Raw genomic sequence first — 72,089 nt, forward strand, 5'->3', positions numbered from 1 at the left:
GATTAGACAACCCAGCGAGGTCACTGACCGGAGGCTATCTCATCAATTCAGTTTTCAATTAACATAAGAAAAAGAGGATCATGGGGGATCAACAGGCACAGATTGGGGAAGTTTTCTATATAGAGGGAGCAAGTAGCTACCGTACAAGTAGTAAAGTGGGGCATTAACACTTCACACACAAACAGAAAAAATCAAAAGGGTTTCTCTTATGGAAGACTACAGTAAAGGTGGTATAAAAATACTTGACATACAAAGGCAATTGTTCAGCTTCCGACTGAAATGGTTAGGTAGATTTTTCAATGAGAGTAATGGAGCGTGGAAAACATTTTTTTCTTACTGGTTCAACTTATTGGGAAGCATCAAGCTACTGCTGAACTGCTCTTATAATATAACCACACTTAATGATATTCTAGTTCAAAAGAAAATTCCGTCATTTTACGTAGAAATCTTAAAGGCATGGGAAATGATTAGATACTGCACTACAGTGAAAGATGTTTGTATATCTATACATGAACCAGTTAAAGTTTCAGATCAGATTATTTGGCACAACAAACATGTGGTGTATGATAATCAGTCGCTCTTTTATAAAGGCTGGTATGACAGTGGTCTAGTATATTTAGGAGACCTTTTTACGAGAGATGGCTTTCGGTCAACAGAATATATTAGATCGCAGGTGCATTCCAAACGAAAATGCAATGCAATGTTCGACTATGCAAGACTTAAACGAGCGATACCTCCTGTATGGGTCAATAGTTTAAAAGAAGAATTTATGCATGATTATACTAGACAAGAAAATGAAAACAATGTTCCACATCTGTTGGTGGCAAATAAGGTAAAACATGTTACTGATATAAGTAGCAATCGTTTCTATAAACTCATTCCTTCAAGAACTGTATTAACTAACACATGTTGCCTTTATTGGGAAAAAAAACTTAATGTAGATATTGATTGGTCTAAGGTATTCAAGCGTAATCTTGCTCAAATTAGAGAAAGCAAATTACGAGAGTTTAATTTGAAATTACTGTATAACCTATTGCCAGTAAGAAGTAATCTTTTCAAATGGGGAATATCCAATGACGATGTATGCCCAACATGTAATATAAAAGAGGATATGAATCACGCATTTATAGAATGCAAACTAATTGAGCCCTTCATTAAACATATCAAAGAAATATTAAGAGATATATACAAAGTAAGGATACTGACGCTCAATATCCAACACCTACTCAAAATAGATTGTGAAAGTCATTGTATATTATTCTTTACAATAGCATTTTGGACCATTTATAAATTGATTGTTAAACGAAATATAACTGGGATAGACAAGAGAAAAGTTGCTTCTAAACAAAATCTCCATAGAGAAATTATAAAAAGAATGGAAAGTAAATCAAACTTAAAGATGAACAGAAAGCTTTTACCAAAAGAACTGTTGGGTGTTATTTAAGAAAGAAAGAAAAAAAAAGAAAAAAGAAAAAAAGAAAGGGAATCAAAACTATCAGTATAATTTGTATGTTAATTATGATTCAATTGCTTTGCAAAGCAAAACTTAATTTCAATTTTTTGTTATGATAATAATAATGTTTTTGCGATTATATAAATTTGATTTGTAGTATTGTATCTTTGAATGTAACCATGTATATATAATCAATAAATCCTCTGATGAGGCAAAGAAAAAAAGAAAAAAAAAACACTTCACACACAAAAAAGGGAGACGTGCGATTGAGCGCATATTTATTAAATGCAAGGATAAGGACGTTCCATGCCTCATCAATCTAAGAGAGAAGGTCGACACTTCTTAATTATTTTTATGCTTTCCTGTTGCCCATATTGGGGAAATTCGCGTTGTGCAAATATAGCATTGGTTTGGCCAAGTATAGCCTAAAACAGCTAACACTGGAGCTTACTAACAAGCATTTATTGCTTTCTTAGCTGTCAAGTAAAATAACCACCACTATCTATCTATTTAGTGAGCTATACATTATTTGATTAACGACTCCACAAACATTTTCAATTTGTACAGTAATAAGTTATAAAATACAGATTTAACTCAATTGCAACTGGAATTACCTCAAAATGTATTTCAAAATACTGTCCCTCCCTCGTGTTCCCACAATACTTTGTAGTTATGCAGCATTATATCAAGAACCTGGGTGTTGAACTGTTGATTATTTATCCGTTTAAACTATTAAGAGGTAAGTTGATTTTTCATGCAAAAAACTTCTGATGTAGGCACTGTCCCATCAATTTTGTTATTTTTGAGGTAATTGTGATCTCTGTTGACTTTCAAGCCCGCAAATCACTATGAGGTAAATGACGGACATCATCCTTTTTTATATGACATGTGTTAAAAAGTATTTGATTTCTAGAGATTTTAAAGATTACTGATTGACTGCCTAATATCTGCTGATACAAATGTTTCAGTTAACAATACTAAAAGATTTTGTAGTGAGAAAAATAATAAAAAATATTTTTGATGTTATGTTTAGTTGATAAGTATTTGTAATTAAGTGTTCCCTATAGATTAAATGCACCCGATCTAACTATAATTAGCATTGTATACATTGCTGAGTTGAGGGGTGGGTCAATATATATTATTTGGTGGTCAGCTAGGGGAGAGTATTTGAACAAATATTATTTACTGTACTAAGCGAAGTCAGAATTAAACAACTATTATGTGCAAATTTGAATTTTCGTCACCCATTTTGTTGTATTTCTGATTTTCTTTCTGCTAATAGCGCTATAGTGAGACTTTTAATTGGCCTTCCAGAGCCTCTCTTAACCTCTAGTGGGCTATATTACATATAAGCATGCTACAAAATTTACAAGTGTGAACTGCATTGTTTGAACAAACGGTAAATTACTATTGTGTTGTATGCTCAATTATTTATGTAAAACATGAAAATACAAATACAATATTCTTGCTTTCATACATTTACAAAGATAACTGAAATCGATATGCGTCAGATTATCTCTCTCTCTTTCTCCTTTTTTTTTTTTTAGGGGGGGGGGGTGTGCAGATGTGTGTGTTTGCAGTTTGCATGGTTTTGCATTATGTGTTTCATATTGCGAAAAAGAAGAAGAAGACAGAGAGAGAGAGAACAAAAATGGTTAGAAAGAGAGAGGAGGGTCGGGGACAGAGAAAGAGACAGAGAGGGAGAGAGAGAAAGAAAAGATGGCCATAGAGGAATTTAAAAAAATTAATATTATATGGAAACGAATCATTTACCAGTTACAATTTTGATGTGACAAAATGGCCAGTTGGGGAAACAAACGGGGAACTAGTTAAAATAATAATTGATTGGCCATTCTAACAAAATAACTATGTAGATCTAGAGTAATTACCAAGTATAAACTTAAGACTTTTAAATATGGAAAACAATATACAAGACAAAACTAAAATGGCAGGAAAGGAGGATATGTGCGACTTGCAATCAAATGAATTAATATATTAATCACAATAAAAACGTAATTCATATTAAATCATTATTATTATTAGGTGATTTTATTTATAAGAATTTGTAGCCCCCAAAACAATAAGACTCTTACAGTTAATTTATAAGAGCCCTTGACAACCTTAGATGTATTAATCTAACGAAGGTTTTCAGGTGCCGATGTCAATTTGTTCTGGGTCAGATTGAGTGCTTCACCACCATCACACAAATGTGAGTACGTGGGGCACTTTCTGCATCGGCGCGCCAGTTTGGTTCGATTAATTCATGAAAATGCAATTCAAAAGTTTATTTCAGAGATGTTCTAACCATCATCTTTTCAAGATTGCTCATTAAGATGTCCGGATCGTACTAAGAATGCTTAGTTTAACAGTTTTTTTCAATTCTTAACATTTAAACCCTAGCCCATGAAAATTATGTTAGAAACCCTATGGCTGAGACTAGTTTTACAAACCTTGGTCTGAGGTTTGGGAATTGCAGACCAAGGTTTATACAAACCTTCCTTTGTGGAATGGGTTTGAGGACAAACCAGGTTTGAGCTCAGACCAAGGTTTGTACAAACCTTGGTCTGATCAAACCGGGTTTGTCCTCAGACCTCCGTTGTAAATTCGGGCGAATATGAAAGCCATATGCAACCCAAACCGAATCTTCGACGAAACAAAGCCCGGAGGAATTGTTGCATGAAGGATAGGACTCGCGGATATTCACTGTGCATTATGAAGGTGTAGTACATGCATGAAAGTCTGATAATTATGAAAATTAGCCCATTTAGAGGAATATTAAATCGTCGTATGCATTCTTATTCCCCTGAAAAAACGTATCCTCTATCTATAACTTTGCAATGAAGTTTCTAATTCGGGCATAATAACCTTTTTTTTTTTAATTGTAAAGATTTGTTTTTACAATTTAAAAAAGATCTTTACAATTAAAAAAAAAAAAAGGTTATTATGCCCGAATTAATTTAATTCGGGCATAATTACCTTTTTTTTTTAAATTGTAAAGATTTTTTTTAAATTGTAAAAACAAATCTTTACAATTTAAAAAAAAAAGGTTATTAAATTGTAGAGATTTGTTTTTAAAACCATATCTTGGCTTCTTATTTAAATGAAATTCACTATTATACAAACATATAAATTACAAATTGTTTAACATGGTGTTTCAATATGTCAACCTTATACAAACATTGTATTTTTGCTTGTGCTTTTTAATCATCATATCATCATCATTTTTTTAAAAGATAGCCTCACCTCTCTTTCTAATTCTTTCTTTAATTTTCTTTCGATATGTCTCAGACATTTGTACAACCCCTACTCATATCTCTGGTATTTGAGAACTACTGAAATTGTTTTGTTATTATATGTTTTCTAAAATATAACAATATACTTTTAAAAAACGAAGAATACAAATGTGCCATCTTTACGTATTCAGATACTTTGCCCGTAGTTTCATGACCGTACTAGACCAAACAATTAGCAATTTTAATATATATAACAGAACATTGGAATTAGATCACATTATCATTGTAATTGACACGTTATCATTTAGTATGGTTGGTTGGAGCGAATACAACACAGAACAAAACAAAGAAACACACAAACATACAAACCAAAACTTGAATGCGGGGTATGCACTATTTGTTAGATAACATTAGTGTGGAATTTGTCAGCGGTGGGATATACTTTTGCCGATTTTCGTCAAAATTTTGAAAAATATGAAGTAAAGGTTTCAGAAATGTTTAGGGTCTCTGATGTGACTCGTGTCATAGTTAGCCTATTCAATATTTGCCTTTTCTCCTTCTGTTTATGGTATCGTTGTCTTTGTGCTTATAATTAATGTTTCTTTTCTTTGATTGAAACTTGTATTCTATGTGTGTTTAAAAAAAAAAAAGTATATTTGATTGGCTTGATGCATTTACTACATACCGGTTAGATTTGCCTGTTAAATGATCTTTATTAGCAATGGTTATTTGCTTTTTTTCCTTCATAAATACCTACTTTTTCTTTTGACTTAATACATGAACAAAAGAACTGACTAAACTTATAATTCATTGCTAAAGGATAGAAAAAGCGCGATGGCGCAATGGAAGAAGGGTGGTTTCGTAACCTGGGGGTCCCGGGTTCAAACCAAGTCAATACGCTCATGTCCTTTGGTAAGGCATTGGTGTCAAAGATGTATCAAAGCTTACTTGATAACGAGTAAAAATCTTCAAATGATTCGTTTATTGAAAACAAATATTGAATGTTGAATATATTGAATATTGTCTAATAGTTTAGAGATGAAAAACAAACAAACAAACAAACCAAACAATCTACATTAAGCATTGAAAATAACAATTGATAGAGCCAACCCGAAACCGGTCATTTGACTAATTCTGTTAGCTACAACACACTGGTGTACTGGTGGGGGTACCCCCCCCCCCCCCAAAAAAAAAAAAAAAAAAAAAAAAAATTAAACCATGACTTATTTTCAATTCCATACAAGTGATTTATAAATAATGGTGATATCACATGATTTTCAACAAAATGTGCGTTTCTTCATTTTTGTTGCAAACTGAGACATTCCCAAGTAGCCAGGAAGAGCATATGTTTTTTTTTTAATAGTAGCTAATGGGCCTTAGTGGCCAGTAACAGTAGTGGAAAATTCCATTTAGAAGCTACTGCGACAAGCACTGCCGGGAGATAACATGCTACCCACCACTCAGGCTGCGCATGCGCAGATAAGCGAACGAACGTTCCATACGTACGTCATGTACATTTATGCTATTCCCCTCCCTCCCCTTTAAAGTGAGAAGGCGGCCTGTTAAACTCGCCAAAGTGCCTAGTTAAGGCCCAGAAGGCGAGAAAGCGAGAAGGCGACTTGTACAATTTACCAATGCGCCTTCGTTAATTCAAGAAAGCGGAAAGACGACTTAAAACTCACGCAGGCAACTCGTCTTCTCGCCTTCTCGTCAAACAAGGTGTCATGGTGAGTTTTTAACAACTTAGTTTCTCACCTTCTTTTTTTAAACGAGCCGCCTTGGCAATTTAAACAAGCCCCCTCCACGCTGCAGATTTAAACTTCTCTTCAATAGCGCCTTCTCAGGGTAGCTCGGTTAAAGCCGGGGTAATAATAGTGCAGCGTTCAGAAAGATAACTAGTAAGCTCTTTTTAATAGTTGTTGTTGTGGTAGTGATGCTGGTGCTAGTTCTCCTTCTTCTTCTTCTTCTTCATTTTCTTCTTCTTCTACTTCTTTTCTTCTTCTTCTACTTCTTTTCTTCTTCTTCTACTTCTTTTCTTATTATTACTATTACTGTTATTGTTATCGTTATTCTTACTGATATTATTGTTATTAATATCAGTATTACCAATATTCTTATTATAGTTTTATCATTATTAGTATTAGTAATAGTAGAAGTAGTATTATAAAAATTTAGTATTAATATTTTAAGGATTGACATTATTATCATTATTATTATCGTTATTGTGCTCATTATTTGTATTACAATTATAATTTGTCGTCATCGTCTCAGTAGCATATCTACACATTTGTATTTACTATACTTTTTATTATTTATCATGCTTATATAAAGCAAAAGGGATGTTTGGGAATAATTTGTAAAAAGAAATTTGATAAGGAATCGGTGTCCACTAGCCGAGTCTTAAAAGGTCGTTTAAGAATCGTATAGCCTGTCTGAACACATTTTTGGAAAGACTACAATTCGTGAAAATGAATAATATAACAAAATGTTCAGTTTTACATTTTTATTGATATATGCAACTTATCATCAATTACATCTTTTCAATTTAATTTCCTTAGACTTATATCACATACACCTAAATCTCTTTCGGTTATGTAGGTCACTTTAACGTAAATCCCTTACACTTACAACATCACTCGGAGTTACCTTTCTTACACTTAGTTCACGTACAACTGAGTTCACTTACACTGAGTTTACTTAAACTGAGTTCACTTACACTTAGTTCAATTACAATTACACACTTACACTTACATTTCCTACACTGAGTACACTTACAAAAAAAAAAATCACTTACACTTTACACTTAGTTCACTTACACTTAGTTAAATTACAATTACACACTTACACTTACATTTCCTACACTGAGTACACTTACAAAAAAAAATCACTTACACTTAAATTGCTTACACTTAGTTCACTTACACACTGAGTTAAATTACAATTACGACACTTACACTTACATTTCCTACACTGAGTACACTTACATTTAAATCACTCACACTTAAATTGCTTACACTTGGTTCACTTACGTTTATATTTGTTATACCTGTTTCACTACCATTTAATACATCACTTAAACGTACATTCCTTACATTTCGTCCACTTACATTTACATCACTTACATGTACATTCATTTAATACACTGTGTTCACTTACATTTACAAATTACTTATATTTCTAACACTTACATATACATCACTTATACTTACATTTCCTTCACTTAGTTCACCTAGATGTACATCAATAGCATGTAAATCACTTGCATTTACAACCCTTGCACATAAATCCCCTACTAACCGCTCCAGAGGCATTTAAAATCCTAGCATAGTTTCGAGATGGGTTTGCAATTGGGTTTTATTTAGGTTTAGGGTTCTGGGTATATATTATGTTTTTGCTAGGGTTAAAGCATGGATATAACCTTGTATACGGTAATAGTTCGATGGTTTAAGTTTGGAATTCAGTTAGTGTAGTATATTAATATTGGATTAATAATTATTGTCGTCGGAAGATGTGTTGTATAGGGTAAAATTAATTCATGATGGACAATTACATTTATGTTGAGACAACAAGGCGATGGGCTTCTTTTATAACATCTTCCTCATCAGAATCTTATTTGAAGATATTTGTTTACATGACAAATGGAAAAGTTGTCCGTGCCTATGTCTCAATCCACTGACCAAATTGCCAATTTAAGAATTGCATAGATGTAATGATTCATAGTTTAAAAATTCATAACTTTCTTACTAACGGTCTGATTTATTCAAAATGTGCGCTATTCTGTGTCTCTGACTTGATACTAATAAACTTATCACAAAGGTTAGACTGCCCTGAAAGAATTCCTTTGTACTGCCTTCTCTCCTTCTTTAACTACAATTACAGTAGCATGGGCGTGGCCAACTGGGCGAGGTCACATGTTTGTGGCCTAAACTGACTATCCCACTCGGCAGGATTTGAGCCCCTCGCAAGTCTCAAGAGAGTCCAAGATGGAGCCTAAGATTTGAAGGAGGATCTCTGAGGCCTGACGCAGGACCGTCATACACTGGTTTGAGGAATGGAAGAAAATAAGATGGAGAGACAGTCAGGGGCGTCGTATTTTGAATGGGAGTGTTGGATAAATGTTGACGACAAAATATTCGACATGTAACCCGTTATTAACGAACAAGCAAAAAGCAAGGGTCATCGGACTACCAAATTTGCACACAATGCTTAAAGACCGATCCACATATTTAGTTTGACAACACAGTTTTACAAATATTTCCTTGCTTCCGCAATAGGAATCATTTTTTCTTCTATGCAGACATAAAGGAAATTGGTATTGAAAGTGAGAGGAAATTTGGATTTAATTGATATCAGTTAATGATCATTGTATACGATAGCAAAATGAACTCATAACATATCTGAAAGAAGATCACATTATTTTGAAGCAAAATCATTCGTTTGTCAATGTGCTTTTTTTTAAATTTGAGATTACTATAAGGGTTTATCAAAATATGTAATCAAACTTCAAATTATTATTATGTTCATGGAAAATCCATGTATAATCTCTCTTTTACATGATTTTTTTTCACTTACTATCTTTAAACTACTTATTACCTTTCGCTGATCCCCTTTTCCAGGAAGTGAGCGGCATAGAAGCTTCCGCATAGGCGCTCCGTCCTGACCAGTCCGCAGCTAAATGTGATGACGTAACAAGGAGAAAACACCATAAGTTCATTCTCATATTGACGAAAACATGTAAAGTAATAAATGTGCTACTGTACTGTGCGAGCAAGCCTAAATTCGATAACTGCGGAATAAATTCATGTAAAGCGCTTATAAACGTATATATATTAAGAATATCGTTTTCATTGTAAGATGTGCAATATGCTTTTCTTCCTTGTTTCTGTCTCAGGCATGTTAACCATTTGATTGAAAACCTTTATGTAAAGATCTGCAAGGAGTTGATTTATAACTCAAACTAGTGAGTACAGCGTAATTAAATGTAATTACTAATCACCAACGAAAACTATAACAAGATATGACGATTGGTTTTGGAAGAATTACAAAAAGAATTACAAGCTATCGGTGCTATCTATACACAGAGTTTGCCAAATTGGTTTCACTTGGTCACAATGTAATATATATTTTATTATCGTATGCCTCCTCAACAAAGCAGATTTTGCCATATTGTGTCCAGCTCGAACGGGCCGGGTTGGCCGAACTCTAGTCAATGGCCCGGCAATCTATCACTTTAAAGCGCCCTCTGTCGTTACTTACCAGTGTGGCGTTCGAGGAGTCGATCGCGATTCCCAGTTTGCACAGCTCACACTTCAGCTGTAAAAGAAATGAATTCGGTGGTTTAATTACCGTATAAGCTTACGTTATTGAGCAGGTTTTTGTCTTTCTAGAGGTTACGTCAAAGATTTGTTGTATCCTTGCAAAATATACGTCAATATTTCGATGAAGGCTACGATTTACATACCTTCCAAAGTGATTCATATAAACACGATCGCAAAGACTTTCGAAAAATCAATTCAAGGGCAGTCCAAAAATCCTATTAAATATCATGTTCGGAGTACATAATACGTCATTCATACAAATATCGTCTTCGGACATTTCAACAGGAGAATCGTATGCAATCGTATTCGATTCAGCTGCGATCCGATTTTATAATATTAAATAGCAACATCAGATATGGAAAGTTAAGCAAACATAATACATACATACATACATATGGATATTTATATAGCGCCTTTACAAGAACATGCTCAAGGCGCTTTACATTTTAAAATAAAAATAGAATAGTTATATACTCTCCAAGTGCATTATACTCTCAAAAATAACAATTACAAAGAAAACAAATAAATATTTGTTTTTAAATTTCTCTTAAAGTAATCTTCTTGTATTAGTTTCTGAATAATGATATCAATACTAAAAAATGTAATGTCGTGCTTCGTAAACCTTTAAGTCGGAGTAAATTTCAAATTTGCTACAAATTGTATTTAAAACTTGCATCACTGGTCTGATGTTAGTATTACTCAGAGCTGATTTGTATTTTCTTCCTACCAAAAAGATTGCAATATGCAGAAAATCCGAATTTACGAATCATTATGCAATTTCCGAATCGTGACCATTATTATTTTTGTTAACGTATTTAGCTATTCATATCAAATGCTCTTTCGAATTACTCTCAAATCGGATCGCAGTCACATGGTATGCGGTGTGCTTTAATGGACGCCAATTTTCAGGTTTTAACCTGAAATAAGACACGAGTCTTGATTTGCAAATGAACTTTCATTTTTCCTTCAAATGAGGAAATGATTTCGACAAGTGATTTGGTCTTCATTCTACACAAAATAAAGCATGCAATGAGAAATGAAGAAGAAAAAAAGGTAGTCTCTTACACTCGATGCGGCCTGCTTCATGTATGCGTCTGTTTCCTCAGGCAGGTTAGAGGAAGGATTGAGGGTTGGGTTCATGTACTCGAAAGGATTGTCCTCCTCTTCTCCATAGATACCTGTATATCAATACGCAAATTAGAAAAAAAATAATCTAAGATTTTGCGACAACATTCAAGATATATTTCAACAGGATGTAACGACAAAAAAAAAAGCATAAATGTTTAAAATGCTATCTTACACCTTTATTTTAACGCCCCTGGTTAAACATTTTGAAAAACCCCTCTGGGGGTATGATTGTTATCTTGTATTGATTGGGTTAAAAACTATTTTCAGGTAATCATTGATTAGACTAGACGTATTATTGTTTTCTCTTATAGGATTGCTGCTATAAACTTACGTGACCCCCCCCCCCCCCCTGGGACATCTCTGTAGACCGATAGGCCAACAGACCGATTTTCCACGAGACCCATGAGCTTTGAGACCGACAGCCCACGAGATTGATACTGACGGTCTAGTAAACTCGAATTGAAATCTCCCACCCCTGGACACCCCTCCCCTTTTCGCGGGCATACTCGTCCACAATCTGGCAAAGATCTCCCGCTACTTGTTGCGAGCCGAAGATGGCGTTCTCCCCGAATTTCTCCGCCCGGCGAAATTGGATCACGCTGTCTCCGGCTTGCAGCAGGTAGAGATGGGAAAATATGGATGGTGAAATTAAAGAAAACCAGCCAGATTCTGGACTACGACATGAATGTCCTCTGATTTATCGCTTTTGACAGAATTACACCGGCCAAAACAAGGAATCTCGAGTGACGTCATGCAATAACTGCACTGTGTATCATCCGAAGGATTGATAAGCCTATTTTAATAATGTACATAGCAGGTTTGACCGGGACGATACATCCCCAGTACCGTGTGAGTCAAAAAACAGTTTACACCTAGAAAATTGCTAATTATTTAAAAAATCATCTTTGAACAGTAAATTATTATACATGAAAGAGCGTTTTATTCTAAATCATTATGTATCATTTTTGTGTGGTATGTGTTCACGCTTGGATGAACAGTAGGCATTGTTTGCGAGAGTGCAAAAATCGACTTGCGCCAAAGTGATGCCTACAGCATGTATTATGTTGGGATTAAAGTGAGAGAGTGAATTGAATGTATCAAATGAGATGCATGTTTTTAGCAGAAACAAAGTCACACACACACACACACACGCACGCGCACAAATGTTTATTGATATTTGATATTCGATATTTGATGTGTGTGGCATGATTAATTTTGTTAGGGATGTCATTTGGATCTGCAGTGACCGAATTAATACCTAAATCCCAATTGTTTTATTCACCATCACATAAGCGACTTTGGCGCAAGTCGATGTTTGCAATCTCGCAAACAATGACTCATGTTCATCCAAGCGTGAACACATTAATGATTCGGGATAAAACATTATTTCATAAGATGTTTAATAATTTACTGTTCATAGATGATTTGTAAAATAATTACCAGTTTTCTAGGTGTAAACTTTTTTTTGACTCACACTGTAGTGGTCCAGCGAAGCAAAGGCGCACAGAGTTTCCCAGCTAGGAAGTATTACGTCTTGACTACTTCGACCGATCAAACTAAAGAACCAGACTTTATGCGTCAGGAACTTTTTTTACAGTTTTATTTTTCCACTTTAGTTAAACATTAGGCCTACTGTTACATAATATATTGCTGATTAACATTAACAGTTCTTTTTCGGGGGGGGGGGGGGGGAGGGGGTAGTATTGGCAGCATTATCCCTACTTAAAGGTACTATGTCCCTTTTGCAGCCAACCTCAAATGCTGTAGAACTTTGCAGGAATAATGAATATGTCATGTATGTCCTATCTGTGAAATTTAAACGTTAGTAGTGTCCTCATATTCAAATTATGCAAGGAAACCCGTTTACTTGCTAGACTTCACTGTCAGACACTATTGGGTGACTGACTGGTTTTTTTCTTCTTTGGTAAAACAGACATGAAAAGACTTGTAAAGGGTACATGAGCATTTGTCTACATCAATAACCCACTTCTTGTGATGGCCAAGATTAAACTGATTGAATCTTTGCGCAGCATAAAACGGATGACCATTCGGTACAATTATCTGAAAATCAAGACTATTACTTTTGAGCTCTATAGCTCGATTTGACAACTAATATTCGTTATTTTCCCACTCGAAGACATTTTCAAGCCCCCATTTTTTTAGGGAAGTTCTAAATTAGTATTATCTTTCAAATGCAGTTGGAATTTAACTTTTTCATTTTTTTGGCCTGCAAATGGGACATAGTACCTTTAACTATAGCCTATATTCATCCCTGAAATACTGATCCCTTTGTGTTTATTATTGGTATTGAAATTGTATATTAATTTCTTCATAAAGCAACGAATTTTTGTGTTAAAAATTACAGCATTGCCTATATGAATCGTATTTGAAACTAAGGAGACAGCAAGTGTTGATGTTCAGATATGTATCTTTGACAAGGAAGTAATCGGAGAAAGAAGATCTACAAGGTAAATTTTTTGCTGAATGTAATGAAACCAACAAACTATGAAAAAAAAAAAACCCTAAAGCACCAGACTAGGCGTAACTAGTCAAATTTAACTGAGCGCCAAAAATACAACCGACAACAAAAACAACATCAACAACAACTCTGGACTACCTACATACCTGCCGTGTACCTCTCTGTGGAGGCAATATCACGTTTCCGTCGGCCGAACACTAATAAAGGTGCCAGAGCGGGCAAGGCTGCATACATCCAAGCAAGGAACGCAACCGCAAAACCACCCGCGACAATGGGGGCAACTTCAGCTGCATCGGCGATTGTAGGGAAAGAGATATCGTCTGATTTAGGTGACATAACTGAGGACATTAAGATTAGCATCTTGCACGTACTAAATATAGAAAATGTAAGTGGAATTTGCTGTTGTAGTTACCTTTTGTGTTATTTGTGTATTCTTAATGTCCTATTGATTTGTAAGATTTTAATTGTGAACAAAAAGTCATCTAATGTCGCCAAAAGTAATGATAACTAAGGAGACGAGGAGGTATGTGCCCAAGCCAAGCCAAGAAAAAAGAAAAGGGCCTGTTTCATGATGCGACCTATTTGTAATTGTTATTGCAAGAACCGTAGGATATTCGATGTTTTCACAAAGCCTTACCTACTCTATCGAGGTTTTGACGATGATTAGATATAGGGACGAGACCTTGTGAGGAAGAACGTGGTGGACTCGGAGGCCTACAGAAGCCTAATTCTTCACATATTGTCTTTGAGGTCTGAGGAAAAATAATGAACAAATATGTTCAAAAGGAAGATTATATTAATGTTGGCAACATGACAATACACATCAACTCATTTTAGTAGTAGTAATAGAAGTGGTAGTATTAGTAGTAGTATAAGTAGTAGAAGTGGTAGTTTGGGTAGCACTAGTATAGTAGTAAAGTAGTAGTAGTACAAGCAGTAGTAGATGTGGAAGTTGTAGTAGTACAAGAAGTAGTAGTAACATGTTCATTATGATTTTGTTTGTAGTAGCAGTTGCAGTGGTATTCTTTTTTCGTAGAAGTAGTAGTTTTTGGAGTAGAAGTGGTATTTGTAGTAGTATGCAGTAGTATCAGAATCAGAAGAAGTAATAATAATACTCAGTTTTTATATTTTCTGTTCCATTATTAACCCGGCTTTAGCTGTGTTGCCATTACGTTGCTCTAGCATTTTAAAGAATTAATTCCTGCCAGTTACCCATTTACATCAGCTAGCTTGAGCGTGGCGAATGTAGATCGATCTCTTGCTAAAGGACATTAGTGCCGCGGCGGGTCTCGAACTGCGGACCTTGTGATCGACAGTCCGGCGACTTAAACACTCGACCACGATACCTCTAGTAGTAGTTATGGTAGTTATAGTAGTATTGATAGTTGTAGTAGTAGTAGTAGTGGTAATGGTAGTGGTGGAAGTAGTAAAGAAGTAGGAACTGTTCACAAAAATAAAGACGAGTATATTCGTTAAAAAGTGCCTTACTTGAGGGTATCTATTATTTAAACATATTGTGGCTTACACCCAGTAAATAAGATCGATTGATAGATCTGTATTGAAAAAAAGTCAGAAAAAAAATCTTGGATCCAGCGGGACTTGAACCTGCATCTACTGCTTGCCGGGCAGCGACTCTACCACCAGGCCATCACTGGTCCATGGCACAGTCAGGATGAACTAGAACAAATACCAAAGCTCTCCTGATTCATTCTGTCTCATTAATATTCATTAGTCCGCCGTAGGACAATAACTTTTATAAATGTAATGCTTCCTGGGAGAAATTTCAATTATTTAAACATATTTGTTGCTTACACCCAGTAAATGAGATCGATTGATCGATCTGCATTGAAGGTATCTATATGTCTGAGCAACACTTGGGCAGTATTTTTTTTTTTTTTTTTTTTTTTTTTTTTTTTTTTTTTTTTTTTTTTTTTTACTTAACTCGATATCTTTAAGATTTTGACTTCATATAAATGTTTATTTTTAATTTTAGGAGAAGCGCAGAGTTATTAACTTACCTGCAGCGCATCGGAAAGCAAATCCTTAGCATCAGCAAAGTCCGAACACATGTCTCTGGCTTGCCTGCTGACTGTATCTTGGCAACGTCTCTGCCAAGATGAACAAATAATTATATGAATGTGATTTTATTTTATTTGCTTTCCGTTTCCGTACAAACGTATACATGACAATATCAATGATAATACTGATGATGATGACGGTGATGATGTTGATAATATGAATAAATATATATGAATATAATAGTTATTTGGTTTTATTTACCAGGGTTAGCCACATAAGCATTACTACTCTTCCTGAATGCCCTGCATTATTTTTATCCCTTTCACCAGGTACCCATAACAACAAATTATTCCATTCTGGACTATTTCTTCATTTCTGGACTGTAAAAAAATACAGAAAATGCTATGAAATCCTTGTTTATTTGATCTTTTATTAACCATCAAGTTACAAATCTCTGTTATTAATTGGTAGAAATAAAGGTAAATGTTCCTTTTTATTTCCTATTTGCAAGAACAAAATAAAAATTCATCTCAACCTCTCTACATGACCATGCATTCACTCTCTTTCCTTGTACCTCATCTTAAAACACAAAGCAATTAAAACAAACCAGAAAAATTGTATTCATACAGGGATGCATTTTATTTTTATTTTATTGTTTAAATCACCAATTGACAGGTAACATATTTACAAATGTCATATTCATTCCTTATCAAAATAATAATGAATAAAAAAGATAATTGACAGGTAACATATTTACAAATGTCATATTCATTCCTTATCAAAATAATAATGAATAAAAAAGATATTACCATTCTACAGGGCACTAAATGGTATAAGCGTTATACCAATCTACAGAGCACTAAATGGTATAAGCGTTATACCAACCTACAGGGCACTAAATGGTATAAGCGTTATACCAATCTACAGGGCACTAAATGGTATAAGCGTTATACCAATCTACAGGGCACTAAATGGTATAAGCGTTATACCAATCTACAGGGCACTAAATGGTATAAGCGTTATACCAACCTACAGGGCACTAAATGGTATAAGCGTTATACCAACCTACAGGGCACTAAATGGTATAAGTGTTATACCAACCTACAGGGCACTAAATGGTATAAGCGTTATACCAACGTACAGGGCACTAAATGGTATAAGCGTTATACCAACCTACAGGGCACTAAATGGTATAAGCGTTATACCAACCTACAGGGCACTAAATGGTATAAGCGTTATACCAATCTAAAGACCACTAAATGGTATAAGCGTTATACCAACGTACAGGGGCGTACACAGGATTTTTTTTAAGATGGGGTTTTAAAATCTGAAAATAGCGCCAAAAATTTTGCAACGACTCAAAATATTTTAAATCATTTTTTTATAAAAATTGACATTTTTTTAAAATTCTAAGTTTTTTTTCTTCCCAAAAATAGGATTAAAAAAAAAAAAAAAAAAATTTGATGCATGATATAAAACAAATATACCCCTCAGCAAATTGTACTATCAGAGTCGCCTCTTGCGCATAGTTTTAACCAGAACCTATCAAGACAGTGTATATTTGTATACTACAGAGCACTAAATGGTATAAGCGTTATACCAATCTACAGAGCACTAAATGGTATAAGCGTTATACCAATCTAAAGACCACTAAATGGTATAAGCGTTATACCAATCTAAAGACCACTAAATGATATAAACGTTATACCAATCTACAGAGCACTAAATGGTATAAGTGTTATACCAACCTACAGGGCACTAAATGGTATAAGCGTTATACCAACCTACAGGGCACTAAATGGTATAAGCATTATACCACTTACAGGGCACTAAATGGTGTAAGCGTTATACCAACCTACAGGGCACTAAATGGTATAAGCATTATACCAACCTACAGCGCACTAAATGGTATAAGCGTTATGTTAACCAACATGCTTTCAGATATCATGTAGAATTCTTGATACAGTAACAAAATTATAAATTCAACCAGTATATATATATCCAGTATATAGTTAAAAAAATCATTGTTTTAAAGCCAAAGTGATATTGATCTACAAAGGACACTATACAGCATAATCAGATTATTATTGAGATTTTAAGCAATTTAGCCTTGTTTTGGCCTGTGATAACACTCATAGATGCTTCAATCATATACTTTTTAACCAAATCCATGACCCCATGATAACACGTTGTATTATCTTTAAAAGCAACCTGTAAACTGACATCACTGATTTTCGCTAATGTTTTTCTTTCTGTAGAAATATACATTCCAAGTATCTTCAAAAAAGCTACATCCCACGTGCAAAACTTTTGGAGATAAATTAATACTCATACAGGAAAAATGTTGTTTTAAATTAACAGTTGACAAGGAATATCCTCTGGTCTCTGCTCTAATACATACTAGATAAAAACTTGAGCCAAACAAAATATTTCAGAGCAGTTGCAAGGCGAACAAATTATCACATATGTTACACACATGTACCTCAAATTTAATGTACTAAAGTTCATTCTTTTCTGTAGCAATAATGAAATCAATATCATCATAGTGATTATTTTATAACAAATCTGTTTAAACATGATTATTGAAGAAAAAATGAATTTGAGTTGTATGCTTACAATAGAAAAACTAAAATTCCTTTATTTCTATTATTTGTCTTTACAATCACTATTGTCTTGAAAATCCTTGCAGAATTGTGCGTTAAATGAAACCCCTATGTCAGTACGCATACTATGTGGATTATTGCCATCAAATTTGTGGGGGTCCCAACACTATAGAAGGGCTTTAACTAGACCTAATACCCCTCAAAATAAAGCAGAAACCTACTCAAAATAATCCCAATGTTTCTCCCTCAACCCATTCACTACCTGAAGTGGCAGTTTGTCTCCAGCGGTCAGAGTGAAAGGAAGGAGAATTACACTATCCCTTGGAATGGTCTCAACCCAAACCTGCTTCCGGCCACGCTGTCCTGTGACAGCAACCATCATCTTCTTCCATTTTGTTGTCAATGTCCCTGTAAACCATTCTAGTACAAGGCCATCCTCTGTGACCTTGTCCACACGTCCTATCTGTGGCCAGTGTGTGCTATACGCCTCGATGTAGGTGGCCACCATATCTCCCTCCCGTATTTCTGTCCTCCTCTCCTTCCTCCCTTTGGGTCCAAGATGAACCTGAGCAAACAGACAAGCATAAACCAAGTATCCATACATGTATCTTTAAATAATCGGAAGGTAGTTACAACTTGTAGAAAAAAATCAACTGCGTGCAGTTGAGATAAAGGGTTTCCCGTATATGACACAATTGCCTCAGACTTGTCATGATTAAACATTCCCTGTATATTAATTTTAAAGGGACATGGTAACATTGTTTAGATGAATGAAAAATACTGCTAAGGTAGTGAATTCAATGCTTCCGTACAATCAAAGACAATCTGAGTTTTAGTGAAAACTGATCTGATTTATTGATAAATTCTGCCAACTACATTACTTTAATAAAACTAAAATCAAGGTTAATGCAAATTGTTATAAAGCAATGTATAGACTCTTTATACCATTTTAAACATTTGAGTCATGAACGATTTTGAAAGCAATGTTTTATGTCATATTTACAAGTAAAAACAATTTGAAAATTGACAGGGGGATTTTACATATCCCACTTTCAAAGAAAAGCATATGGTTGTGGTTTGTGGGTTTTTCAGGAATCTTTGCATGTTAGAGGGTTTGTACAGTAGTAGGAATATAACAAGTAACATTTCATATGAAAATTAAGCATTTTTTGTCATCAACCTTCAACAATGCTACCAGTTCCCTTCAACACTAACCTGCATTTAAAGATACCCAATTTAATTGAGATATCTCTTTCGGTTCTATCATATAATTGTTTCATGAACTTTGACCAATGATCTATTTAATTGAGATATCTCTTTCGATTCTATCATATAATTGTTTCATGAACTTTGACCAATGATCTATCTACCCCAAAACTTAATCATATCATCCTGTCATAGCCATGCATACCAAGTTTGTTTATGCTCTCCTAATCTGGTCTAAAGTTATTGCATTAACAAAAGGACAACACAAAGACATAACGTCTTCAACAGTGCCATATATAGAGGTTTTTGTTTTCATTTGTATTTACATTGGAGATCTGTAATTTCTTGAACTAAGATTAGTATTGTTCCTAATGCATTCCTTCTTGCATTTTTAGGGGTTCAGGGGCCCACAAATCAACATTTGAGGTTGTGAAAGTGGAATGTGTTTTAGGTTGCATAAGAAACAATGCAATATATGAAGTTGAGCACTTCTATAGTATAATAGTATTCTATAATTGAAAAATGAAACTTTAACAGTATTAAGCTAGGTGTTCATGTGATAATATCCTAGTTTATTTCTGCATGATAGAAAAATACCTGTCTGTATGGTTCCTCCTCTATGATGTCAGCATGCACTTCCTGCTGTGGAGCATTCACTGGTTGACTGACCGCTAGCAGCAAGTCGCAAATGGGCCACCTCACTGTTGCATCGTCTTCTGTAGATGAATAAAGAAGAGCATGTATTCAAGAAAATTAATAACATAAGTTTACTGTTCACTATATAGTGCATCAATAAATATCAGATATAAATCCCTAAAAAATTAATCAAATACATTAAGTAGTATACGAAATACACAAATAACTAGAAATATCGCAATCTGTGTTGTGGCGCACTGCGAATGTATCCCCCAACAGTGGCAGCGGTTTTTGTGTCATCCTTATGTTCGAAGGAGGGACAAAGATCCTCTCTTCCTTCCCTGAAATCTAAAACTTGCGACAAACATTGTGACAAACATCAGCATGAATCTTTTTACCTTCACATTCCTCTTCCTCTAAGGTTAGGAGCTCACAAAGTGACCTCCACGCCTCAATGTCCCCTGGCTGGAAATATGGTCGCAGCTTCTCTGCCCCCCTCTCGATTTGTTGAATGTCGATGTCTGTAAAAGACTTCTTCACCAGCCTGGGTTGTCCATCTGGAAGTGACGACAGAATGCGGGTCAGGCCTGTTGTGTCGCACCAATGTGGAGATGTGGACCAGTCTTTGGTTTGGAGTGTGGCTTTCCCGGCTTGATCTAGGGTGAACTTGAATATGTGTGGCTTGCTGTGATAGGCCATACTATGTTGGTGGGGCAGAAGCCAGTCGCGGACATCAAAGATGTGCAGAATTCGCTGGGCAGTTGTCATAGTGTGAGTGTTGAATGAGGCAGGGATGGCTTGTAGTAGTTTGGGAAATGTCGTGATGCTGTGCTTTTTAAGGTGGGTAGAGATTCGAGAAAAGAACTGATCCACATCTTCGTGTGTGTGTCCAACCATTAAGAAGCCAACCTTGATCTGCATTTCAGGAAGATAGATTAGATAGAAAAAAAACATTAAGATTAGATTTTTTTTATTATTGGTAATTATGTATTCAGTTTGTTCATAAAAGTTAAAAACTAGCATAAATGTTTGTTTCTATCCAAGAACAAGGAAAGATTTTAGTGTCGCTCATCGCAAAAAAAAACAACATGTTTACCGTTTTTACAACTGAAATGACTGAATGTTATACGTGAGGTCTTGAAGATGTACATAACTGAATAGCAGATTCCGCATCAGGTATGGAATGCAATTCAATTACTTATACTGTATTGTACTGTAGTATAAACTTGTAAAAAAAGAGTTAAGATATTAACAATGTTTATGGTCAAGTTCTAGAGGAATCTAATTTTAAACTAACAGGTATAAATTTAAAAAAGCAATTTTAAAAAGTTTGTATGTAATCCATTAACAGGTTTCCAGAATATCTTGATTAGGCTAATTTTTTATACACCTGGCTCTGCAAGATAAATACTTGTCCTAAGTTTGATAGTAATCCATCTGTCGGCTCTTATGATAATGCGTTCACAAGCTATTTATAAGCATGCATAATGAACCCCATGACCTTTGACCTCATGACGCTAAAATCAAATCAGTTTATTAGCTCTACAAGATACTTATACATGTCTTGAGTTTGAGTTTCAAGTACCCTATGGCTTTAAAAACAAAAGAGAAGGCAGCTAGCTTTTGGTTTCCTTATAATTTTAATGACATTATCAAAGTATTGCCATTATTGCCAAGATGTTCACCGGGTATAACTTGAAAAAGGAAATTGCAATTGGCCTATGTTTAAAGAATATGTAGTGATTATTTAAAGGGATTTGTTCACCTTTTTGAAGATATTGAGCTCCACTAAGAGAGAGAGAAAGGCAAAGACGTGTCGATTCTTGTTCTCCCTTGCTGTGTTGTCTAATTGGAGATACAAAGTTGGTGGAAGGGAGTCGGCGTAGCGGATGAGAATGCTGAGGATGATGTTGATGGTGAGGTTGCTGTCATGAGGGTATTCTTTGACGTCGATGTAAGTGTGTTGACCTCTGCCATGTACAATAGCGCCAGTGATGTGTGTGTTGAGTTGGTCCGTGTGGCTGAGGGCTTTGGGTGCTGGGTGTAGTTGCGGTATTGCTGTGCAGTGTTGATCCATCCCATCGATGATGATGCTCATATATTTGTCTGGGCTTGCCTTCGCTTTTTGAATGTGCTTGTAGTATTTCTGCCTCTCACTGCTGCTGAAACAATAAATTAGGGACAAGAATACCACTATTGAGAATATATTCAGTATTCAACAGTGAGTATTAAACACATTGTTGAGGATTCACAGTACAGTCAAACTTGCCAAACAATCTTCCCGAGGAAGCTGGCAAAAGTGGCCTTTATGGACACGTGGTCTTCCTAAAGAGATTCAGTAACATGCAAACTGCTCTACAAATATAAAGTTTTAGTGATTTTTTTTTTAAATGTGAGCTTTAAAACAGGTTTGACTGTACATGTATTCAGAATTAAAGGGAAATAATAACATAATTAGAGATCAGGGCCTGTATTCAAGTCAATAATTAAGTACAAAATTTAAGCTTAATTAGTATTTGGCTTAGATAAATACTTAGCCAATTTTGGTATTCAATTCAAACTTTTGGCTAAGTATGTTACCCTAAAGACAGCTCCCTACCAGACTTAAGCCAATTATTTGGAGGCCTTGATTGGCAGGCATGTTTTTCTTACACAGTATTATAACCTGCACACACTTATAGCATTTATTGCAACGCATTACTTTTGATTGACCGTGTGATGGCATAATGCTTATCAGTTAGTATTTTACCTAGATTTTGTCTTACATAAGTATAAGTCTTAAATGCGTTTTGAATAGGAGATAAGTAAATTACTTAGCTTAGCCATTTACTTAGTAAATTTCTAACTTATGCTAAGTATTGAATTGAATACCGGCTCTGGGTCATTCACTTAATTCCTAGATTTTCTTTCTAGTACACAAAAAGCATGAATGCCATAAAAAAACCATAGATCATAATCAGGAAAGTTATGACTGCTCATGCACAAAATTGTTTTGTGCAGTTTCAGGTTGAGGTCTTTTCAAGGGGTTTTTCCTTTTTTTAATTTTGTGATTATCTTACCTCTGTCAAATCTCTCACTCCTTTTTGAGATTTTACCGCAGTGGAACCTTGTTATAATAAGGTACATAGTATAACACGCTAATTTTGCTGGTCCCATGTCTTATATAGAAGTCTTGAATCTTGTGGTAATACAATAATATCAAATTTCTCCACCTTGAGTATACATTAGACTCGTTGTAGCAAATTGTTTCAAAGACCAATCAATTGAAAGTATGTTATATACTGTACCTTTGTTTCTCTACATGTTTTTGGTGTTGGGTTATGAGACTTCTCCTTAGCACTTTGTCATTGGTTTGGCCGAGCTTGACTTTTAATTCAGTGCATTCGTCACACTTTGAAAAGCGGTTCACCTGCAGAAAATGAATTTCAATTCACATAAAATATTTGTTGGATGTTGATATATCACTTAACATGCTAGTTTTCTTTAACAAAGGGTTCACTATTAAAAAAGTTCTTTCATCCAAACATTATTTTGAAATACATTATTCAAAAGTTTGATAATCTGTTTTTTTTAAACAGATGGAATACCATCTGATATAGAATATAGAATAGGCTTTACATAGTTCTAAAATAAAAATTGACAAAGAGTCAATAATTAATCCAAAGATTCACTGCACACTATTTGTCTTAGACTTTTAATACACTAGAACCATTTTTGGTATTTAAAAAAAAAAATTTTTTTTCAGAACATATTTCTATTTTAAAAACTTGCTAGAATGTTTGGGCTTCAAATTGCTTCATATAGGAAATAGAGATAATTCTTAAAAATCCTGCCTCTGAATTACATAATTTATAATAACATTTCAATCAATAATTTGTGGTCAATAAAATTAAAAAACAATACTTCTGTCTGAACATTCTGATAAGGATTTGTGGGAAGGGGGTTAAATTGTATCCCCATTCATGACCTACTCTCTTAAAGTCCTTCTTAAGTGTTGGGAGCATCTAAACATTTGGTTGAGGGAGTTCACTTAAATTGTATAATGACTTGTAAGTGAATGTAATTTAACACTCACTTTTGCAAGTATTTTTAAAACAAAATTGTTTGAAAACGATACACTGATGAAATATTATACAATTGAGGTTTTCTGTGTACAACACAAAACAAAAATTTTGCATTATTTCAAATATAGTCTTCATAAACATTTGTCTTGAAAATCCTTGACTAGTGAGTGTTAAATTACATTCTATTCCACATCATTATGCGATGTAGGTAAAATTAATTTGGTCATCACATTTTGGGGCTCCCAACACTTTAGAGAGGCTTTAAAGCAGTCTGAATAAGGTTAATCTATATTTATTGTGAATAGGAATTTCAAAATACGATACCTTTGGGATCGTTATGTGCTGCTCTTCACTCCTCCAGATTCTTTTGAAGTGTGACTCTGAGCACACCTCTGCATTGTCCTTGACCCTCTCGTACACCTCTCTCTTTGTGAAGGATGACGGGAGATTGAGTCTTTCCTGGTTAGGCATTCTGTCCCCATACCTCTGTGCTATTCGGTCTAATTGGGTCTTTGCGTTGAGAGTTCTCTGAGTCTTGTACCCTCTCCTTTTGAAATTGGCTGGTAGTGGGTAGAGCATTCCATCTTGTATCATGAAATCAGGGAAATCGAAAAGATAAGCATTACAAAAAATTGAGTAAAACCAATACAAAGTCTTATTTATCATGATCTTGACTTTTTTCTTTTAATTTAAAAAAATACTCTACTTTTGCTTTTAAAGAAAAGCTTTCTTTTGGGTATAAGTCAGGAATTTCTAAAGAGATTTTTAAAATTTGAATCAATAAAAAACTTGGCCTCAATTCATATTCTCTTTAATGAGTTCCTTATTTCATTTGTGTGTTTTTTGGTGAGAAACATAATACACAATAAATCCATGTTTTCTCTTTTTAAATAATTTTTCATTATGCCTTTTACAATAAATAGACAAATTCCATCAGTAAATTAACTGACCTTCCCAGAACTCAATTTCCCTTAAAAACTGATACATATTCTGCATTAATGGGACCCACAGTTTCATAATGTATTTTCATGCATACTTGCTTATGACCCACCTCTTTGGATATCGCAAAGATATACCAACTGTTGTTATTAAGCTTTTGAAAGGTATCAAGAGAACCTACAACTTGAAGTCATTTCTGAGGAACTAGGTAATGAAGATCGAGTGCCCACCATGTGCGATAGAACAAGCACAAAATCCACATGTATCATAGATGCTATGCTCATGAAGTTATTGTAATTTCTAGACATAAATAGGCTTGACATGCATTGGAACAAATGCCAAGTTGGCTTCCAATGTGCGAAGAAAACACTGATCGAGAACAAGAGATGGAACTGAAATCAATCTACATGAACATTTGTACGGTAGTAAAATTATGTGTGGACCAAAAAAAGATTTAAAATTTGTATGAAGGAATGAAAGAAAGGAATATAAATACTTTAAAAATCATAGGTTTCCGCAACATCTTGTTTTATGACTTCAAAGAATTACATTGTAAATGATGCTAAATTGTAGGTCAAAATAAGTACCCGGTATGAGGTACCAAAAATTAAAAAGGAAAAAATGCCATGGGATACTACTTTCGTTTTTTTATCACAATACCTGTAATTATTAACCTCACCTCTGAACCGTTTTTGCCAGTCGTAGAATCTTGATCTCACAATTCCAACCACCTGGTACCAGGCTGTAGCACACACCAGCTCCAGACCAATGTTGAATGAGAACTGAAAGCTCCCATCTTCAGCTTGAGAAGAATGAGTCCTGAAGTACTCCAGAAGCCATATCCGCTGATCACACAAAGATTTCTCCTTGAAGGCTGAGCGGGCTGCAGCTGCATCTGCTCGTGTCACTCTCGCCAGGCAATCGGAAGAGCAGCATCTTCCACTGAAAACGGACAATAACGTCTCTCCACCAGTTTTGACTGTAAAAAAAAGGTGCACAGAAAATTTCCGGCTTATAATAATATGGTTGCAGTATAGAATGAACTCTTAATTTCAAATGTACTTCGCAGTGAGAGCCACATACAACTCGATTTTATATGCAGATATGTAAATACATGTCTAGCATGAACAAAGAAATCCTTGTAACTTTAACATGCCCATGAAGCCCTAATGCTAAATGCTCCCATGAGCTTAACATCAGATGGCCTCAAGACTGTTAATATTTTCAATTTTACTTCTTTCATGTTTGGCATTGAGTGGTGTAAACACCTTTTCACATGTTTTTTTAATTCATATAGAAACAAATAAATTTCGCGGTCAAATAAATAGTGCAGAATTCAGAAAAATTAATGTACCATGAGTGTTTCACTTTACCAGTATTCATCGTTCACCTATATAGAAAGTATAAACAGGGAACTAATGGGGCAAATCTTAAGACAGTAACCATATGACCATGGTGTAAACTACTATTAAGTTCATTGTACTAGTATTACAGATGTTTAAGAAAAAGAACCTTATTGTGTTAATGTGTCATACATACACCAATGTATCAATCTATGACAGTCTCCACTTTGATCAATAATTGCATTGTAATTTAGCAGTGTCAACTTCTGATAAGTGAAGAATTGATGAGTTTAAAAAAGAAAAGGTAAAGGTCACGACCAAAGAAAGTGAGTTTACAAAGAGCCTCGGAAGTGTTAGCACAGCAGAGATGAAACCTAGTCACCAAGTTATCAAGTAGTATGTAAATGAGTAGAAATATTACTTCCCTAGTTTGCAAGTTTGGAGATCCAGGATGTGTGAGTATTGCATTAGAGGGAGAAAGTAAGAAGTCAGCAAAGGTAAGCTGACCCTGGACCCGAAATTTGTTGCAGTACTATCTTCAGGCAATTAATTGTTTGAAAGTTACAAAATCTGTCCAAAGTCATATTCTTCGCCAGCCTGCTAAGGGTGTATTCATACAATTGTTTTTAAGCAAGCTTAGTTTTGCCACGTAACACATATCTTATTTTAACTATGGCTGTGATTGCACAGAGTAGAATTTAACTTTTTTAAATACATTTTCTGCGAATTTGGGGCTCCAAACACTGTAGACGGGTTTTAATCCTAATATGGGAATGTATAAAAGAGGCAAAATCACAGTTAGAGGAATAGCTCTTCTAGGTGAACATGAAAATCAAATATCCAGGTCCATATTTTGTAAAGCTCTGCAAAACTATTAAATACAATATTCGTTATGAAGTTGCTTACTGCATGGGCATATACTAAACTTGCAGGAAAATTAAGTAAAGAAAGGATCAAACAAAAGGTAACATATTTGTATTGTCTTGTGAAGAAAAAAAAGATCGTTGAAAGTACCTCGTTTTCTCCGCTCTTGCTCAAAAGCACTATTCGCTTCACTTCCTGATGAGTCCAGAAGCAATGTTACCTCTCTTTTCCTTTTACCTGATGTGAAAATGGACACAAATGGAAGTTAGGAAAATAAATTACTAAATAGGGCAATTCTTATTATTCACATTAAACTAGAAAGATACTAGAAATAAATTGTGTGCAATGGAGAAATAAGCGCCAGCACGAAACACTGTTACCCCAGAATCTATTGATGATTCTGTATTACATGTATATACCTCACTTTAGAAATCCAGCCATCTGAATAGGACACTGCTAACAAAACGCATTTAGAAAGGTACGCTCAGAAAATAGTCTGTTTTCAGACTTTTGCATCACTTGGTTGTCAATTTAGTGCTGAATAAAGACTAGATCAGGTTTATTTTTTTTAATTTTCAAGAAGTGGATTACTGTTGTGTACAAATAATAATATACCATTCACATTTAACTGATGTTAACTGTTAACAGATCAGTCACTCACTCAATAGTGTCTGTCAGTTTTAAAAGTCTAGCAATTTAACAGTTTTCCTTGTATAATTTAATACTATGTCTCTGAGACCATTGACATTTCGCATACAGGAAACATGTGACATTTCAGAATCTAAGCGAAAACTGCCTTTATAAAAAATCCAGAGACATAAGTATTGTGCTTTATTATCATTGATAATGACACATTGTAGGCCCTACCTGATTTACGGAATGGTTGAGCGTCCTCAAGGTCATCGGCATCACTCTCAAGCTCTGTGATATCATTTCTAGTGGACTGTAAATCTATAAATATTCAATGGGTATAAGCAAAAATATGTATTTGACTTTGCATGATATATCATTTCTATAATAATATTGTACAATCAGAGAAAAGTTCTATTTTGTCAACATCAAGTTTACTCCCAAATATCATATATTTGTTATCAATTGAAAGAAAGATAACAGCTGCATTCAATTTGAGCTGAGCAGGATCTGTCAATCATGAGATATATATAGTCAAGATAAATTTCAAAAAAATTAGATTTTCGCCAGAGTCTGCCAGTGCTTTGTATTAAAAGTACAAGACAAGTTGAATTTTTTCTGAGTTTCTCTTTCCAGAGACATAAGTATTGTGCTATTATCATCAATAATGACACATTGTAGGCCATACCTGATTTACAGAATGGTTGAGCATCCTCAAGGTCATCGGCATCACTCTCAAGTTCTGTGAAATTTGCAGTGGACTGTAAACCTTTAAATGAAAGAAACATAATGCCGCATTAGATTTGAGCTGAGCAGGAATTAACTGTCAATTATGACATATAGTCAGTCAGATCGCAGAAAAATTATTTTTCTGCCTCTGCCAGAGCTTCGTATTACAAGTTTAAGACAATATCAGATTTGTTCTGAGTTTCTCTTCCCAGTGTGAACCTAAAAATATTTTAAATTCAAGAGGTATGTGTGATCGATTTATTCAACTAAATAACTTGAAAAATAAGCATGCTTTCGTAATTTAATATTACTGTTCATCAGAATCTATTTGGAGGTGTAACAAAATGCATTTTAATGGTTTGCAAATGGTAGTAATAGTACATGAGCTGAAATTTCACATGCATGCTTTGCGTATTGATAAAGCACATGCATATACAGTTGTATCTATTATAATAAGCAGTTACATGAAGCACTGCAAATACTGATATTACATGTACATCCAATCTTAAAGCCCCTCTAAAGTGTTGGGAGCCCCAAGAATTTGATGCAGCATTTTCAAAAAAAAATGTGTTTGAAGTCGAATATTGATGATAGAATACAAAATATAGGTTTTCTGCGTACAACAGAAAACCTGAATCTTTACAGAAGTGTGTAATAAATGACACCCTGTTTCACATTATCATACAATTCAAGTAAAGTTCTCCCATCAAATTGTTGACGAATTCCGGGCTCCCAACACTTTAAAGGGGCTTTACCTTTAGATACTCTAATCAAAGATATATTAACAATTCAAATTCTTATATCAGACTCTTTCATTTCTCATTTTCAAAATTACTAGAAAGTGTTTTCATATTTCTATAACCGTACTGCTATTTTAAAATAACCAAATTTACTTTTTGCACAATATGTCCAATTCTTCAATGTCATTTAATGTTATTTATGCAACACAATCAAAATGGGGGGGGGGGTACTTTGTGCATTCACACTCGTTTGTAGAGCCATTCATGGAATAACACATACCCGAGTTACTGGCAGAGAAAGGCTGGGCATCCTCTTCAGCATCACTATCAAGCTCTGTGACAGTATTTCCAGGGGTCTGTAAACCTGTAAAATTAAATTCAAATTATCAAATACAGTATGCTATGATATACATTTATACATTCATATCTGGTCATATAGCATTTTTATTATTAATTAGCAATATGGATTCTACTTGTAACCATGGTAGAGTGTCCCTTTTGCAGGTAATTTGGTTTTGCAGGTTTTGCAGGTAACAAATCCAGTAGAATTTGGCAGGAATGATTCATGAGACTGTCCCATAACTGTCCCATCTGTGAAATTTATAAGTTGGCAGTGAAGCCAGTGACCTAGTCTCCTTACTTTGTTGACTCAACTTTTAGACACTTTGGAGCTAGTGACTGACTGACTTCTGTCTTCTATGTTAATAATAGCTTAAATAAAATGATCTGTGAAGGGTATCATTTGTAGTTTGTACACAACAGTGACCTGCTTTAGAACAAAATTAAACTAATTTTGTCTTTACTCAGCACATAATGTAAGACTATGCAGTACAAGGGTCTGAAACATCAGACTGAATTATTGGCGTACTTTTCTACCCTGTGAAGAATTTAACTTAATTTAACATAAAGCTAATTTTCCAGTGCTAAACTTTTAAGAGGAGTTTTTAGTTAATACATGTATTATTACTTGTTTATCATTGAATTTACAAAACTTTGTATTTTGAGCCTGCAAGAGGGACACATCACCTTTTAAAGGCTCTGGTGGCTGTACTTGCAAGCCAAAGATATGAAATTGTAATAAAATGCCTAAAAATGACATATCCCCATTATATAATTCCTTTCAAAATATATGAACTTCTCAACACAGCTCTGAAACAATGTTTACAAAGTAATATTCTGTAGAGTATTTTCAGCGCCTTCATGATAGATAACATGTTCGTAAAAAAAAAAAAAAAATCAAATTCCCTTGTATTATTTCTAAAATCTAAAAATAAATATTAAAAAAGAAATGAATAAAGAACTGTAAATAGGGCTGTTACAGCATCAACATACATGTACAGTAGATCAATCAATTAATATTAAAAATGTCAAAATTGGAGTACCGGTAAAGACATTGTAATTATCTGCTTTAAAGAGATCAAGTAACACTCATTTGCACTGCCCCTTCAGTCAAAATTTGATTGAAAGAAAAAGAAGAGAAACATATTTTAGTTTTCATTGCTACACGTTTTGTCTGTTTACGGTAGTTCAAATTTAGAAGAGATCGAGGAATATTTGAAAATAAGGGCTATTTCCTTCAATAAAACTAATATGAAAAAAATATTTGTCTCTGAAAGTATATACATGTACATGTAAATCTTCATTTGTTTACAAGGGGTGAGGGGCTATATTATACGACACAACTTTTTCAGTATAAAGAAAATAAATGAAATCTATTTTTTTTCCCTTCAAACATCGATTCGTTTCCTCTAAAAAAATGTACAAGGTTACTCTAATGCCAAACAAGTAAATACCCTTGAAATGTCATCGATATTGGGTAGAATTTATATGTGAACCAGTAACACTGTTCATAATTGAAAAAATTGTTCGCTATATTAAAGTATTCATGCATGTACATTATTTGATGTCAGTGTGTGCGCTACAGTTAATCCTGAATCATCTCTAGATCAACATTTCCAGCTCCAAATACCACTAACCAGATCTCCCTTCCTTACTTTGGTACTGGGCTAGAGGCATTCATAGTTGAATTATAGCAATTTTTTTCAGGAATGAGTTAAAATATGGCTACAAGTGTAATTATACAGATGTAGTTCCTTGTTTCTTTTTTTCCAGTCCAAATACAATGTTACCATTTCACTTTAAATTTCATACTTTATCCTTAAAATGAATTGATCTGATAATTAAAGCAAAAAGAACTGACTGCGCAACCACAATTTGTAAAACAGGTAGACAGTAAAGTTCTCTAGAGGAATCATAATGTGTGTCTTTACTGTACCTGTGGTCCATGTACTTGGAAGATTATCCTCAGCATCACTCTCAAGCTCTGTGAAACTGATATCATTCACAGTAGCCATGCCTCATGAGAAACCCTGAATATAAAACAACAATAAAACTGTCATACTATTTTTTTTCTTCACATGCAATTCAAATGTAACAAAAAAATTGTCAAACATGTTCCAATCAAAGCTGAACCTGACAAATGATGCAACTCTAGCAAAAAAGAGAAATCATGAAGTGCATTGATCATTTTTACAAGTTACCAACGTTTTGTACAATTTATAGCAACAAAATGTAACATACATGTACTGTATAGTATTTTTTTACTTCACCTAACTTTACCCTATTGAATGATGTTTTCTTTTCTACCCCTCATTGGAAGCTACATCATACATGCAGGAATACTTACTTTTTTGAATTTTTTTTGAAAAAGTCTGTAAAACTATAGAACAATGGAAATGACTACGCAAATTGCCAATTCGGTTATCAGTTTGTGACGTCATGTCCTCACTATTTATCAATTGCTTTGTATAGTTTAATCCCATTAATTTCTCTTTTTATCCCCCAAAACTTGATTTCCCCATGCCTTTACCCAGGTTATATGATCAATATCATATTGCGTGCATGACATTGCACAAAATCTTTTATCAACTTTGAAGAATTTATACTATTTTCTGAATATTGTATATTCATAATTATCGATTTCTATCTAAATAGTTTATCAAAAGCGACATTTTTCATGATTTAACTGAAAAAAATTTCTCTATAATTAGTGCATCCACACAAAAACATATTATTGTCAATCTAACTTGGATGCTGGTGTGAATAAATAAGATTCTTAAGGGAAAAAATAGGAAATTTATAGTATCAATATAAAGAAAACATTTAGTGGATAGTGCGGACATAACGTCACAGACTAATAAGTGAATTTCCAATTTGTCTTGTGATTTTCATTATTCCATAGTTTTACAGACTTTTAAAAAAATTCATAACTTTCTTATTAGATATCCGATTTTGCTCAAACTTTTTTTTGATTGGTTTGTCTGATGTTTTTTGCCTTTATCAAAAGCAAGTTATTTCTGGAGTGGACTTGGCCTTAAATAGTATGGTAGACTGTATTCATATTATCCATAGGTCTAGTATAGACTTTAACAGTTACAGTGTACATGAGAATCATATGCCCATGTTATGTTAACTAGTGGTACGTGCACTGCTTTTTATTTATTGGTTATGTTATCTACTTGAACTCTAACTTCTCTAAGTTAATACACAAAATATAGGCCATATTTGTGTATTTTGCTTGTTTCTGGGGAATTTGTAAATTAAGTCATAAACTAAGTAAGGAATCGACCTGGTTTAATTATGATTCTTATCTTAAGTTAAGGCAATTAAATCGTCTACAACAACCTCAGAGTCAGAGACAATATAGATTAGGAATAGGAGCGTTTTCCTTGGCTTTTCTTTTGCAACAATAATTCAATAGGCCTATATAGTACTGATCATTATTGCAGTTGGAAAAGTGACATAATCTTGAGGCGTTGAGCCTTCAGCTCAGGTTAAAGAAGAAAAAAATAGGCTAAAATTGGATCTACATGTAGGTTTATACCGTGTGAGTCAAAAAAAAGTTTATACACCTAGAAAATTGCTAATTGTTTAAAAAATCATCTATGAACAGCAGGCCCTAAATAGTTACCATATACATCTTATGAATAGTCAATATTTGCACTCTCGCAAACATGCAATGCCTCCTGTCATCCAAGCGTGAACACATACCACACACAAATGAAACTAAATGATTTGGGATAAAACAATCTTTCATAAGATGTAGGCTAGTATAATAATTTACCGTTCATAGATGATATTTAAATGATTAGCAAATTTCTAGGTGTAAACTTTTTTTGACTTACACTGTAGTCTTCAGTTTAGACTTAAGGTACTACATGTATGTCCCATTTGCAGGCAAAAATAATGAAAAGGCATTTGAAAGATAATTCTAATTTAGAACTTCCCTTAAAAAAGAGCCTGGGGGGCTTGAAAATGTCTTCAAGTGGAAAAATAACGACTATTAGTTGTCGAGGAAGAAGACACTTTAAAAAAAATTTTTTTAAGGTCCCCCCAAAAATCGCAATGACTCAGCCAGCCACTGAATAAGCAGGGGGGGGGGGGGGGGTAATGCCATGTAACAAAACATACATCACATGTTTAGCGTCCCCGCCCGCTTCCTTTTTGGGGGCCGCCTCCTATTTTTTTTTTCTTAAAGAAAAAAAACATGAAAAACACTGCTAAAATAGGAGGCCGCCATCTTGAAAAATAGCCCAAATGTCAGGGAAAAAGTACCGAGCGGCAATTTTGAATGAAAAAAAGAAATTAAAAAAAGGGGCTCCTCCTTCCTATTTTTCAACAAAAAAAAGGACGCTAAACATGTTTTTGTTTTTTATTTGGCCTAAGAGGACATTTTTTTTTTTTTCTGGAAATTTGAAAATTTGACATTTTGCTCCCTTGGGGGGGTTTGAGGTCAGCCAATTATTGGCATAATTTTGTTTTTGTTTTGTTTTATTAAAAAAAAAAAAAAAAAATAATCTCAAAGGGGAGGGGGGGGGGGGGGGTTCGCTCCAAAATACACAGAACTCCACCCCCCCCCCCTCCCCGTGCCTGAATCAGCCCATCAAAAGGCTATCCAAATGGTCTCCGATAAGGCCATTAAAAAAAATATAGATCTAGACTCTAGAATCAAAGTCTAGTCTAGATCTAGATCTAGTGGTCTAGCTGTCTAGATCTACATGTTTAGAGATTTTTTATTTTTTTTAATTTTTTTTTAAAGAAAAAAAAACATGGAAAACACTGCTAAAATGGATCTATTTCTGATTTTAAAAAAATGAATTTAAAAAAAATGTCAGCGGCCATCTTGAAAAAAAGCCGGACTGTCAGGGAAATAAATGTACCGGGCGGCCATTTTGAGCGGCCATTTTGAAGAAAAAAAAAAAAAAAAAAGGGCCTCCTCCTTCCTATTTTTCAAAAAACAGGACGCTAAATATGTTTTTTTTTTTTTAAATTTGGCCTAGATCTAGACCTAGACCTAGGTCTACGTCTAATAGAACTAGTGGCAAACAGCCCCATAAAGGATTAGGGATACCATGGCAGAAATCTTCATGGCGAAAGCGCACACATTGTAACGTACCTAGACCTATATTTAATAAGCACCCTCTCCAAACCAGTCCTGGACCATTTTTCAGGCCTAGATCTATAGCTAGGTCGAGATCTATAACAAATTTAGACAGAAAATAAAGATTGTCTACGTACCTGGCCTAGAATCTCTAGGTAGAGTCTATACATAGAATCTGCACCACTCTGATCTAGCTAGTAGTAGTAGGATTGACTGAAGCTGAAGATGGTTGAAAGTGAAACAGCCGAGTTGCCTGCTGAGCCGAGCACATGTGGAAGACTCCTCTCTAGATTAATACTAGAATTTTGTAGCAATGTAGACCCTAGATCTATCTCAATCTCAATTTTTTAGCTAGATCGAATTACGAAGAGACCAACAGTAGCAAGTAACCTCAGAAATAACAACAAAGTCAACAGTAGGCTCTAACAACTTTTTTCGAACTGTCAAAGTGTCATGCTGTAGCAAACAACAACACCAAGCTAGCGGCTTTTGTTTTCAAAACATGCGCTGTATTGTGTACACGCTTGAGCGATTACAATCTATTCAACTTCAAGATCTACCTGACTCGACTTTACACGACTTTACGACTTTGGATGTTCATCTTGATTGATTCATTGTTCTCAATCTCAACTCACGACCGAAAGCACGATCGAGTCATTGTTGGTGTTGTTGTTTTAGGTCATGGGCGTTTGTCATTCAGAAGTGAATCGTTCTTTCGTTCGTGTCTCCTTAGATCAAGATAGTTATGTAAAGTTCCTTAATTAGAAGTAAATTAAATTAAAATTAAGTGATGTAGACAAATGCTCATGTACCCTTTATACAGCTTGTTTTATGTATAGTTATATTACCAAAGAAGAAAAAAAAAACCCGTGTGTCTGACTGAAGTCTAGCAAGTAAACGGGTTTTCTTGCATAATTTGAATATTAGGACACTGCTAATGTTAAAAATTCACAGATACTAGATAGTAGTCATAGGTCTACATGACATATTCATAATTCCTGCAAAGTTCTACAGAATTTGAAGTTGGCTGCAAAAGGGACATAGTCTACAAAGTTTTGAGAAATTTTGAAAATTGGGTGGATATAGTGATTCTTTACAAGTTTGATATATTTGGATGCCCCTGTGGATGTATTATATAAGCACTATAAAATTTAGCCCCTAAAACTTTTCTGTTTTCGAGAAAAATTGAATATAAAATTTTACCGGTGCTCCCGGTAAATTTTGATAAATTTCAAATAGTGCCTACGGCCGTACAATGGTAGCTGCAACCATGAAAATCTCAGAATATGTAGTTGTGATATATAATTTCCAAACCGGAATAGCTAATCGGTCGATTTTAGTCAAGAAACATTGTTTTATAGCTTAATTAATAATTGACCTTGAGAGGGAGCTATACAACATTTCATAACTTTAGACTCGATTTCAATCGCGACAACGATCACTGAATATTGTAGGATCACATATGCTTCCAATATGTTCATTTGAACCAAATTCATGACCCGGCATACCAAAACTTTGTAGGCCTAATACCTTTAAGGCTATGAAATATCTTGTGTGATAGGGCTTGGGCAGTTGTGAATAAAAATAGTGGTCACCGCCGTACTGGTTTTGTCCTCCTTCTTTTTGTTCATTTATTTTTTCTTCTTCTTTTTTGTCTGATCTTCTTTTGATCAATTCTTTCTCATCTTTCACCGCGTTCGATCTTCATTAGCATCTTCTTCTATACTATAATATAAACAGGAGCCATCTATTCTGCTTCTTTTTGGCCCGGATACAAAGCATTTTGCAAATACTTCTACATAATGAATGTAGTCTCCATGGGGGGGGGGGGGGGGGGGGGGGGTTACTAATATGTTAACCCTTTGAGAGCGAGCCCGTGCACAGCGATTGTTTCCCCTTTGACGGAGCGATTTCGGTTACATCGCCAGTAATGGAAAATTTGGCGGTGCTTTCTACTTTCGCCTACCATTGCGCCTCATTCAGTCATTTTCGTGATTTTGAGTAAATGTAAAAATGAAAGATCAGACTTTTTTTTTTCTAAAAATATAAGTTTTGTTCATAAATACGAAAAATAAGGTCTGTTATTTTTGAGGGAAATCGCCGTCTTATTTTGCTGAAGCTTCACGTCTTTCCTTTTCAATAGTACACTCACAATACAAAATGTGCAAGCACCTCCGCACGCGCAGATCGGTCGATACCTCCATTCATTCCCCTATAGTCAATGACAATGATTGTCTTCTGCTAAAGCTCGGCCAATTATCCTACATCCTCTTCTTTCATAACAGTACTTCCAGAGTAGATCTTCTTTACATTCGTTTGTTCCTCTAAGGGTAGGGTCCTGAGATAAGCTGAGATAAGCTTTTCATAAAAGAGGAGGTCCATACATGAAAGATTCGCTAAATTGGTCAAGTTGACGAAATGAAAAGGCACTGGTAATCATAGGGGAGAAGAATTACCAACTCCTTTCATCAAAGCATACTTTTATAATGACATAGTTTAGAGTAAGGTCGGTTATTTGTAGCCAAGTGAGACACGGTTAAAATTCGAAAATCACGCCGAAAATTTCGCAACGACTCAGTCAGCCGCTGAATAAGCGGGGGGGGGGGGGGGGGGGGGGGGTTTGGTCCCAAAATTTGGCCGATCGATATTTGGTTTTGTTAGGGGGGTTAAAGGTCATTTTTTTGAGGTCACCCATTACCATAATTTTAATAAGGGGAGGTTTAACCCCCCCCCCCCCCCCCCCCTCCCTGCGTACGCACCTGGTCGGAACCTTACACTATGAACATTTCGTACCTGAAATAAAGCTGCATTACTGGGGAAATACTCGGTGAAAACTTTTTAACTATGGTTAAATTTGGGGTTACCTTTGGCTGAATGTCAGGATCCCCAAATCCTGTTGCTAGGGAAGAGCCATTAAAAAGGTGCACCGTAATTACACATAAAATTCAAGTATTCAACAACGGTTTCGATCATCTTATGGCCAATAAAAGTGCCAAGTGGCTTAAACATCAAACTGTTGAACAGAGCATGAAAAGAGCAGGAGTATTACTGTCAAAAAGTGAGCTATAGGCGCACGCGGGGCACATTAAATTTACAATTAAGGGGGTGTTTTAATTTAGCATGCCAAAAATATTACATGAGAATTGCCCAAATTTACTGCATGATGATTGCCCAAATGATGTGGCCCCAGTCTCCTTCCACCGCCTCACAAGGTCCAGGGGCGGATCTACGGGGGGGGGGGTAACAGGGTTTAAACCCACTTGGGCGCCCCCCCCCCCCCCAAAAAAAAAAAAAAATAAAATAAAATAAATAAAAAATAAATAAATAAATAAATAAATAAAAAATAAATTAAAAAAAATAAAATGAAAAATAAAATAAATACATAAATAAAAATAATAATAATAACAACAATGTCGGGTGAACTGATTATTTTTTTGTAGTGCTTTCTACTCCCCCCCCCCCCCGAAATATTGGTCGGTACTTCTCTCAAATTTCGGGGGACAAAATGAAGAGAGAAAAAATTAGGGGGGGGGGGGTAAGAGGAATTTTTTTTTTGGTCCCAAAATTTGGCCGATCGATATTTGGTTTTGTTAGGGGAGGGTTAAAGGTCATCTTTTGGAGGTCACCCATTACCATAATTTTAATAAGGGGAGGTTTAACCCCCCCCCCACCCCCTGCGTACGCACCTGGTCGGAACCTTATTGTATGCACTGTTCAAATCAATGCAACAACAAGAAAACAGATGAAGGGAAAAAAACACTGCAGTTTCAGAAAATATCTTCAGACAAATTTTGTTCCCTGAATTTCTAGAACCCGGCTAATACTGATTTGTCCTAAAGAGGGGATGGGGGGAGCTATGGACACTGCCAAAAAATTGCCTTGCTCTTGACTGGCACAAGTGCTCAGGAGCAGGATTATTACTGTCAAAAAGTGAGCTATAGGCGTACGCGGGGCACATTAAGGGGGTGTTTTCATTTAGCATGCCAAAAATATTGGGAATTGCCCAAATTTACTGCATGATGATTGCCCAAATATTGATTGATGTGGCCCCAGTCCCCTTCCACCGCCTCACAAGGTCCAGGGGCGGATCTACTGGGGGGGGGGGGGTAAGAGGATTTAAACCCACTTGGGCACCCCCCCCCCCCCCAAAAAAAAAAAAAAAAAAAAAATAATAATAATAATAAATAAATTAATTAATTAAAAAAAATAAAAAATAAAATAAATAAATAAATAAATAAAATAAAAATAAATAAATAAATAAATAAATAGATAAATAAAATAAATAAATAAATACAAATAATAATAATGACAACAATGTCGGGTGAACTGATTATTTTTTGTAGTGCTTTCTACCCCTCTCAAATTTCGGGGGACAAAATGAAGAGAGAAAAAATTAGGTCTAAATTTGACTAAGCCGAAAGTGCCGTGTTTCAATAATTATAACCACGAGAGCCTCCATCGCTTCAAAAAAATAAAGGAAAATTTCCATTATATATGAGGGGGCAAAGTTATTATACTCGTTTGACACTTTTCGATTGCCGGAAGGACCCTGGCCACCCCCACCCCAGTGGCTGTCGACCGAAACTAATGCAATATAATTAAGAAGGCCTATCATATAAAGGAATATCTTTCAATTAATAAATATTATAATCCATGTTTAAAAAAATAGGTAAATAATGAATCAAACATTTTACCTGTAGGAATGAACTTAATTGCTATAACAAATACTTGACTCCTATAATAGATATCCTCTCAGCATTATGTAGGCCTTTATTCATAAGGGTTACCATCTTCTTCTTCTCTCAGCATTATGTAGGCCTTTATTCATAAGGGTTACCATGAGAAACAGTCTTCGATTTATTTCCAATAAAAATCTCACCCTATAGGCTATACCGGCATATATTCATGTTTCGTTTCTTTCAGTGTTATATGTAATTTTGAAAGGCTTTCTAAAATTCTGTAATTTATCATTTCTGTATATTTTTATTTCTTTATAACTTCTTGACCCTTTCAAGGACTCAACTTAATCTATCCAAGGTCAAAGTACGGATTTATTCATAAGGGTTACCATCTTCTTCTTCTCTCAGCATTATGTAGGCCTTTATTCATAAGGGTTACCATGAGAAACAGTCTTCGATTTATTTCCAATAAAAATCTCACCCTATAGGCTATACCGGCATATATTCATGTTTCGTTTCTTTCAGTGTTATATGTAATTTTGAAAGGCTTTCTAAAATTCTGTAATTTATCATTTCTGTATATTTTTATTTCTTTATAACTTCTTGACCCTTTCAAGGACTCAACTTAATCTATCCAAGGTCAAAGTACGGATTTCATGCTGTTACGTGTATAATGTTAGATCTTTCAAACAACACGAAATTTCACACCCGTACACACACGTCACATACACTATAGAGTATAGAGGCATAAGTACGGGTGTATAATTGCGGCGCATGCACGCACGTGCGAACATTGTTTAACAATAAACCGCTTGAATGAACGGTCTTTGTGTTTACCATGGTCAATGGACCTGCTAAAGATAGAGACGACTAGACTTGGCGGATTACAGGCCCACCCGAAATTGAGCTGAGCTGAGGCGTTAAGTCTTTTGTTAACAGCGCCTTTGTTGGTGGGAGGATTAAAGTTCTATTCAAACTTAGTGATTTAATCCCTATCAAAGTTATCATCATGCAGTCAACTACCTCTTCCGCTCATACTTTGGTTTGCTTTTCGACGCTTCGGTTCACTCTCGCTTTTTGTCTTGGTTATATTATATATAGGTTTCGCTTTACTACTACTACTAGTTGTAGTGAGTGTTATTATAGAAAGTTTATCAATATTATAGTAGATCCTAGATCTGGACAGAAAAATATAGATCGATCTAGGTCTAGGCCTATAGGCCTACGTCGTGTTTCACTGAATTCAAAATCTCGATATCTTCACGTCACTGAAACGTCATGTGGTGGCTAAGTCGAGAAGGTTCAAGACTGTACGTGGTTGTCAACGGGAGAAAAGCGTATAGCAGAAACAGCAACATCGAGTTTTCTCATGTGGTGGCCGTCACACTCACAGACGATACAGGCGATGCAGGGGATGCCAATAAAATAATGGTGAGTAGATCTAGACCCTACATAGTATACTGTATTCTGTAACTGTAAGTGTTACTGCAGGTAGATCAGATGATAATTTTAACATTTTGGAGTCTACTTCTAAATTGGCAGATAGTCTATACTAGGTCTAGAGGCCCCCCCCCCCCCCCCCCACTTTTTCAGGTAGATCTCGACCTCTAGTCTCGGCTCTACCCCTGTAACTAAACCTGCTAAACAAACAAAAACAAACAACTTAAAATACCCCCAGGAAGACATGCCCCCAAGCCCAGGACAATAAACCCCTGAAACTTTCTGAAACTTTCTGAAACTTACCCCCCTAGGCCAGGTCAAGGACAATTTCTCCCACCCCAGGATAACCAAGGACAACTACCTTGAGGAAAATTACCCTCCCCTGTTCACTCTGGCAATAAGTTGAAACTCACATATCCCTGGTTTTAGCAAGGCCAATAAGCATCAAGTGAAGTAGGCTAACAAAGATATCATATGGTTCTCATACCCATCGTGCATCAATTTTTGCTGCGACTTCAGTTTATTTGTTATTTTTAGAGATTTCCTTTAATTTTTTAAGTCTATTTTAATACAATTTAAAGTCAGCATAATAGTACATCAGGGCATTCTAAAAACTTCATAATTGTCGGGTATAGAAAAGTGTGCTTGTAAAATGTAAGTGTGCTTGTTTGTGGTCTGTGAAAGAGAGAGACGATCATTTAATTTCTGATTTGACTAACTAAAGACAAATGTATGCCATAAAATATAATTTTCCCGGTTAATTGTCGTAGGGGGTCATCAACATTACTTACTGAGAAACAATATATATATATATATATATAAATATATATATATAGCCTTGAAAATAAAAAATCCCAAAATAACATAGTCTAGACTGAATTTTTTAAAAGTCCGGAAAAGAAACACATAATTTTTGTTACTTGGCCTAAAACATTTCAGAGGGTAATCATCCTTGGGGGTGGGGATGTTTGTCCAAGGGTGTTATTTTAAAGGTACTATGTCACTTTTGCAGCCAACCTCAAATGCTGTAGAACTTTGCAGGAATTATTAATATGTCATGTATGTCCCATCTGTGAAATGTAAAACGTTAGCAGTGTCATAATATTCAAATTATGCAAGGAAACCCGTTTACTTGCTTGACTTCACTGTCAGACACTACTGAGTGACCGACTGGCTTTTTTCTTCTTTGGTACATGAAAAGAGTTGTAAAGGGTACGCATTTGTCTACATCAATAACCCACTTCTTGTGATGACCAAGATTAAACTGATTGAATCTTTGCGCAGCATAAAACGTATGACCATTCGGTGCAATTGTCTGAAAATCAAGACTATTACTTTTGGGCTCTATAGCCCTAAAGTCGATTTGACAACTAATAGTCGTTATTTTCCCACTTAAAGACATTTTCAAGCCCCACCTTTTTTATGGAAGTTCTTAATTAGTATTATCTTTCAAATGCAGTTGGAATTTAACTTTTTCATTTTTTGGGCCTGCAAATGGGACATAGTACCTTTAAGAGGGGATAATTTTTCAGGTTAATTGTCCTAGGGGTCATTAACATCCACTTTACATAGATACAATATGATCAAAAAGCTTTGTCTCAGCAGCGCCATCATGAAGAAGAAAAACAATCCCAAAATAACAAATAATAAGGGCCTCCCTCACTTATTTTATATCTTTTCATTCTTTCATGTTTAGATTGTGCTTAAAAACCCATTGTTTTTTGCTCTTTATGAGATGGAATTTTTTGCACTGGGACTCTCAAATCTAAAAATTTATGCTTGCTTGCTTTGCTGTCTGGAAATAAATATTCAGACCATTACACCCATCTGCAAAGTACATGTACGCTGATAAAGCAGTATCTTGTACCATGTAAAGAGAGAAACAAACACAGAAATCATTCTTGATAATATAATCACAATGTAGGGGTATTTTTGCTAAGTTTCCCTTTATAGGTGCCCCTCATTTTGTTGACCCCCCCCCCCCCATTAAAAATATTTTTTTTTATCGTTGTTCATGTAGAACAGGCCTTCTCAACTAGTTTATTAGAAGTGCCAAAACGAAAAGAATTTGTAATTAAAGCGCATTAAAGCGCCACCCTATATAGTTGACTGTGCTGCGAGGGAGCGTAGCGACCGAGCCGAAAATGGGTGGGGTCAGGGGGCGAAGCCCTAACGGGGGTAGCAGGGGGTGGGGCCCCCTGAAGCTGGTGGATCTAGGGCTTTTCAAAGGCCCAAATGGGGCATTTTCAACACCATTTCATTCCACAATATATAATCAATCATAATTTCTTATTGAAAAAAAAATAAGTACGATTCCTGGGTACAATTACACCGGAGGTATATTCATATGCATTTTTTGTGTGCAATAAACACGGGAAATGTCAAAATAAAGTGAAAATCAAACAAACAAAAACAAGTTGTTTCCAAAGATTGGCAATGTTAAAATTGGTATCCCATCGTAAGCTAATTGTTGTTTAGACCTTAGGTTTAGATTTGTATAAAATGGTAAAATTTTGGGCTCAAATTCGACTGCAACTTCTTGATTTAGCTGAGTATTTAATTCTAAAATAAATATTTTCTTTCTTTCTGTTTTTTGTTTTGTTGTTGCAACAGTCGCGCGCCACTCCGACTGACCGCAAGCGCCACAAGTGGCGCGCGCGCCGCCAGTTGAGAAGGCCTGATGTAGAACCTAGACCTACATAAACAGAAAAATCAGAGAAACAATCACTTGTAATATGCCTAAAACTGAAAAAGGTTGACTAATCTAGTATATATATGTTGCCTTTTTTCAAGGTCTAGGCTAATACTTACAAAAATTAAAAACCTACTTACTGTCTATGCTGTAATGTTAAATTAAAATATTAAAATTGTGCAACGTTTTCTTGAACGAAAAGCAAAGCAAAACAAAACAAACAAACCATTCTTTTATTATGAGTATCATACCAAATACTTTGTATATATGTTTAAAACATGTTCTTACTTATTGTTAATTGCTGTTATGAATTTATTTTCAAGATTTTGTTATTAATATTATTATATAAATATATTTGTTATACTATAATGTACCTCATTATGTTTAACAGGGCTTCATGGAAGACCACCGTTATTGGTGATAATGAGTCACCCTGTCTAAATATCCGAAATAAATAAATAAATAAATAACTGGGCCTAGAGTACGTAACTCTTTATTGAAAATAGTTTCTATCAATCATGTCTGGTGCATGTTGGAGGTTTGTGCTTTTAATATTTTATTTCAATTTCATTACAGTTCAGGTTCGCATGTGGGCTGTCGACAGTGGCGAAGATGGAGCAAATGAATGCTCAAATGACTGCTCAAGCTCTGTTCTGCAGTGAAGCTGAGCTGCTAACTGCAGCATCATTTATCGATGAAGTTGACATGCTGCTTGCAGGCTCTTCTGCAAGCAGCATCGAGTCACCGAGTCACAGCGAGCCACCTGTAAAGAGGAAGCAGAAGACGCAGCAGAGACAAGCCAAGCGTGAGTATTACTATATGGTGAAATACACTAATTGGAAGGATAAATGTCTTTAAATGTGTCAAGACCATCTTATCTCCTTTAGAAAAATGAAGAAACTGAAGAATCTAAACTACCATACATATGAGACACATTAATATTTTTGTGTAACAAAGGATAAGATATTTATGTATTGAGTAGCTGAATGAAACTTAATTTGTAATCAGAACCCTGAACGCTATAAAGCACTAGACCATGATACACTCCCCTTTAATATTATGTTGTTATGTTGATTATGCATACCTCAACATTCTTTTTTAATTTTATTTGTTTTGACAAGAATTGTCTACCTGTATATCTTGCTCAGAGAATGGAATATCTAGCCAAGTTTTTAATCCCTGCAATATATGTATTTACACAGGTCAACGAACATGCAGTAGGTTGTCGACTAGTTCTGACGACTCAGACCACCATATACAGCTGCCATCACTTGGGGATTTAGATAAGGCCATCTCGGCAAAGTGTAAAGGTTTGTGAACTAGCTCTCCTTCAAAAACTTTTCACCTCAATTTTTCACAGTATTTTAACAATTTATATTTCAATGAATGTCATGGTAACCTGACCTTATGCAAATTTTGCATACCTTGGTAATTCATGAGATTGAATGTGTTCCTAGTAAATTGTTTTGATTTCAATTTCCTTGAATTTAAAATTGAATATTTAAAAATTTAATACAGCCCACTACATGATATAATGTAAGCTGGCAATATAATAAATACTATGTCATGGACACCTCAGTACACGTTTAAATAATCTGTCATGATACAGACGAGGTAAAAAATAAATTGTGGATCATCTATTGTTACAAACTTAACAAATACAAGCACTGCAATTCGTGAGTAGGCGTGCACTCAGTTTAGAGATCTTGAATAACATTTGAAACATCTCTGTGCTATTTCGATTAATCAGTTCCGATTGTTAATCAATGTTATTGTAGAGCTTATAGAAATTAAACTTTACAAAGGAGAGCAAATTAAATTTTACGGATGTAAAGACTTGACTGCACCCTTTTATTTCTCAACATCCCAGATATTCAGTTATATATGGAGCCTAACATGCTGTCGTCAACAAAAATAATTATTCTTTTATGCAGGGTCATTCGAGGTGTCTCTTTCCAATCTGATTGAGGCAAATCGGGAACTTCAGAGGCCAAGGTCCCGAAAGGAGATAATTGCAGCCAAGCAACATTTAGAGAGGGTTGATATTCGACAGGTACATGTACTGCCTGTCATGGGTGATGGGCCGTCCACCAACCCAACAACTGGCAAGCTTCAGGTCCTTGGTGGTCCCCCCTGTGCATATGTTGAGGCGGCTAAGGAGTTAGCGGACGACACAAGGTGAACACCCGGAATCCTTTTTTTCTGTGCTACATTTTAACATGCTTATAAATAATTGATAGATAATGCAAAGGAATCTACGACTTGCCTGTCATTTTCAAAATGATCTTGATCATACATTATTATTTTTGTCTCATGAATTTCTTGTGTGTGTAATATCTTAAGAACTGAATGAGTTCTGTCCTTTAAATGATAATCTATATTCTAATTTCACATCAAGATTACAAAAAAAGTCGTGACCTTGATGGTGCCACTTCATTACTTCCCATGTCTTATGACCATCTTCATATTATCACATCTCTATATCTTACAAACTTTTCATCCACAATTTCTTTTGACTGCACCCTAATCCTGACCCTTATTATCCTTAACCACCAAATCCTATATAGCCTGGGGGGGGGGGGGGGGGGGGGGGAGCTTTAGAAGCCCACCCTCTACATTGTTTGTGAAAATTTGTTAACGCCAAAAAATGTTGCGCTGAAATTTAATGAATTTTTTATTTCGGGTCTTGCGTATCTTCTGAAACAATTTTTTTTAAAATCAGACCTACCGTTACAAAGTCACGTGACCTTTTGTCTTTGCATGTCTGCCCGAAAATTGCTCATCTTCTGGATTTTTGTACAAAACATGGAAATGTAATTTTTCCCCAAAAGAGATAAAACATTGGATATTTGGTCTTGTTTATAGTTTAGGTGTTTGTTTAAATATGAAGAATATATGATTTATAGGTAAAAATGTCAGTGCAATGGCCTTAATTGCATAAATTACCATAAATATGCAAATGAGTGAGTTTTTCAAAAAAATTGAAATTACCCTAGTATTCTATCCACTTAACTTGACATACATGCAAATTTTTGCGGCATATGATGGCCGAGATCATAGGCTATGCTATGCAGTTTCAAAATAGCCCAGATTATATAGGATTTACCCTCCCCCAATATTTATATTTATTATTGTACATTTATCTGTTCTGCCCCTTTTACATTCCATTGAGATTGGGTAACATTAAATAATTCTTTTTTATTATTTCACAAGCCTGCCTTCATTGAAATGTATAAACATCTCTCAAATAAAGAAGTTATTTTAACCTGAATGACAATGTTATTTTTTAATTTTTTGTTTAGATTTAGCCATCTGAAGCACGGCTGGAGGGTACAAATTTACCTCCAGTTAACCGACTTGGAAGCCCTAAGAGTTGGTAGCCTCTACCAGGAGAGTCTCCCTGTTTCTCGCCCAATGTCCTTCCAGGATCAAGTTGGGTTGTGCAGGAAAATTCTGTACTGGCACAACAGCCTAGACACAGAGGAGGAGCCAGTGAGGATGGTGCAAGACGTTAGGAAAAAGTGTAGCCTGGCTCTTGGCAAGGAAACTACCAAAAATGTGAGATACTACCTCCTTCCCTCCATACATCATGAGCTTAACATTTTTTTTAATTGTTTTTGGAATATATTAAAACACTGTTTATTCTCTATTTTGCAGCTCAATATACATACTTCAGCCATTTGTTTGCCATTTTATGCTAATGTTATATTGATAGGCTCTTGTTTTCCAGTTTGGACACAAATGGAGAAAAAGATGGAAATTAAATTATATATTATAAAACCCAAGATTTGCACTAGTAATGTTCCAGACCTGATGATTTGATTTATCAATGAATTGCAAACCTTAGCAGCCATGTAGGTGATCACCATAGAATACAATTTGGAGTGTTCTGTCCATCAGGGCTCAAATTATTAATTTTTTGCCCACGGGGCTCTTTTTTAATACAAATTTCCATTGAATTAGTACCCATAAATTCATTGCTTTTCATCATTATCATTAATTGTAAGCATTTTTTACCTCTTACAACTTTACAAGTTATTACATGCAGCTAATTGTCAGATCTCCTCCCTCTGTACAAATTTTCTGGTCCAAGCCTGTATAAATTCGCCTCCTTGCCAACAGGTTTCCTTTTACTAATTTTAGGTTGATTTACTGGTCGAGGTTCATTATTTGCTGGTCTTTTGTAATCACCAGATTTCAGAGGATTCACGATTTACAACGAAAAACTCCATGTTTCGGTTCCTTTCGCGGCCACCTCTAGCTGCGGCAGATAAAAAAATTTAAAAACTTAATTTTAGCCCTTCCCTCAGTAGATTGGATCTGAATGATATTATTGATTGGGAACCTACCCCAGAAGGGTATTAGGTCAGTGTCCCCGTTGGCTAAAATTGGAAAATGTCAAAGACCTTGTACTTTTCAGGTATTCATATGCTCTAATATGTTTTTTATCTTGATAATCACTTGAATTGATTTTACTTAATTAGTTTCTGAATACCGGTATTTGCTTTCTGATTTGTTTTTCTCTTTGTTATTATATTGCTAGTGGAATAATATATTTTGAAGTGCACCTTATTTTTTGCCATATTTTATCTTTACTTTCTCAGGCATTGAGGTCATTGGAGCCAACTTTTCAAGCAGCATCATACAGCTGTAGGTGCTACCGGAAGGCACAGTTAGCCTTTGACAATTACCGTGAACAGATGGGAAAGGAGTTGTCCCAGTTTGTAAGTAATTTAGCTCTAGTATTGATATTAGAACGCTGTTTGTCTATGTACTGTCCTGGAGCTGATCTTTGTGCAGTTATATTTTCACACAATGTGAAGTGAGCATAAAGGAAAATTGTCAAAATCAGTCTCGAGGCCAAACTAAACAGACCAAATTCTTTTGCAGGCCTGTAGAATGTAAAGTGGTATAAAAATCTATGAGTAAATAGAAGATAAGAACTTAAAACGAGAACTAGATATTGCATTTTAAAGGAATTGTGTAAATCATTTTGTTTCAAATCCTTTGGAATCAAAGCCCCCAAAGTAGTATTGTAAACTTTAGACGCTTCCAAGTAGTGCATAGGTAAAGAGCAAATCAATTTCATTTTTGTCATTAAATGATGAGTAATAAATCATTAAAATAATACCCAATTATACCCATGGTATTTAAATTGTAGAAAAAACGTCAGACACTAACTCAACTAAACCTGATAGTGAAGCTTATAAAGTAAATGGATTTCCATGCATCAATAAAATACTAGAGCTATCTTAAACATTTCACAGATAAGATTTCATGACATGCTTGTGAAAAACACCTTTGAAATGTTACTTGGGTCTTGTCCGCAGAAGGAATCAACTACTTTAAAAATGTTATCGCCTTTTATACAATTAACGCAATTTTATGAAGGAAGTAGATGTTCCAGCTGTTCTGTTTGTTAAGGTTTGTTATTGTTATTTTGTATGCTCAAAAGAAATTTTTTTGGTTAAAAATTGGGCTGGCATTATTAACTTTTATCCGAACGTTGCTTGTGCCAAAGCGTTTACCGCTGTTTGTATATTGAATCCTGAATGTGTTTTCTTCACATCACAGTTGTCATTATAATATGCATTAGCCAATTTTAGCATTAGAAAAAAAATTATTTTGTCTAACAGTTTTGTTTTAAAAAAAGCCAGATAATTGATTTATTGATTTCTCCTTTTATTTCAGTGGTTCATGAAGCTGCAGGGATTACCTGAAGAAGTTAGATATGACCTGCTAGTGACGGCAGCCTCAGACGGCAACATGAAGGCAATGGGGAAAAAAGCGGAAGCCATGAAGACAGAGAGGGTCCTGCAGGACCATTTCGTGCAGTTGGTTGGTGCCGAGTCATGGGCGGAAGCTCAAGAGCTCTACCCGGACCACACAAGCGAGGAGGCAATGAAACCATATGTTGGTAAGTTTATTATTATAGTCATTAATCACATCAATTGACAGTAAATCATTACCTTTTAAGCACTAGCCCAGACTTTGATACACATATACCACAGTCCTTCACAGTTTGAATTTTACAGTGGAATTTTACATGGAACAATAACAAAGCCAAGAATAATGTACATTGGACTTATATCATCATTATTTTTTTGCCAGATTTTTATTTTATTTGAAATGAATATGTGCCTCTTCAAAAGGAAATATGTAAAATTGTTCAAATGTGATGTTGCACTTCAAGCAGACTCAGTAGGCCCCTAATAATAAATCTTTTTTTAAGTTAAGCTAATTTTAAATTCTTCTGTAACAAGCATAACTAGATATGAACTAAATTTGCAGGAATCATTCTTTAGAGAAACAATTGTTTAATTCAAAGAAAAGAAGTAATATCTATTCACTTCTCATTTAAAAACTGCTGGTCCTATACTCTAAAATTTGAAGAGGTTTATTATCATGCCTACAAACTTCAACCCATGGAATTTCATCTAAATTCTGGAGGATATACACATAAGGGCTACTACGGGAATGTAAAGTTGTACCAATTAATGCAGTACTTGATTTTGTATAACATTTCCTGGGGTTGTCCCATTTATCCTTGTATCATCTAACTAGCTATTAATGATGGAAGGGTGGTAACAGTGAAAAGGGGGGTATAGGAAAGAATTTTCTTTTCTTGATTTTTACTTCTACTTTAAACGCATATGTCTATATTACAACAAGGAATTATTCCTAAAGTTATTAGTAGTTTCTCCCTTTTGCAGACAACAAAAAATTCTGTAGAACTTAGCGGGAATCAAAAACCTGTCATATACATCCTGTGGAAGTGCAAAAGTTAGCAGTAACCAAATATTCAAATGATGCAATGAAAAGCATTTACCTTCTAGACTTAACTGTTAGACATTGTTGAGTGAGTGACTGATTTCTTTAATAACTTACATAGAATAAGCTGTGATGGATACATTACTTATAAACCCACTTCATGTAATGACCAAAATGAAACCGCTTAGCCTTAACTCAGGATCTAAAACATCAGACTACTTCCTCAGCATACTTTTCTCCCCATGGAGAAAATGCCTATTAGTAGATATAAATCCACATAGAATCAGTTTCAAATTCTGATCTGTTAAAGGCAGCGTTTAACAATGTTAAATCTGAGATGTATGGCCCTACGTGTTATCAGTGTCTGTGATATGGTGAAATAGTGAAGCCCTAAAAAAATGGCGATTCAAAATGTTCAAGAAGTGTCTCAAAAAAGTAAAAATCTTTGAGTGACCGGTTTTACCATACTCGTTTTCCCCAATAGACTGTAATGTTATGAAAACCATTAGAAAAACGCAAAATTTGGTTTCCATTTCCAATCATAAATATCTTGATAATCAGACAGGCGATCGGCTTGTAAAAGTCATGGGGTTCCTGACTGACCTAAAGGTTTATAATTATCATTGCAGCATGAGCTAAATCCAAGATTTTTTTTCAGATTATGAGAAATTCTTTTTTAGTTGGCATAATTTCTTTTGTACCATCACATTTACTTTATATTTACTTTATATTGTCAGCATGCGAAAGGGACACACTATCTTTAAGGTGATCGAACGGGAACCTATACCCCTTGAAGGAGTTCATGACAGTGCCCCCAATTTAAAAAAAATTAAAATAGACATAATTCACTTTTCAGGTGCCGAGACACTGCTAGCACATGCGCCATATTTGTATGTGTTAAGGTGAATGTAACAGATGTTTTGACAATAACACCTTACGTAACTAATGACTAAAGTGCTGCACTATTTGGTACAGCTTTTCCTATTTTCTTTTTATTCATGGATCTTTTACAATCGTAAAGCCCTTAACCCTGTGATATACCATATTTTACAAATTTAATTAATGCACCCTACTACTAATAAAAAATTGTTCATGATCACCCGCATATTAAATATCTGCCCTAAAGATTTCCAAGAGATTGTGCTACTCTTTAAGTTTGTTTTTTCCATTTTTGTTTCATGTGCAGGCTTAAAATTCAAGAGAAATCGGGTTCCTGATTGTTTTACTGCACATTCCCTGAGTGCCAGGCAGACAAAGGTGATGGGGTCACCTGCTCTTTTCATGAGCACATCAGTACAGGTTTGTTTGCCTTTTTTGTCCCTCCATATACCATCTGTGCATACCGGTAATTAATATTACTGTGCAAATGAATGAATTGAGGTACTTGTATTTTCAGGCCTCAAATTTGGTGGTATTAAGGCCTCTCTTAGTATCACCTAAAGTCCTGTGCTAACTCTAGCCCAACTCACTTTTATACTTCTTTTTTTCATAGGTGGGCTAGCACCGCAATATTCTGGGACTTTTCTGGCCCTGGTAAAAAACGGAGTTAGCCCACGATAGGTGGATACTCAATAACTGAAGTGCTTAGTCGTTAGGTCTGAACATGAGAAAGATACTAAACAGCTCGCTCATTGCTACAAATGGAGGGAACTGGCATCGACCAATCGAATGACAATACAATATGAATTAACATATCAGCCTGGTTTTGATACACAAATGTTACTCCAGTATAACAAACTTTAGGTGTGAAAGCGATGATATATTTTCACACGTGCTAAGTCGGTTGGTACAGGATTACAATTTGAGGTGTGAACAGCCAAAAAAGGATAGTTACAGATTATTTTAGTATGGGACTAAAAGAATAGATATGAAAATCATACAAATGAATCTTGGTGTGTGGATATGCATGCTCACATGAATTGCCTGAACAAATTTCTTGTTTAAGAGGTCAAAGGTCCAAAGTCATATGTCATTTTTACTTATGCTCAAACACTTGTTACTCCGAAAAACACTTCAAATGCAATATAAGTATCATAATGAAACTTGACATGTGTTTGTATGATCATGTAAGAATGACCTAATAATTGTTCTCAGTCAAGAGGTCAAAGGTCTTAGATAAAAGTACTACCAAAATATAATGTTACTAAGTGATAACTTGAGAACTAATGAATGGAGTTATCCTAATATATATATTTATGATGACTATTTATGGATTTACCTTAATCAACTTTTGAGTTCAAAGGGTCAGAGGTTACAGGTAAATGCTAAAATATCTTGTTACTGCGATAACCTGAAAACCGTTGTTTGTTTCAAATGAAACTACATATAAGTATATGTATGTCTAGCAATGTACGGATGGATGGCTCTGTAATATTTTGAAAGTCAGGTTGAAGATACTTGAACTACTAGTATATTTTACCAACTAAAGTCGAGAGAATAAAATACTCAAACTAATAGTTAAGTAAATGTAAAAATTCTTGTATTTTATATATAATAATTTATATTTCATATAATATATCTTTATTTTTGTCTACCTACAGACCGTACAAGTTATGAGTTCACCTATCGCCAAGGCCAGTGTGTTTGTTTGTGGAGATGTCACTGCTGCTGCAAAAACTGTCACAGCACTAGGGGAAGTTCTACGAGTTCAGACAATTACAATAATCAACCAAGACACTACAGAAATTGAAGGTATGGTTATCCTAGGTACAGATTTACCAAAGAGATTTTTCCACACGTGATACATTCATTTAGATGTCCATACAAAACGTTGTGCCAAACAGACTATCAGGAGTGCAATTGGCTCAACTTAATTGCTCAACTTAAGCAGTTAATTATCAGGCTAGTCTTTAGTCTTTGCTCTTTGTACGCACTTAAATGTTGTAATACCCCACATCATGCATGACTTCAGAAACCCACCTTATTAAAATATTGTACCAGTACTCAGGGTTACCATTTGAAAAAATGGGTTAAAGCTCCAGATTTCCACCAGTCTGGCCCAGTCTGACTCCCACATACAACTCGCAATTAGTTTTTTTAATGAATTTCATTTCTTAGCAAAATATTTTGATTTGTATTGATCCGTTAGCGGAGGTTGCCGAGAAAGCTGTATATAATACTACTAATATACTTGATTAACAGGTTAAGCAAAGTTTAAGATTTGATCAATATTTGGATTGGTAAAATCATTTCTAATTATGGGGAATAACAGAGATGGTTCAAGTTGCTACTTTGATATTTCTTGTGAAAAAATTCTGAACCTGTAGGTTGGTAAATCAAAATTTACTCACAATTTCACTGTTTAGTTTCTCCAAATTTCTACATACAGTGAACATACAGATATGACTGGGGTCAATTCTATTCTAATCTGACCCTTTGAAACCTCCAAATAGTATCAGGATTAGTTGCCACTTATAGTTGTACACCAGAACGTCTCATTTTCTAGTTTCAATCTTTGATTGCATGGAACTAGAGATTTTTAAAGTAAATTGTGTTTTTTTTTTCTTCTTTTTTCTTTGACAGACAATCAGTCATTTGCTACGGTGAAGTTTGCAGTGGTGGTGTCTGCGAAACCAATAACGCAGACGGTGTTATTCTTAAAAGATCCCAAGGAGCTGGCAAACTTTTTTATAGAGAGTTTAACAAATGCAGGAGATATTGTCCTCGATGACATGAACAATAATGGTGAGTAACCTTATAATGCTTAACAGATTGCAAGTGTTTGCTTTTATTATTCATCCCCCCTAAACAATTCTGAAAATGGGACTTCTTTAAATTGTTCAATATTGACCTGATAGTATGTAGCCCTCCATTCAATTAATTAAAACAAAACAATCATAATCACCTCTTTCTTGGAGGGTGTGATGATTAAAATTAACTCCTTGTCAGAAATAGGAGATGGTAAATGTGTTTTGTTGTCTGCCTCGATTGAAACTACAGTGTAAGGTCGCTGAAGTTTGCCAATCCAGTTTTGTGTATATCATGCGTAGCAGGGGCAGATCCAGGGGAAGAAGCAAGGGGGGGGGGGGGGGTGCACGCTCCCCCACTTTTTCTTCTGAAAAAAAACTAATAAATATTCACAAAAATGAGGGGGGGGTCAATTTGAGCCCCCCCCCCCCTCCCTGTAGTAATTTAGCGTCTACTCCGGAACCGTGGCAGATAAAAAGTTTTCCTTTCATGACTTTTCAAGTTCTTTCGAGTCTTACGTATCTTTAAAACAATTTTTTTTTTTAATCGGACATATAGTTACAAAGTCACATGACCTTTTGTCTCTGATTGTCAGCCTGAAATTCAATCATTTTTGTGATTTGTGTAAAGAACATATATTTTGGAAATATTATTTTTTCTAAAAAGAGATAAAACATTGGTTATTTGGACTTGTTTAAAGTTTAGGGGTTTGTTTTGGAGTCAAAACAGTTGAACTAGAGTTAAAAATAAAATAAAATTACAAAAACTATGAAATACATGAGTTAAAAAACAAAGAAATTATAAAAACAAGAGACAACGTAAGAATTAACCTGGTTCTTCCAATTTTTGTGTTGTATTATTATTCCAAATGGTCTAACAAATATATGTAGTAAAAAAGAATGCTAAATATAAATAATATTTGATTTATGGGTAAAATTTATGACCTTATTTGCATAAATTACCATAAATATGCAAATGAGTGAATTTTTCAAGAAATTTAAATTACCATAGTATTCTATACACTTCACTTGACATGCATGCAAATTTTCGCGGCGATCGGCTATTAAACGGCCAAGATCTTTTTTGGGGGGGGGGGGGGCAAATTGACCCCCCTCTGTAAAAAGCTGGTCTGAAATAGCCAGTTAAAATAGGGTACGTTCAACAATTTTCTTAAGCAGGCTCAGGATTGTAAAGGCTTCACGTCACAATGTTGTACATTTCACGCTCCCCCCCCCCCCCCCCTGGAAACTCCTGGATCTACCCCTGCAAAGTGCCATGTTCCTGCCGCAAATCTTTAAAAACTAACCGTTATTCTGCCGACCATTGTAGTTTTATGTGTATATATGCACGGCCATGCGACTCGGCATTCTTTGCATTTATGAGCATAAAAAATGTTTAACACCAGAAAACATTCTTGTTATGACCTGTAAAAAAGCTGTGTATTTTAATCATTGATGACTAACATATTTATTTAAAATAAGTTGTGATGAAGCTATGAGTCAGTCCCCTCATGCATTCTTAAAAGCCTTAATTAAGCTGTTACTATTAAACCATCTTGTGCTCATTATGAAAATCAGGTTAGTAATGATGTTCCAGCCCAAACTGCCAAATCTTTAAGAACAACCTAAAAGTATCTGTAGTAAAATTTATTAAAATGATTGGCCCCATCTATTTCTGTACAGGTGAACTTGCACGGCAAGCCACATCAATGCAGAGGTTTGGACAGGTATTCAGGGAGGATTCAGAGGAAGGAGAGAGAGAAGAAGGAGAGAGAGAAGAAGGAGAGACGGAGCAACAAGAGGAAGGAGAGACGAAGCAACAAGAGGAAGGAGAGACGAAGCAACAAGAGGAAGGAGAGACGGAGCAACAAGAGGAAGGAGAGACGGAGCAACGCAACATGGAGGGAGGAGTTGATAATGAAAGCACAGAAATCACAGACTCTGAACTATTGGGAATTGATGAATATTTATTTAGTGAATAGTTAATCAGGCCTGATAATTACCTGATTTTTGTCTCGCCTGCGTAGCAAAAAGCGAGCAAGACATACAGTGCAGGCGCCACTTTTCCGTTGACGGCGACAGCGTCAACGAAATTTTAGTATAATTTTGAAAGTATAAGTTCTTACTCAATGAAACTTAGATCAAATGGTAATCAAGTATCCCAATCATGTGAGTAGAATTTCAGGTCACAAAGTCAAGGTCAAAGGTCATTTCAGGTCAACAGACTTGGACTATGTTGTGGCATCATCATCGAAAACTTAACCTCAGGTTAAGTTTTTGAATTTGTAATATAATTTTGAAAGTAAAGGTTCTTATTCAATGATTCTTAGACTAAAGGGTTATCCAGTATCCCCAATCATTTGATATGTCTTTTAGGTAGCAAAGTCAAGGTCAAATGTAATTTGAGGTCTGCAAACTTAGACTTTGTTGTGGTATATATCTCAAGATTTTGAATTTTTAGCATAATTTCAAAAGTGTTTGTTCAAATTCCATGAAACTTGTACACAAGGGTTATCAAGTATCACAAATCATATGATGCAAATTCCAGGTCACAAAGTCCAGGTCAAAGGTCATTTTATTTCAGTAGACTTGGATTATGTTTTTTATGTTTTCACAACTTAATATGAGAATAATTTTTTTTTTTTATTATTTCTTCATATTTCATTAAAGTAATCAATCTTGGAACAAATTATAGTTAACAATTTTTCTGATGATTCTTAGCCAATACTCGATTCGAGATGCTGATTGTATTCAGAAGATTTCTTTTTTTTTTTGGGGGGGGGGGCCTGCTCATAGGCCACCCTGCCTATAAATAATGTCCCAACCTCAATTTTTCATCTTACCAAATCCGTAATGCAGACGAGACCGCCGAGAGCGTTTCCCTTGCTTAATTTTTTTCCCAGATTTTTTTCTTTTCTTTCCTTCCCCCCTCCCCACCCCTGAGTTATATATCACAACTACATATTTTGAGTTTTTCATGGTCGCAGCTCCTAATGTACGGCCGTACCGGGAGCACCAGTAAATTTTTATATTCAATTTTTCTCAAAAGCAGAAGGTGTTAGTGCTAATTTTTATTGTGCTTATAATACATCCACAGGAGCATCCAAATATTTGAGACTAACAGTTAGTGCCCAGTTCATTCGAATAATGCTTATACATGTACCAGCTAATGCTCAATTGTTGTTTTGTTATATAATAGTGCCATGATACCATGTACCTTATAATAATAATAATAATAATATATTCATTTGTAAAGTGCAAGAACTATGTGGATATATTCTACTGTGCTGTAAGTGCTCCTAAATGCTGTGCTATACATACTATATGGACAAGTGAGTTTTGAGTTTTCAGTCTTGATTTAAAATTATCTAATGATGGGGCTTTCCTTATTTCTAGTGGTAATCTATTCCATAATCTAGGGGCAGCACAAAGAAGTGACCGGTCTCTGAGGGTTATTTTGGTTTTATATGGGGGCATTTGCAACAAAAATGTGTCTTGTGTACTACAAAGGTTACAACCATGAGTATGAGACTTGATTTGCAAAAATTCAGTAACGAAAACTAGGAGTTTGACCATTTAGAGCTTTGTAACCTGTCATTAAAATTTTAAATGATTCTCTGGCGAACTGGCTACCAGTGTAGTTCCTTTAGAAGTGGGGTTATTCGAGAGATGGGAGGCTGCAAATTAGTCGTGCACTTGTTGTTTTTTGTATTTTGGACCCGCTGCAATTTGGAAATTTGCGAGTCTGGCAATCCATACAATAAACTAATACAGTAATCTAGATAACTTGTGACACATGCTTATACCAGTTAGTGCCTTGACCGTATTGGATTGTACATCATAAACTTGTGATCTTTAATCAGTTTTTTAATGTTTGTAATTGCTAAATATCTGATCTTTAATCATTTTTTTAGATTGTACTTGCATATTTCTGTTATTTTGATAGCTGGAAGCTAAGGATTTTTAAATTTTTAGGTTCTAAGTTGATGGCATAATTTGTATTTAATTTGTCAATATACAGTTGTACCATTTAGTGCCCAGTTGGTTGGTACACTATTTATACCATTTAGTGTCCTCTATAAGCGTTAAAACAACTTACAGGTTACTAAATTGGTTCAAACGTTATTACAACCTACAGAGCACTAAATGGTATAAGCGTTATACCAATCTAGAGGGCACTAAATGGTATAAGCGTTATACCAATCTAGAGGGCACTAAATGGTATAAGCGTTATACCAATCTACAGGGCACTAAATGGTATAATCGTTATACCAATCTACAGAGCACTAAATGGTATAAGCGTTATACCAATCTACAGGGCACTGAGTGGTATAAGCGTTATACCAATCTACAGGGCGCTAAATGGTATAAGCATTATACCACTTACTGCCCTGTAGGTTGGTATAACGCTTATACCATTTAGTGCCCTGTAGGTTGGTATAACGCTTATACCATTTAGTGCCCTGTAGATTGGTATAACGCTTATACCATTTAGTGCTCTGTAGATTGGTATAACGCTTATACCATTTAGTGCCCTGTAGGTTGGTATAACGCTTATACCATTTAGTGCCCTGTAGATTGGTATAACGCTTATACCATTTAGTGCCCTGTAAATTGGTATAACGCTTATACCATTTAGTGCCCTGCAGATTGGTATAACGCTTATACCATTTAGTGCTCAGTTGATGGATGTAACATTTATCTCAACCAATTAATGTTGCTATAGTAATAAGAGTCATAAGTCTTGTAATTATCTTTTTTTGTTTGTATTTCTGAAATTATCGTGCCCTTTGCTTTACTATGCTTATTTTTCAATACTGAATGTCTTGCTTTACAATAAAAATAAAATTACCAAAACAAAATGATTGAAGGCCTGTTTTATTATTCGTTGCCATTGTAACACATTAACAATTCATGTGTAATTTATAAATTTGATAATTTTGCAATTCATGAAATATTTTAATATTAGGCAGAACCCTCACTTAAAGGGTAATGATAAATTTGTAATTAATTCTGGCTACTGGTATCTTTCATATAGCCTTGAAGAAAAGTAAAAGAGAAATCCAGAACCTGAAAACTAAACAATTTCGGTGTAAATCTGGATTTCTGCTGTCCAGATTGAAATAATTTGTTGTTCCATGTACACCTATGTAGAAAGATGCATATGTAGATTAACGTATTGCCAAAGGACGTTAATGCCGAGCAGGGATTCGAATCCTCAACCCTTGCACTGAGAGTCAAGTGAATGAACCACTATACCACGACATTTCCAACTTTTTCTGAATACAATGTGATGAATCTGTAATTTTGTTTTATAATGTAATGAAGAGATTGAGTAGAATTTGATACATGGATGTAAAACTCAGTCAAAAATAAAATGATAAACTACAACGACTAGTATCATGAAAGGGCAATCGATGAAAGTTTAAGACTTGTCCGGATATCTGCTTGTATAATTTTTTCTATCATTGAGTATCATAATACCGGAAAATCATTATCATATTAAATGCGGAATTAAGATCACTCTAATGATGCAACGAAAACTTATTCACCTCGGTAATTTCTCCTTCCAATGTGTCCAGAGCAGTAGCCGCCGCTTTGCACAGCTCACATCGGTCTTGTGCAAAGACTGAAAAGAAACAGTCAATTTTAAATATTAAGTTTAGTTCTGGGGGGCGTTTCACAAAACTTGTCATCAGTGACAAATGACAGTTTTTGTTATAAGCTACTGAAATCCTTGCTTCTGATTGGTCAACAGCAGATTTGTCACTGATTGTTGTAATTTATCATTGAAAAAGGCTTTGTGAAACGCCCCCAGGTCAGTGGCGTAGATTAAAGGAAGGGGGTACGCACCGGCTCCACCTTTTGCTCGATTTTCCATTTCATTAAAAGTAATACAAAGTTTTGTGAAATTTTTAAAATTGACTGGATAGTAATTCTTTACAATGTTGATGTATTGGATTCCCCTGGATGTGTTATAAGCACTAGAAAATTTAGCCCCTAAAACACTTCTGCTTTCGAGTAAAATCGAATATCAAAATTTCAAATAGCGCTTACGGCCATGCAAACAGAAATAGCCAATCGGTCCACTTTAGTTAAGAAACGTTGTTTTATGGCTTAAATAATATCTTGACCTTGAGAGGGAGCTATACAGCATAAAGAGTTTATTATTTATAATTTCATAACTTTAGACTCGTTTTCAACCGCGACAACAAACACTGACTATTGTAGGATCGTATATGCTTCAAATATGTTCATTTGAACCAAATCCATGACCCCACACCAAAACTTCGTATTACCTTTAGGCGTTCTGGTATAACGACTTCGATCAACTGTATTTTAACACTCGACGCTTTCTATAAAATACCTTCCTTCTTTTGTTATCCATACGTACAATGAGTCAAGTTAACAGCGTTTAAGTCGAACTGTATTTCCCCGGAGCATGGCACACAGTTTTTCTTTACATAACATATGCTTATATCAGTTCAGTTCAGTTTCAGTTTCAGTTTATTTTCATATTTCTCACATGTTGTATAGTACATCATTACATATAGCATGTTATATTTTGAACTCATTTTAGGATGCGTTTATAAAAACAAAAAAAGAATGATACATAAGACTAAGTTGAATAAGGGAAGAAATATGATGCTCATCCATGAAAATATTGAATTATGGTTATGTTGCGTTGTATCATATATTAAGTTTGTGAAATTATATGCAAACAAATTGATAATAACATTAAAATTGAATTGAATTGAAATACTAATTACTAATTTTAATTTAAGTGACACAGATAGTAACTACTTTCGAAATATCAACCTAAGGCAAATTCGATAGCCTTTTGCGTCCCCTATCTGGTTGCATCATACCATTGACATCAAAGAATCAAGGGAATTTATTAATCAGTCAGGTGTATGCATTAATTGTCATTATTTGAGACTGTTTGAATCTTCTTGGTTTCATATACACATCGCCATAATACCTCAGTCACACTGCTAAACCGACTCCAGGGGGGTGTTTCACAAAGATCCTAAGTTGAACTTATCTCTAAGTTGGACTTAAAATTTATGGGAAGCCATTAGCATCCTTGAAAACATTTTTTTTTTTTTTTTTAGAAGGCATAAAATGTTGATTCAAATCATTCATATTTTCTATTATCATGGGAGATTTCATGTTCTTGATGTGGAATTGATGAAAAGTCTAAAATACTCCAATTTTTGCTTTTGAATATATTTCATTTTAAGACTCCAATGGCTGTCCATACTTTTTAAGTCCAACTTAGTGTTAAGTTCTACTTAGGATCTTTGTGAAACACTCCCCAGGTCAATTTCAATTTCAATTTATTTATGTGTCCAACAAAACATTACAAATCAATTATATACATTTACAACAAATGTAGAGATAATTATTGGAACCAAAGGGGTCCACTCAAAAGCAATGCTTGTACAAGAGTGAACACCTCAAATGATACTTAGGAATAATGAGTAAATAAATGAACAAGTCCGTAACTATAAAAAGGAACTACAAAATAGGAAAACATTATCTTGGGTTTGAATTAGGGGGTCGATAAATTACTCAAACCATTATATTTTGACCTCCAGGATTCATAATTTCAATAAAAAGAATTTTAAAGACATTATTAACTACTGAAATATTATCATGCACAACATAATTAAAGGTTTTAAACATCATAAAGCAACAGCACCACCGACTCTATCTTGCCTATTCTTAAAGACAAAGTCATAATTATCGATTAAAAAGGGTAAATTAGAATCATGGGATAACCAAGTATTTGTCAGTCCAATCACAGAAAGCTGTATATTAGAAGCAGGCGCGTACGCAGGGGTTGGGGTTGGGGTTGAGGGGAGGGGTGGGTGTGGGGGTTAAACCCCCATACTATTATTAAGGGTATGAAATAAAAACAAACATAACAAATGGGTTAATAATTTCAAATTGAAGGACGACCGATCGCAAGAACTGACTTGGCTTAAGCGATAGTAAATGAATGGAGACATTTTAATCGTTTCATAAAAGCGATTACCTTTGGAACATGATATAAATTATAAATTACTGTTGACAAAAAATCTCAATTTTAAGGAGAATAGAATGTTACTCAAGGAAATACTAAATCAAATTGAAAAAAAATAATACATCAAAATAAGCAGAACAAGTAAATACAAGGACAATATTCCCCGAGGTCAATTACCCCCATTGACGATTACCCCGAGGACAACTACCCCCGAGGACAACTACCCCCGAGGACAATTACCCCCCGAAGACAACTACCACCGAGGACAATTACCACCGAGGATAAATACCCCCGAGGACAACTATCCCCATTGAAAATCACCCCGAGGAATTTGTAACACGATGTGACGTATAATGCGAGCTTCTTTCCAAATTGATTTTTACAGAAAGTTTCATTAACTGTCACTTTCTTAGTTATTTATGAAGTTCATTTCAGTCTTTTCAAATTATTCAATTTGATGTGGGAGTGGAAGTTGCCCAATTCCCCGTAGTTTTGCCACTGAGTAAAGAACAGAAATTTAACAATATATTGCGCGCACTCATTTCCTTTTGACATGGCACCGTACATAAATGAAGGCAATTTCTATTTTAAAATAATTTACCGTTCCAGAAAACATATTATACTTCAGCATGACAACAGAATTAGATAACTTGAAGAAAACCTTAATTTTGGATCATGGATGAGGGCTCATTATACATACAAAGACAAATGCACGATCAGCTGATTAAAAAAGTTACAGAGGATGCATAAAGGAAATCTAACATCCTAATTTCTTTGTTGGCCATTTGTTGGGAGACACGCGAAACCAAGTCAATACGCTCATGCCCTTTGCCTTGGTAAATTCGTCCTCATAATGCCTAGGTCACATACACACCGGGCACCGTACGATTTACCCTACCCGGCGGCTTGCCGTGGATTTTAGAGACCGTGATGCCTGGATTACATTTGACCTACGATTAGTCTACGGAGCCCGTATCCTGCCCGTATCCCCTTTTCAGGCAGGAGGCGGCAAAGAGTTACTCGTACGGAATCACGGGCTCTGCGGCCTCTACGAAATTGTTTCGCGAGAAGTTATAACAATTTGAAAAATCGTAAGCCCGTAGCCCGTAGACATGTGGTAGGCGGCATTGCAAAATCCCCACGCGGGCTTCGCGCGGAGGCCTGGCGCTGATTGTGCAGCAAACGCACGATTTTTCGGTGAACATGAGAGCAAAAAAACGCTCAAAAACGGCACGGCGGCTACACGATCACCGCGCCTTCACCGCGCAACCTCTGCACGGAAGCTGCACGTGCTCCGTACGATTTCCGTGCGGAGGCTGCAGAGACTGCACGGCTACTGCACTGAAATTGCATGATTGCCGCACAATCTCCAAGCAGCCTCTGTACGGATATGCCCCGGTTTGCCCCCAAAGGCCAATACAAGAAATGGCACGATGCTCGTGGATAATGTAAACACAAACATCGTAGCCCGTATAGCCTCCTACGATGCCCACCGAATGTACAGTTTTATAATGAAGTTTATAACATTACTGATTTAAAAAAAAAAAAACACAGGTCAAAATATTACATAGAGCATAGAGTCAGTATTGAGTTGTGAGTGATGGTACCGTGCATCGTCTGTTGAGAGACAGAAGGGCGTAAACTCATTTTCATTGTATCTAATTGCCGTCCCCTTGTAAGAGGATAGTAACAACTATAACCCCGTCAATATAAGTCATGCTCTTCCTTCATGTTATATGTGCCCTGCAATAATTATTACCTATTTATGTTCAGAACTCCAATATGGAATATCGAATGATTTCAAAAAATTGATTTGTTTTATTCTGCCAAAACATACAAATCGAAATGCATTTTTCATCGATACGACATATACAAAATACAACAACTTTTTTTAACGTATACACAATACATTAATAATAGAAATGTTTATATTTAACAAAATGTAACTAGTAACACACTATCAAGAATTATTCATTAATAACTCTACAGAAGAAGGGCTATCACAATAAACGATCAAATATCTGGTCTTGGCAGTAGGATCAAGAAGGGGGTTAAATTTTTGTGAGAACAAAATGGAATGGAATATAATTAAAAGAAGAAAATACTATTTACCTGCTCCAAAAAGGGCAATGACGCACACTACACCGATCAAGAATCGCATCTTGACAGCTTCAAGGTTGCTTTCTAACTGGTTCCGAATACTTTTGAAGAGAAATGATGAAATGATGAGTGTTCTCCGAGCAGAATGGAGTTGCACCTGTAATTCTGGGACATTTATACACCCCTTGGTTGGCACGAAATCAATATTGGAAAATGTTCAAGTTTCGAAGGAAACGTTTTGTCTTCCTTCTGTATACCATGGATATAAGGTAACCTGTGCATATCCGGTTGTCCTGTATGTGTTACACTTATGGTTTTCCCCTTCTGTTCTGGTATCACTGTTCCTTATTCATGAGGAGTGCTAAAGTAAGCACATTGCCCCCCCCCCATCTTTTGTATATGATCATCTAGGGTAGCCGTGTTCCAGGTTGAGTTTTCCAGACATGGGTTTGTACATGCTAGTTATGCTCTTTAAAATACTCCTCCACTCAACATATACATCACAATCATATCTCAGTTGAATTTCTTGCTCACTTTGGACTATTACAAATTCTGAAGAATATCATTTCTTTTATTACAAGTGTTCACACTGCATGATGTGATTTTGTATGACATTTCTCACACAATCTTTGTTTTTATTTTATGTTCTCGACTAAAGAAAAATGAATGGAAACAGTTGATACCCTTAGATTTAAGTATAAAATAGACCCACGTTCACAAGTTAAAAATTATCGAAAACCTCTTCCATATCCAATTCAAAGATAATTACCTTTAAGATTCAAAACCAAATGATCTTTAATTATCGAAGATGCTCCGATAACAAAAACTTGAAGGGTGTCACAGCAATGTGACATTATATTAAAAACTGACTCGGATATCATAAAATCATAACCACACTACAGTAACAACAATATGAATTCAAAACAAAAATAATGAAATACCTGTGCACACAGTCTTAGGTTTTGAAATAAAAAATCAAGCCTTTTACAGTCAGTCCTCTGCGCATGCCTATAATTAACATTAACATACATGCATATGTAAAAGGTTCGTAACAAGAGACAATGTCTCGCAGGCCTTGGCCCCGTTTCAAACACTTGTTATCAATAACAAATAACTGTAACTGTTATAAGCTACTAAAATAACTTCATTTGATTGGTTGTGACAACAAACTTTGTTATAGAAGTAAAATACTTTTAATTGGCAATTTTGTATTGGCACATTATCAAATTCGGCTGTTCATGGGACTTTCAGGGGATTTTTAGAGAATATTGAAGAATATCCTGTTATTGAGTGTTCTTTTCTTTTCCAACCGTTCTTTCCGTTATATTTTGTTTTCATGTCTCACCTGGAAATGTAACCCGACATGTACATTCCCTGTTCATGGGACTTTCAGGGGATTTTTAGAGAATATTGAAGAATATCCTGTTATTGAGTGTTCTTTTCTTTTCCAACCGTTCTTTCCGTTATATTTTGTTTTCATGTCGCACCTGGAAATGTAACCCGAAATGTAATCATTCCGGTCTATGTTTTGACATTAATAGTTTTTCTTCTATATTCTCAATATGATACAAACAAAAAATTATTGTCGCGGGGCCCCATTACATGTACGTCCTTAATATTTTCAACACGCTTAAAGCCCCCCCCCCTTCCCCCCCCCCCCCCCATCCTGTTTTTAAAACCTACATCACTGGGAGGTGTTGTGGTCAAGTGGACTCTAAAACCCGGACTATTAAGAGCAAGGTGCGGGGGTTCGAGTCCCTGACACGGCTCTAATGTCCTTTAGCAAGACATTAATCTTCATTTGCCATTCTCCATTTAGGCATTGGGTACCCGGCAGAAAGAAACAATAGCCAATACTTGGTGTTTTGTTCTGTTGTATAGAAAGGTATGTCAGATTTGCTTTGGCAGGAGTAGAGAGGGAGAGGGGGGGGGGGTGGGCTCATGTTTAGCTGTCCCCAGCCCAGACCCTCTCCATTTCTTGATTTTCGTTCTTACAGAGCTAATGGAGAAACACTTTACTGCATACTACTTTGTTCGGTACTATTGATTTTGAAAATAATCGCAAATGATAAACAACTCAAGCGTAAGATAGAAACACATACTCCATAGTTCATACTTCATCATCATGATGTGCACCATAAACCTTTATTTCGTATTCACAGAATATTTATTTAATTCATTTTAGTTCAACCTTGATTTCATTCACACTTAAAAATATTGCAAGTTTTAAATATCAACATTTTCATTTTTTTTTAAACTAAAAACCATACCAGTCAGAAAATGTATATATCAAGCATTACACACATCAAGATTTGAAAAGTTGAATGTATTATGTTAACTTAAAACAAGAGTAAAACATAACAAATACAAAACTAGTTTTTAATCGAGATTGAGAAGCAGTATCTTGATGTTTTAAGATTATGTACAATGTCGGACATAGATGCTGAACAAACAAGGATGGATGGATTGACATGCCGTGAATTAACTGAAAAATAGTACACTAGATACTGTATGTATGTAATTAAACAACAACAAAATTGATAATGAACACGGTCGCAATACCGGCCCTCGGGTTATAAACTTAAGGGCAATTTTAATATACTGTATTGCCTATATTATACATGATAGAGATCCTGTTCTTATTACGCAATACGTTAATATAATGTTCGAACATGTCCTAAAGGTGTAGGACAGGGCTACTTAAAGGTAATACAAAGTTTTGGTATGGGGTCATGAATTTGGTTCAAATGAACATATTGGAAACATACGCGATCCCACTATATTCGGTGATCGTTGTCGCGGTTGAAATCGAGGTAAAGTGATGAAATTGTAAATAATAAACTCTTTCGATGTATAGCTCCCTCTCAAGGTCAGGATATTAATTTAGCCATAAAAAATGTTTCGTGACTAAAATCGACCGATTGGCTATTCCTATTTAGAAATTATATATCACAACTACATATTCTGAGATTTTGAAGGTCGCAGCTACCATTGTATGGCCGTTGGCGCTATTTGAAAATATCGAAATTTACCGGGAGCACCGGTAAATTTTCATATTCATTTTTTCTCGAAAGTAGAAGTGTTTTAGGGGTTAAATTTTCTAGTGCTTATAATACATCCACAGGGGCATCAAATTATTTCAAAATTGTAAAGAATCACTATCCAGCCAATTTTCAAAATTTCCCAAAACTTTGTATTACCTTTAATGTGCCTTTTAAAGAGAAGGTTGAGTTCTGGGAAGAGGTGAAAAATAATTTGTGAGCGTTATCATTCTTATTCTTATTATGCAAGTGTGGAAGAACATCAGACAAAGAATGGTTCCTGAAAAACATGGCTCTTCAAATGCTTTAATATTCTAAATATGTCATGTAACATCGTAAAACTCCAGGGTAGGATTTTTACGCCACGTGTTCGTGTAGTCATATACATCTTTCTGTCTACAGTGTTTGTAACTTTACCAAGACTTGGCCAAATTTCTTATCATTTTGATGATTCCAGAACCTTGCAATACACACAAATTCTTATATGCTAGATGATCAACCTTTTCTGGTCGATTTCACATTGTTTCTTTCACAATGCAATCTCATGACCAGTACTCAACTTCATCTTTAAAGGCAATTTTAATAATCTACTGTATTGCATATAGACATGATATAAATCGTCATGTTCTGATTACGCAATACGTCAGTATAATGTTCGCACATGTGGAAAGGTAATAGACAAACGTTGATGTCTATAAAGTAGTTGCAATGGTGTTAATTTTTGTTGTTGTTGAAATAAATCTTTTTCAGATACAAAATCACGGATAACATCATACATCAGTGGTGTTAATGAAATCATCGTTCAATTTGAGATGATGAAATGTGCATAATTATTTTAAGTGATGTGCAAAAGGACTCGGACTGAATTCAAAGTTGCTGGAATTGTTGTCCTCTATCACATCCAATCCGCATCTCGTTGATTGGCTTCTCCACGCTTTTATTTGGAAGGATGATGGGTGCAAACCAATTTGGTTAGTTTTGATTGCCAAATGGGTAGTATTTCAGCCTCTTTCCCCTGTTTTTAAGAAACAAAAGAAGAAAATCTAAAAACTTATTGTGTGCAAACAGCCAAACATAGTTATAAAAATATGGTATGAGAATCGGGCAAACGGAACACTACATTGTTATAACAATGTTGTGCAACAGGAAAATAGAATCTTTGGCGTCTGTAAAAATCTGTCCAGATAATTTCACAGAGAAACGTTACCCTTGCATAATTACTTATCTGATTAAAGAAAAGATATCTGTTCAAAACAATCATCACCGGACAGCTATTCCCTCGATCGAATGATAGGCGATCCTGTTGTCAATACAAAAGCCTTTACACGGTTCATCTTTAAATTTCATCTACACTGAAATTAAAGATTTAAAGGTAATACAAACTTTTAGTATGGGGTCATGAATTTAGTTCAGATGAACATATTGGAAGCATATGCGATCCTACAATATTCAGTGATCGTTGTCGCGGTTGGAATCAAGTCTAAAGTTATGAAATTGTAAATACTAAACTCTTTATGCTGTATAGCTCCCTCTCAAGGTCAATATATTAATTGAGCTACAAAACAATTTTTCTTTACTAAAATCGACCCATTAACTATTCCCGTTTGGAAATTATATATCACAACTACATATTCTGAAATTTTCATGGTCGCAGCTACCGATGTACGGCCGTAGGTGCTATTTGAAATTTATCAAAATTTACCGGGAGCACCGGTAAAGTTTTATATTCAACTTTTCTCGAAAGCAGAAGGGTGTTAGGGGTTAAGTTTACTAGTGCTTATAGCACATCCACAGGGGCATCCAAATATATCAAAACTTTAAATGAATAATAATATGACCAAATGGAAATAAAGAACGAACTTACATGGGAAAGTCGAGCAATCTGTGATCTCTGTTCAGGTCAATGAGTTCCTGCATCTCTTCCTTACTCAACTCAAAGTGTAAGGCCTGCATAAGATACAACATTAATGTTTGGAACAAAGAAACAAATCATAAAAAACAATATCTATGCATAAATGAAATAGTGATGAAAAAATGTGTTTCCTCGAATTCATGTTTGACATTTAATTTGGAAAAAAACAATTCGGACTTTTGTACATCATATAGCATGTGTAAAGAGTTTAATAAATTGAATGAGTCAACTTTCAACTGTTTTTTACAAAGGAATTGAGGAATATCTGGAACCAACTTTTGAAGAAAAATTTTAATGGCTCTATTCTGAAGCACCTGAATCTTACAGAACTCTCTATGTTTCTAAAGACCACAGTGTAATTATCTAGTTTAGTTTGTAATTTCGTTTTTTTTTAAATAAAAAAGATTGCAATATTCTGAGATATACGTATTCTTATCCTCTTAAGTAAATATATTTTTAAGATACCTTCCTTTCTTACAAAATTTGTATGGTCATGCCAGTCGAAACACAATTGAACACAATTGAACACATAATCTAACTGATAATTGTTTATGTCTGTATCGGAACCAGTTAACTTCAAAATATGATTAAACGTTATTATTATAAGTGTCATGTTGCAGTTCGGACATATTGGAAAACGTGTAAACTGATTGATTAACATGATTTATATACAGTGAAAATGATTGATTAAATGGAAGTCAACGGGAGCGAAGGGCCTACCTCAAAATTCTGCTGGATTCTTGATGGCGTCACACTCTTTGGAACAACGACCACGCCCCTCTGGAGCTGGTATCTGATTAGCACCTGGGCGGAGGACACGCCCCTCTTCTTAGCGATAGCACAGACAACAGGGTCTTCCATCAATACGGGTTCCGTGGATTTGTCTCTGTATTGAACAATAAGCCACAATAAAGATTTTAACTTGGAAAAAATAAGCTAAAGACGCCATAAGAACTGAAACTTCTTTAGTTACCGTAAACATATTAGAGATAGTTTTATTTGTTTATGTGTGTGAGACTTTTTTGAGGTCATCCCAACAACATTCGATGGATTGGTTCATACCTATATCTGAATCTCTGTCCGTCTGTATCTCTATCTTTCTTTCTATCTCTCTCACTTCAACTATATACCTACACATGTATCTCTCCCATGTTTTTATATCCCCCTCTATACATTTCTTTGTCTTCCCCCTTTTCGTTTAATCACTCTCTTATTTTGAAATAAATGCGTGCACCTGTATCACTATCGATCTCCTCTCTTTCTATCTCTTTGTTCCCCGTCTCTCCATTTTTCTACTAATTTCCTCCACCCCCTCTTTTTCTCCACACCTCTTCGGTACTGTTCCGTCCTCTTTGCCCTCTATACCTTCAAGTAACCATACTTTGATTCTTACCCTGGTCGCTCCGGTGAACCTAGTGGACTGTAGGCCGTCACAGTGATACCATGTTTCTTACATAACTCAATCAGCTCATTCTGTGCCAGCAACGGGTGACACTCGACCTGATAGAGCCAATCAAAGATGAAGATTTAATGAACCAAAACAAATTTTTTTTCAATGATATCTTGATCCAAAAGGTGTTCAATCGCTATTGTGATTGCTGCCCTCTCAGTCATGTTTATGTTTAACGGCGGCGGTTGTGATTCTCTAGCTGTTTTGCTTTAAAGTTTGCGTTTAAATGAAGGAACTGTTCAGTGGACATCAATTATCAGTATCAGTTCGAATTTGAATATCCAGGGCCCCGTGGCATAAAACTTAACATTGATGGTAACTTTGCCATTATTTATATTGATGGCAAATTAAAGTTACTTTCAACTGTAAATTTTATACAACGGTGCCCATAGTAAATATTCTGCTCAAAATACCAGGAATAATTTTCGTTAGATGTTTTTGTTGGGGGGTGGGGGTGGAGGGGTGGGTGGAGGGGGAGGGGGTGTGCTCTAAAGACACTGCAGCACCTTAATTGATTAAATATTTAAGTTTATATTGTACATTTTAGATCAGGATCGGTACATACCTGCAAATTGGCAACTGGGTGTTTGGGTGGAAGATCGAGGATGCGCTGCATCTGTGATGTGTTAAAATTACTCACTCCGATGGCGCGAACCAACCCCTTGTCGACTAAAGATTCCATGCCCTAAATCAGAGAGACAGCGATAGAAAGAGAGAGAGAGAGAGAGAGAGAGAGAAGGGTAAGGGTAGGGGAGGAGGGAAGGAGAGAGAAGGAGAAAGATATAAGGTGGGGAAAGAATAAAATAATCGTCCAGAATGAAATTACACGGTTCTTTAAATACTTCATTTGAGAAAGATTCATCTTTGTCATTGATAAAGGTGTCATGATCGAGTGGATACGTCACCGGACGGTGTATCACGAGGTCTGCGGTTCGAGTCCCGCCGCGGCACTAATGTCCTTTGACAATACATTGATCTACATTTGCCACACTCAAACCCAGGTGAGGTAGATGGGTACCTGACAGAATTTGATTCCTTAAAATGCTAAAGCGCCGTAATGGCAGCGACGCTAAAGCCAGTGTAATAGCCTGGAAGCGACAGGAGTGTAAAGTCTAAAAAATATGAGCGCTCTACAGGAACCTAATATTATAGATTAGATATAATACTAGATGTACCGAATGATATTCAAAGATGTATCAAAGCTTACTTGATAACGGGTAATTTTTTTCAATTTGTCAATGTTTATTGAAAACAAATATTGAATGCCAACCATGTCTGACAATTTAGAGATGAAAGACAAACAAACAAGCCAAACAACCTACATTAAGAATTGAAAATAACAATTGGTAGAGCCATCCCGAAACCTGTAATTTGTATAATGTTGTCAGCTACAGCATACAACATACAAATATTTTATTTAGGGCATGCATCAATCTGTTAAGGAGAGCAAAAGAGGAAAAGGAAA

The 72,089-nt window shown here is 35.3% G+C and overlaps 4 protein-coding genes across 5 annotated transcripts in view; 1 reads left to right on the forward strand and 3 right to left on the reverse strand.

The window, feature by feature from the left end:
* Nucleotides 1-7,550: 7,550 nt before the first annotated feature.
* LOC105445090 lies at nt 7,551-15,754 on the reverse strand. Its single transcript, XM_030979646.1, has 7 exons — nt 15,630-15,754; nt 14,249-14,363; nt 13,758-13,898; nt 11,070-11,182; nt 9,943-9,999; nt 9,280-9,357; nt 7,551-8,725 (listed from the first exon to the last, which is right to left on the reverse strand). Exons 1-7 carry the CDS (start codon nt 15,678-15,680, stop codon nt 8,618-8,620), a joined length of 663 nt encoding a protein of 220 aa, XP_030835506.1. The 5' UTR covers nt 15,681-15,754; the 3' UTR covers nt 7,551-8,617.
* Nucleotides 15,755-18,094: 2,340 nt separating this feature from the next.
* Nucleotides 18,095-35,324, reverse strand: LOC582122. 2 transcript variants are annotated; one of them, XM_011684910.2, is made up of 13 exons: nt 34,962-35,324; nt 31,660-31,753; nt 29,665-29,748; nt 28,604-28,684; nt 28,153-28,236; nt 27,436-27,522; nt 25,758-26,057; nt 24,464-24,723; nt 23,363-23,484; nt 21,841-22,237; nt 20,474-20,990; nt 20,037-20,155; nt 18,095-18,798 (listed from the first exon to the last, which is right to left on the reverse strand). In XM_011684910.2, the coding sequence occupies exons 2-13, from the start codon at nt 31,736-31,738 to the stop codon at nt 18,451-18,453; spliced, it is 2,478 nt and encodes an 825-aa protein (XP_011683212.1). In that variant the 5' UTR covers nt 31,739-31,753; nt 34,962-35,324; the 3' UTR covers nt 18,095-18,450. The 2 variants fall into 2 exon arrangements, with proteins under 2 accessions (XP_011683212.1, XP_011683217.1); XM_011684915.2 differs by having other exon boundaries at nt 21,841-22,234; nt 34,962-35,322.
* Nucleotides 35,325-40,274: 4,950 nt separating this feature from the next.
* LOC105447187 lies at nt 40,275-56,286 on the forward strand. Its single transcript, XM_030979647.1, has 11 exons — nt 40,275-40,934; nt 44,212-44,440; nt 44,838-44,945; nt 45,570-45,813; nt 46,938-47,193; nt 48,240-48,359; nt 49,327-49,552; nt 51,593-51,705; nt 52,947-53,097; nt 53,929-54,090; nt 55,776-56,286. The coding sequence occupies exons 1-11, from the start codon at nt 40,782-40,784 to the stop codon at nt 56,072-56,074; spliced, it is 2,061 nt and encodes a 686-aa protein (XP_030835507.1). The 5' UTR covers nt 40,275-40,781; the 3' UTR covers nt 56,075-56,286.
* Nucleotides 56,287-67,790: 11,504 nt separating this feature from the next.
* LOC579432 (1,5-anhydro-D-fructose reductase) overlaps nt 67,791-72,089 on the reverse strand; it is a 10,607-nt gene continuing 6,308 nt past the window's right edge. The window contains exons 5-9 of the mRNA XM_011683566.2: nt 71,190-71,309; nt 70,568-70,674; nt 69,895-70,060; nt 69,127-69,209; nt 67,791-68,277 (exon numbers count right to left, since the gene is read on the reverse strand). Of these exons, the coding sequence (XP_011681868.2) occupies nt 68,235-68,277; nt 69,127-69,209; nt 69,895-70,060; nt 70,568-70,674; nt 71,190-71,309 (519 nt within the window). The 3' untranslated portion in view covers nt 67,791-68,234. The remainder of the gene's footprint in view (nt 68,278-69,126; nt 69,210-69,894; nt 70,061-70,567; nt 70,675-71,189; nt 71,310-72,089) is intronic.

Source organism: Strongylocentrotus purpuratus, unplaced genomic scaffold, assembly GCF_000002235.5.
Source record: "Strongylocentrotus purpuratus isolate Spur 01 unplaced genomic scaffold, Spur_5.0 spur5_scaffold_10, whole genome shotgun sequence".
Classification (NCBI taxonomy): domain Eukaryota; kingdom Metazoa; phylum Echinodermata; class Echinoidea; order Camarodonta; family Strongylocentrotidae; genus Strongylocentrotus; species Strongylocentrotus purpuratus.

Excerpts from the sequence above, each read along its gene's own strand:
- LOC582122 (XM_011684910.2), bottom strand. The coding sequence starts at position 31,738 with ATGGCTACTGTGAATGATATCAGTTTCACAGAGCTTGAGAGTGATGCT. Across the intron at positions 29,749-31,659 it reads TCCAAGTACATGGACCACAG|GTTTACAGACCCCTGGAAAT; the intron begins GTACAGTAAAGA and ends TTAATTTTACAG. Across the intron at positions 22,238-23,362 it reads AAACATGTAGAGAAACAAAG|CAGCAGTGAGAGGCAGAAAT; the intron begins GTACAGTATATA and ends TTATTGTTTCAG.
- LOC105447187 (XM_030979647.1), top strand. The coding sequence starts at position 40,782 with ATGTGGTGGCTAAGTCGAGAAGGTTCAAGACTGTACGTGGTTGTCAAC. Across the intron at positions 45,814-46,937 it reads GAGTTAGCGGACGACACAAG|ATTTAGCCATCTGAAGCACG; the intron begins GTGAACACCCGG and ends TTTTTTGTTTAG. Across the intron at positions 54,091-55,775 it reads CGATGACATGAACAATAATG|GTGAACTTGCACGGCAAGCC; the intron begins GTGAGTAACCTT and ends ATTTCTGTACAG.
- LOC105445090 (XM_030979646.1), bottom strand. The coding sequence starts at position 15,680 with ATGTGTTCGGACTTTGCTGATGCTAAGGATTTGCTTTCCGATGCGCTG. Across the intron at positions 13,899-14,248 it reads TCAAAACCTCGATAGAGTAG|CTGAAGTTGCCCCCATTGTC; the intron begins GTAAGGCTTTGT and ends TCGCCGATGCAG. Across the intron at positions 9,358-9,942 it reads ACTCCTCGAACGCCACACTG|CTGCGGACTGGTCAGGACGG; the intron begins GTAAGTAACGAC and ends CATCACATTTAG.